Source organism: Schistocerca serialis, chromosome 4 (genome assembly GCF_023864345.2).
Source record: "Schistocerca serialis cubense isolate TAMUIC-IGC-003099 chromosome 4, iqSchSeri2.2, whole genome shotgun sequence".
Classification (NCBI taxonomy): Eukaryota; Metazoa; Arthropoda; class Insecta; order Orthoptera; family Acrididae; genus Schistocerca; species Schistocerca serialis.
This window is the reverse complement of record NC_064641.1, coordinates 806,968,047-807,040,135: the sequence shown is the minus strand read 5'-3', so window position 1 is coordinate 807,040,135 and position 72,089 is coordinate 806,968,047.

Here is a 72,089-nt window from a genome sequence, read left to right as displayed (position 1 = left end):
TTAAAAAAAATCTGACTTTAGTAGCTGTAGGTTGGAGAATGTCCATTACAGTACACGACAGTGTCTTTTAAACAGAGACCGTGACAGAATTTATATATTTATTCTGATTCCTTGACGTCGAAGTTGACACACATGCCAGTGTATTAGCCACAAAAAATATGAGAGGTGGACCTGTTCCTCGAGCTACAGCAGCGAATATATTGCTCATTGTTTTGAACGATGTCTACAGTAAAAAATTCTGTTCTTGCCATAATCGTGTAATCTATGCAAAAGGACAGAAAATATTGAAACTGTAAAGAAAGGTTGTTCTTACTATGGTGTGAGGTAGGAGAAGAACAGATCGCAATGTAACTGCCTACCGGCGTCTGCGTTCCCCTCCTCGCTGGACACTGGCAGGCCACATGGACGTCAGAGAATTAGGAATGACAGCTGCGGGACACGCCCATGTCAGCTGCCCGGCCAGTCGCATGATCCACATTACTGCACTAACGACCGGCAGCACGCTGACTCTCGGGAACAGCAATGCGATACAGTGCGGAGAGCGTGATCCACCAATCATCGCTAATGGAGTCAGTCAGCGAGAAATGGAAGGGAATGAGTATTCCAGCACCAAGGATCTGTAGAGTTCCAACTGAAAGCAAAATTAGCAGCATTTAGGATGAGTGTGTAAACTATTGCCTACATTGTTGACTAGTTTATTAGTTGCATCTTTGACATGATGGTAGTGTCCTTTAACAACATATTATGCCAGTATAATACATGTAAGACTAGTGGAAAATATTGTTCACCTTTATGATGTAACGTACGTGCTGTCCAAATTTCAATTACAAAAGCATTTGTGAAATTTCGGGGCTAAATACACTACTGGCCATTAAAATTACTACATCAAGGAGAAATTCAGATGGTAAACGGGTATTCATTAGACAAATATATAATATTAGAACTGACATCTGATTACATTTTCACGCAATTTGGGTGCATAGATCCTGAGAAATAAGTACCCAGATCAACCACCCCTGGCCGTAATAACGGCCTTGATACGCCTGGGTATTGAGTCAAACAGAGCTTGGATGGCGTGTACAGGTACAGCTGCCCATGCAGCTTCAACACGGTACCAGAGTTCATCTCCAGTAGTGACTGGCGTATTGTGACGAGCCAGTTGCTCGGCCACCATTGACCAGAAGTTTTCAGTTGGTGAGATGCTGGAGAATGTGCTGGTCAGGGCAGCAGTCGAACATTTTCTGAATCCAGAAAGGCCCGTACAGGACCAGTGACATGCTGTCGTGCATTATCCTGCTGAAATGTAGGGTTTCACAGGGATCTAATGAAGGGTAGAGCTACGGGTCGTAACACATCTGAAATGTAACGTCCACTGTTCAAAGTGCCGTCATTGCGAACAAGAGGTGACTGAGACGTGCAACCAATGGCACCCCATACCATCAAGCCGGGTGATATGATAGTATCGCGATGACGAATACACGCTTCCAATTTGCGTTCACCGGGATGTCGCCAAATACGGATGCTACCATCATGATGCTGTAAACAGAAGCTGGATTAATCCGAAAAAATGACGTTTTGCCATTCGTGCAACCAGGTTCGTCGTTGAGTACACTACCGCAGGCGGTCCTGTCTGTGATGCAGCGTCAAAGGTAACCGCAGCCATGGTCTCCGAGCTGATAGTCCATGCTGCTGCAACCGTCGTCAAACTGTTCATGCAGATGGTTGTTGTCTTGCAAACGCCCCATCTGTTGACTCAGGGATAGACACGTGGCTGCACGATCCGTTACAGCCATGCGGATAAGATGCCTGTCATCTCGACTGCTAGTGATACGAGGCCGTTGGGCTCCAGCACGGAGTTTAATGTTACCCTCCTGAACCCACCGATTCCATATTCTGCTTACAGTCATTGGATCTCGACCAACGCGAGCAGCAACGCCGCGATACGATAAACAGCAATCGCGATAGGCTACAATCTGACCTTTATCAAAGTCGGAAACGTGATGGTACGCATTTCTCCTCCTTACACGAGGCATCACAACAACGTTTCACCAGGCAACGCCGGTCAACTGCTGTTTGTGTATGAGAAATCAGTTGGTAACTTTCCTCATGTCAGCACGTTGTAGGTGTCGCCACTGGCGGCAACCTTGTGTGAATGTTCTGAAAAAGCTAATCATTTGCATATCACAGCATGTTCTTCCTGTCGGTTAAATTTCGCGTCTGTAGCACGTCATCACCGTGGTGTAGCAATTTCAATGGCCAGTTGTGTACATTCCAAATATTTTGCGATTGCTAGGAAACACATTGAGTTTTACATTTCTGACAATGATTTGTTCTAATTTTTTTACAATATGTCTTTTGGCTCAAGTATAATTTTTAAGAGACACTCCCGAAAGGTAGAGGCAACTGACTAACATATACGCTTACTCCGATAATGAAGCTGATAAAAGAAATAAGCCGCAAAACAGTGCTGAGCTTTAGTATAACCTGGCTGTGACGTAATTTGGTGGTGAGGAACTACAACACGCTAACATGAATATAGTACTTGTCATCATCAGTTTAGCTGATATCAAATGGTATTTATCAAATCACTAGTGTGCCCCGTTGTCCCAACATGTGAAATACTTATCTTCAGGTAGGCCGAGGCCGATTTATCAAGCACCACACTTCATACATAAAGGTAACATGTAAGGGGTCAAAACACCGTACTCAGCACTGAAGAAAGATGCCTAGACATCTTTACAACTTGATTTCCACTTCTTATAAGACGAATGTTACGTTTTAGAACAGTATAAAAAAGTACTACGTTTAGTCGCAACCAAGATTTAAGAGCTTAGTGGAATGTATCATCATAGTGAAATTTTTATTAATTGTCTACATTACAGGAGCCTGCTGTCTAGTTAACAACAGTATATCGTTGAAATGATCAACATATATGAAATCTTGTCCACCACCAAATAAATACCAAATCAAATTATATATATATATATATATATATATATATATATATATATATATATATATATATATATACACCTATACAGGATGTTTCAGAGGTGATGGTCAATATTCAGCGATACGACAGGAATGATCATTCGAAACAAAAATGTTAAGTAGGCATGGGTTGAAATGGTTCAAATGGCTCTGAGCACTATGGGACACAACTTCTGAGGTCATCAGTCCCCTAGAACGTAGAACTACTTAAACCTAACTAACCTAAGTACATCACACACATACATGCCCGAGGCAGGATTCGAACCTGCGACCGTAGGGGTCGCGTGGTTCCAGACTGAAGCGCCTAGAACCGCTCGGTTACCATGGCCGGCGTAGGCATGGGCTCCAAAACGTATATCTTAAGAGCTGTGAGCAATTCTTGGTCTCCCATACTCTGAAACAAATCTTTTCTATAGCACGCTATTTGATTTCCGTATTTTGGGAAGTGGTAGTATGGACCAAAACAAGAAAAAAAAGAGCAGTAAACATGTGCTCTAAAACGTATACCTTACTCGGTCATTAGAAGAGTTGAGTTTCAAAGTAGGGAAGATGAACAAATGATCATAGCTCTTAAGGTATGCATTTTAGAGCACATGTTTACTGGACAATTTTTTTTTATTGGTCCGTACTACCACCTCTCAAAATATGGAAAGCAAAGATCTGGCAGCAGAAGAGATTTGTTTCACAGTATGGAAGTTCAAGAATTGCTCACATCTCTTAAGGTATGCGTTTTGGAGCCCACGTTTAATTGACTTTTTTTGTTTCCAATGATCATTCCTGTCGTATCCCTGAATATTGACAATCACTTCTGGAACACCATTTATACATATCCAGCAAGCCACAATCGGCGTGTGGTGGAAGATACTCTGTATCACCACTAGTAATTTTCTTTCCTGTTCCACTCGCATATAGAACTAGCGAAGAACGACCGCCTGTATGGCTCCGTAGTAGTCATAATTTCTCTCATCTTATCTTCGTGGTCCTTACGGGAAATGTAGGTTGGCTTCTGAGGTCAGCTTCAATTGGCGGTTCTCTACATTTTCTCAGTTTGACTCCAGGGATTCTCATTTGAGTTCACGAAGCATGTCTGTAATACTCCCGCATTTTCGAACCTACTGGCAGCAAATATGGCAGCCTGCTTCTGAATTGCTTTAATGTCTTTCTTTAATTAGACCGGATGCGGATTCTAAATACCCGAGCACTACTCAAGAAATAGCCACCCTAGTGTCCTATATGCCGTTTCCTTTGCAGATGAACCACACTTTCTTAAAATTCTTTCTACAAACCGAGGTCCACAATCAACGTTCCCCATGGCAGTCCCCACGTGCTCGTGGCATTTCATAGCGCTTTGCAGTGTTACACCTAGATATTTAATAGATGTTACTGTGCCAAGCAACACACTACTAATACCGTATTTGAATATTACAGGTTGTTTCTCTTACTCATCTGCATTAACTTACATTTTTCTATGTTTCGAGCCAGCAGCCGTTCATCACATTTTCTAGAAAATTTTCTAAGTCATTTTGCATCTTCCTACAGTTACTCAACGACGACACCTTCCCGTATGCCAGAACGTCATCAGCAAATAGCAGGAGATTGCTGCTGACACTATCTGCCTGATCATTTATGTATATAGGAAATAATAGCGGTCATATCACACTTTCCAGGGGCACCCCTGTGATTCTCTAGTCTCTGGTAAACACTTGCCTTTGAGGACCACGTATTGGGTTCTGCTGCTTAAGAAGTCTTCGGGCGTACATCAGATTTTCAACATAAAATTTTAAGAAAAATATATAATCAGGATACCGTATACCATAAAACCTTGTCCTGTATCAGTACATACTCGTACTGACTGATGGTGGCCTTGGAATGGCTAGAATCTCATGACTTACAGAGCTAAACTGCTAACTATTGCCATATTAGATCAGCCCCGTTCATAAAATGTGATTTGGGAATACTCAAGTCCAGAAGAGTACAATGTACTGGTGTTGTCATAGCACTTTCTATTACTAAGTTTACACATAAAATATAATTAAAAGTAATAATTTCAGATTTTCACAGTTACGGAATAGTCCAGATTATGTATTTCACAGTAAATAAATATCTTATTTTTCATACGTTTCAGGATCATCAGGTGTGTATTCTTCGCTGCAGCCTTCGTTCCTTTGTACTGCAGGCTCTGTATCTTGTAGAATGTCCGCTTCCTCCTGAGTGATCCCCAAAAGAAGAGTCACCGGCTGGCACCGAAAAGATCTCAGGATCATTCAAATGTCGACTGTATTTGTGCATTTGTATGTCTTATTCTTGTGTTGGTAGTGCAATGATGGGATACATACACTTCTCCCATACGTTCCACACCGATCAACCTGTTGGGTGATGCTCCAAATTCATCGTCGCGTACGTGAAAATATCTTGCCTCCTCTCAGTTCAGTTGTCATGCTGATATCACTTGCATCTTTTACACCTAACTGAAGAGATAAAAGGGACGTACTGGTGAGACCAGGCTCATGTGGAGGGTGAGAAAATAACTGATAGCCAACGTCAGTAATAAACAGTATTGGTACAGACACAGTATAAGGAAGACGATTATTGCTGGTTTAACAACGCCACGTCTTAATTTTAATTGTTAGGTCTGTTCTCTCTGGATATGTGTTGACGGTTTTCGACGTTCCGAAATGGGTTTCACCCACACATTTGGTTTGAGCGAAACTAACGAGTGCTGGTGATTAGAAGTATTATCTATGTATTTATTTATTTATCCCCTTACATCTAACATGACAGTCTACCTCTTTTACGGTATGTTCATTCTGACACACGTTTGCAAAAGATCTTTCATTCAGTGTGAGGTACAGTAATTAAAAATATCAGTAATATAACTACTGAAAAAAAAGACAGCTATAGTTTTAAAGATCCCTATTGATGTTAGTTCATGAAAGGTAGAGTAAGTAAGACAGAATACAGGCAGCCACATTTGAACTGAGGGCGCTGGCAGCAATGAACGTGACAGAAGGGATGGAAGAGGGAGTAAAATAGGACCTTGATAGAAAACTGTACGTCTGTAGAAGAGAATTGTATCTACATGGAACGTCAACTGTGGGGGAATAGGAGAAGAAGAAGTTAGAAGTTCTTGAAAAATGGTACTATCGAAGAATCTTAATAATTAACGCGGGAGTCAAAGCATGAAGTGAGAAAGTACGACAAGTTATAGGTGACGAGCTGGTCCTGAGGAAGTTCATCACTAGAAGAGACAGTTAGTGGAACATCTGTTACTGTCTCCAGAAGCCACAGACAAGGGAATGGAGGGAGAAGTATAGGGAGGAAACAGAAGGATCAGACAAAGACTAAGTAAAACAAATTAGAGACGGTGTTGCACTAAAGAAAGTGCTGGATATTTCAAAAAGATTTATCCAATTTCGTAACACTATATCTTCTACAAGAATGGAGACAGAAATTCTGTGTAAATTTTTATTCACCTTTAGGACTACAAAGACTTAATTTTCAGCAGAATGATGCTATTTTTCTAAGGCTACATACCAGCAGATTGTCGGATATGAAAAGAACAGGCTGGCTTTCGAAGTGGGTGATCCACTTGCGAAAAAATATTTCTTCTGCGAAACGTAATAGATCAATGTACAGAATTCAACTATCCACGGCAGCTAAGATTAGTTGATTTTAAAATAAAGATATGAGAGTGCACCATAATAATCATTGTGGAATGGAATGGAATGGAATTCCTGACCATCGGGTGAATCACCTCCAAACAACAATATCATGTTATCCACACGCGTTTTATAATAAAAACGTTTTCGGTTTATGTAAGGGAATAATTTTAAAACGTCGACATTCCATTTATGTAACAACATATCAGTCCCAGCTAGTTGGCTTCCCATGGCCAGCTCATACACTACTGGCCATAAAAATTGCTACACCAAGAATAAATGTAGATGATAAACGGGTATTCATTTGACAAATATATTAAACTATAACTGACATGTGATTACATTTTCACGCAATTTGGGTGCATAGATCCTGAGAAATCAGTACCCAGAACCGCCACCTCTGGGCGTAATAACGGCCTTGATACGCCTGGGCATTGAATCAAACAGAGCTGGGATGGCATGTACAGGTACAGTTGCCTATGCAGCTTCTACACGATACCACAGTTCATTAGAAGTTGTGACGAGTCACTAGCTCGGCCACTATTGAGCAGACGTTTTCAGTTGGTGAGAGATCTGGAGATTGTGCTGGTCAGGGCAGCAGTCGAACATTTTCTGTATCCAGGAAGACCCGTACAGGACCTGCAACATGCGGCCGTGCATTATCCTGCTGAAATGTAGGGTTTCGCAGGGATAGAATGAAGGGTAGAGCCACGGGTCGTAACACATCTGAAAAGTAACGTCCACTGTTCAAAGTGCCGTCATTGCGAACAAGAGGTGACTGAGAAATGTAACCAATGGCACCCCGTACCGTGACGCCGGGTGAAACGATAGTATCACGATGACGAATACACGCTTGCAATGTGCGTTCACCGCGATGTCGCCAAACACGGACGCGACCATCATGATGCTGTAAACAGAAGTTGGATTCATCCGAAAAAGTGACGTTTTGCCATTCGTGCACCCAGGTTCGTCGTTGAGTACACCATCGCAGGCGGTCCTGTCTGCGATGCAGCGTCAAGGGTATCCGCGGCCATGGTCTCCGTGATGATAGTACATGCTGCTGAAAACGTTGTCGAACTGTTCGTGCAGATGGTTATTGCCTTGAAAACGTCCCCATCTGTTGACTCTGGGATCGAGACGTTTCTGCACGATCCGTTAGAACCATGCGGATAAGATGCCTGTCATTTCGACTGCTAGTGATACGAGGCCGTTGGGATCCAGCACGGCGTTTAATGTTACCCTCCTGAACCCACCGATTCCATAATCTGCTAACACACATTGGATCTCGACCAACGCGAGCAGCAATGTCGCGATACGATAAACCGCAATCGTGACAGGCTACAATCGGACCTTTATCAAAGCCGGAAACGTGATGGTACGGATTTATGCTCATTACACGAGGCATCGCAACAACGTTTCACCTGGGAACGCCGGTCAACTGCTGTTTGTGTATGAGAAATCGGTTGGATACTTTCCTCACGTCAGCACGTTGTAGGTGTCGCCACCGGTGCCACCATTGTGTGAATGCTCTGAAAAGCTAATCATTTGCATATCACAGCATCTTCTTCCTGTCGGTTAAATTTCGGGTCTGTAGCACATCATCTTCGGGGTGTAGCAATTTTAATGGCCAGTAGTGTATTTCTCATGATATATCTTCGTACTAAAGTTGTTGCCCAAATAATATTCAGTCAGTTGCAAGAGCAATTAATATCCGTCAGAGACTTCGGTCTAAAATCGTGTTAAAACTATTGTTTTGTTTCGCAGTCCGAATTTAGATGTTACGAAACAGAATTACGGTCACTTTAACAGGCAATACCAGACCGTAAGGAAACGCCATATTTATGAATAAAGAAGCGAGTTTAGGGTCGGATTCGACGGGGTCACGTACAGCGTCCATTCCGCCTGCCCAGAGGCCTCTTTGCCTGGCTACGGCCGGATGTTGCTCCCCAGGGTGGGCGGAGCACCTGTGCCTCTCCCTGTACATCCCCGGCTTATCTGCCTCAGGAGCAGCAGCCGCGGTATGGGATCAGCGGCCGTGTGGGAGCTGTGAGGTCCCGCAACAGTCTTTCCTCCTCCAACCCCCACCACCACCCCCCTGCTACTCTGTTACCAGGCGCGCAGAGTGAGGGTTAGCAGGCGACGGTGAGACTGTGCTCAGGGAATGGAGTCCGCCGGTGTATTCTCCGTCTTATCTCTCGATTTCTAATGAGTCTCCGCAACAATCATTGGCCAGGACATAGAACTGTTGGCCGGGCACGACATGTCTTGGCAATGGCTTTATCTGCCGACACTTGCGGTAGCAGTAACATGTCAGCGCTACAGATAAAACGTACTATCGAATCCTCGTCTGGAAAGGTAAGGAAAATTTATGTTAAAATACAAGAAAGGACGATGTGCACACAGTTCAGGATTGGTTACGAGTTTTCACAGAAATATGTGTATCAGCCTAAGTTAAGAAACCAATAGCGAATGCAGTCATTTATGAGAAACCAACAACTCTGCCTCAGTATACGGAATATAACTGTCAAGTCATCCAGGAACATATTCTGGAGATTTACGAACTTGGATTGATCCAGTGATGTTCAGTCAGATGTATTCAGAAATTTTATGAGGTACCTGTATTGTAAGCACAAGGCGATAGAACGCTTTCCATGTTGCAGAAGACAGGCTGGTGCTAATCTACTGATATTAGGTACATTACGAAGGAAGCAGTCTAAGCACATACAACACCTGCTTAGAATTAGCTATTGATACAATTTCGGTAATTTTGAGAAAAGACTTAACTAGGTTGACTTATTTACTCGGATCCTAAAGATGCCAAAGTGGAACACAAATAGACACAAACAGTAAGAGAGCAGTGCAATTAAGTTCAATAGATTTTGTGATCAGACGAAACTATTTTCTTATTGATGCAATAATTTTACAACAGCACTTCTATGTGCTACCAGTTTTGGCATTACATTGATGCCATCTTCAGGCCCCACTCGTCATCGTCGTAAAATCGCTATACACAGAAGGAGCCGTATAACTGGATCCGTGAATCAAATCGTCCTGCAACAGTTCTTGGTGGCCAGGCGACACAGACTACTTTCGTCCGGCGATACCTGTGGCTTATTTGACCACTCGGTGAAGCGGAGAGTAGGATAACTCATGAAATATTAGTTCACTTTTTTACATTTATGAATGAAAGATTTCCTTAGCTCTGACATACTCCTTTGCCTAAGGGTTAATGGTCAATTAACAATTGTCACTGACTACCAGAGCATCACTTCGTGCACTAATTAACAAATTGATCTCCTGAGGTATATTATTCCACTTTTATAGAAGTAGTTCATAAGAAATAACAACTCGTATGCCCCACACTATAATGTTGACTTTCCCAGATGATGTCACAAACTGGCGTTGAGATGTAGCATGCTCGACACTACATTGACCTCACCTGAGGCTACTGCTGTAATGAGAGAGAGATGTCATCTACTGAAGTGCCTCCCATAGCTTGTTGTGGATTTCTGCGACCTCTCGCTGATATCTATGTATCGATTCGCGCCGCCGACTTTGGTGTGGCACCGCGATTTCTGGACAATACTACAGCAGGATGATTGCTATAGCCAGCGAGGGATCTGTTTACGTAATTTGATGTATAAGTTCATTTACGTAGGTATTTAAGAAAACCTAAACCATTTGCAGAAAATGTCAAGGGAGAATATCAGACTGAATTCTGTCAAAACCCTTCAAATGTTGACAATGTGTTTGCTCTTAGGCAAATCCTTGACATATATTGGGAAAGAGATACAGAAGTCCAGGTACCGATCACAGATTTTCAAAGAGCTTACGGCAGTAGCCATTGAGACAGACTCTTTAAATAACCTCATTGAAATATTTGGAGAGTATATGAGTGAACCAAGAGGAATAGTAAGAGCTGCAGAAGGGGACTCACAACCTCTCCCTATACAGAAACTGGAGTAAGGCACGGAGACGAACTGTCGTGCTTACTACTTAATCTCATCTCAGAGAAAGTAATTAGAGAGAGCAACTTTGGAGACTGGAGTGGGCTACTGATGGAAGGTGGTAGGTTTACGATATTTGCTTACGCAGTGAGAGAGACTGAATAATACCCTGGAGAGATGTGCAAAATGGTCGCCATAGCAAGAAGTAAAAAAAAAAAAAAAAAAAGCCAGTAGGCAGAATTGAATATTCACTAGAACACATCACAGTTGTGAGATACAAATCTGTTGTTTACTTAGAGTACCAGTGGAGTAGGTACAATTATTGTAATCAAATATCCATAGATGTAACTTAAAGACTTCCTGCTGGCTTCAGATGTCTATTTGCCCTCAGAGATACGATCAGGTCTACAGCCATACCACGTGCTGTGAAAATGAAGTTCTGCATCGTTTTCATAAGCCTCATTGTCCTCTGTGGTTCAGAAAACTGGGCACTAGCTAAAAAGGAAACGCAAAAGCTTCCAACATTTGACTCAAAAGTGATGAGATAAATCTGGTGTCCGGTGAGAGATGCTAGGGAAACAAGAAATAAAAATTAAATTTATGACATCAGGAACCAGTCCAACGTTTTACAATATCAAAAGAGCAGACGACTTAAATGGGCACTTCAGATAATGCCAAAGCCAGAGACCCACCCTCCGAAATAAGGCTTCACTGACCACATTACAACAAAAGAACCATGGAGAGGCCAAATAAAGCCGCGGAAGCCATGTATGTAGTCTGTTGAGAGGGAACAGAAAAAGACTGAATGCTGAGGAGACTGACTGATGATGCAGCGCATGGTCCATAGGGGGCTCCGACACCTGCACAAGTAAGTAAGTAAGTGTGGTAGGATGGGAGTTTCCGTGAATCGGCATCAAAGGTGCCGAATTACTGCTGAAAAATCAGAAGGAGAGGTAAAGGCGATTATAAAATCCATGGATTTTGATAGTGATTGTTGGGGCTGACAGATGCTGTTATTATTGGCAATACAGAGGTCATTACTCGTTATATCGAACTAAGTGATAGTTCTAGGTGACATATATGATGTTTTTGTATTTGTCTGGTATCAATCTTTAAAATTAAATTTATGACATCAGGAACCAGTCCATCGTTTTACAATATCAAAAGAACAGACGACTTAAATCGGCAGGTCACATAATGCCAAAGCCAGAGACCCACCCTCCGAAATAAGACTTCACTGACCACATTACAACAAAAGAACCATGAAGAGGCCAAGGTCTTTAAGACTGATACCAGATAAATACAAAAGCATCATATACGTCAACTAGAACTGTCATCTAGTGCGATATAAAATGATTAAAAACATTGAAGGCCTTGCTGGAAAGGAACTGGAGGCGCAGAGAGAAGAAACTCCCAGAGAGACGGAAAGTATACGACGAAACAGCAGCATATGTCAGATAATACATACAGGTTCGGCAGCTCATTAACACGCCAAACTAGTTGTAGCAAACAGTAAGCGTAGGAAGACTAATTTGATACAAGTAGAGATTGATATGGCAGTTAGGTTTCGAGAAAGCGACACATCAGTAGTTAAGTAATTGGAAGACAAAATTATCGCTGATTCAAGATAAGTTTCATTCGTTATACGCAACAAATACTAACATAAAATATGGATTACTGTTTCATTATAGAGCAGTTAATATGTGCTGCATTTTTTGCTTATTTTCTATTTCTTTTTTTATATCGGTAGCAACTTTTTCCAAAATTTGATAGTAGAATTTAATATACAATTTTTCCGCGGATATCTTGTATTCAAGGGTAATTTGTTGACCACATGTACAATAATTGACAAGCTATAGTGAAAAGAGTGACAACAGAGTGTCCCAAAACCAACAAGCGCATTTAAAACATCCTGATTTCAAATCATTAATAAAGCTAGCGAAGACGAAACACAAAATAAGTTTTATTTTACTCTTCGAAGAATTCAGTAACATAACTGACTGAAATTTCTCATTTTGAGAAATGAGAAGAACCGATCTGTTGTACTCCATCAGCGAAAGGTACGTGTCAAGCTAACATGTCAAACTAACGGGTGAAAAATTGTGCTGTTGTGCATTTTACTCTGTATTGTGTGTTTAAAGACTGAACAGTTATCTCTGACTGCTAAATATAAGGCCATGTCCATGCACACAAGGCGCATTTTGACTGGGAACGCTTTATTTTTGACAAACCTTTGCATAACGTGCTAAATTTTTTCTACTAATGTGACAACTTCGCCATGAGGAATCCAACTCGGAGTGAACACGTTTTGTAACGAAAGATTTTTGAAGATCAGAAGGTGACAGCAAAGCCTGTCGAAACCGGTTGTCTAAAGTAAATAAATATTTATGCTATTTTGGCTACAGAACGTTTTTTCCCGAATAACTTTACAGCAACAAAAGCTGTCGACAATTTGTTTTCAGTCCAGCGCAAGAGTGAACGTGAGCGTTACTCTGCTTGAATGCAGGGAGTGGCTGGTTGGTAGTGGTGCACGAAGCGCAGCAATTCGTCACTGTGAACAATGGAGGCAGCGGCGCGAGACGACGGAAAGATGGCTGAACCGAACGCGACGGAGAGTGATAACACACGCCGCGGGCTCCCTAGCTACCATCAGCGAGTCGACGCGGAGCATGCTCGTAAGAGCTCCGCTGACGCACAACATTAATTACAAAAAGCACTTTTATTATGCTAACTATACTAACGGTTTGGAAAAAATTAACTACATTCATTTCCAGTCAATTTAGCAACGGCGCTGATGAACTCACAATTTGGGGCCCTATACATGATATTACCACTATTACAAGAATTAAATCTGAAAACATAGTTATAGTATAGTTTATCCTATAGCCAGTGAAGATGTAATCTGGTTATGTTTCATGTGAGGCCTTCATAATGTCATGCTGAACAGTAACTTACGTTAGTGTCTAGCTTCACAGCAGCCAGACAATATTTGTTTTAGAAATATGATTTAATATTGTATTCTGGTTGAGGATGTTCTAATATCTCTGTCATAATGTGCTCATTGTTGCACTGTAAACTGTAAATAACAGATGATAACAATTAAAATTGGTCACAGATACAAAAAATTGACTGAGAGTTATCTCTAGAAAGAAGATTGTAAATTCCTCTAGTGAGGACAATCTTTGCATACAAGATGTTTCAAAAACGTTCTGCAGCTTTTACATGACTAAATCTTCTACATGAATTGGTGTGAATTTCAACACGTGCGTCGAAGCACATTTTTTTGACTATTAATACACCCATCTCATTTGGCAAGTGTATACCTTTTACATGTCAGCACATACAACCTTGAAGTACATTTCGCAGTTACTATTAGCATCAAAGAGTTACCTAACCACCACGGTTTTGGTATGCGGCATCGCAGTTCAGCCACAGCTCTTGGAAGGGAAGAAACATAGACGGAGTTTTCCATAAAAACCACCTCCCTCGTACCACAGAAAATTAATTACCGTGAGACTGAGTGACCTTCCAGGCCAATCATACACTATCAGACTAAGGTGCCTCTTACGAAGTATCAAACGTCGAGGCAGCTCACTGTTATTTCAACTCACTGAGCATTATTACATGCAGTTGCCAGATCAGTGGTGCTCTGTTCAGACGCCAAATTAAAATTTCATCTTGCTCTTGCAATACAAACGAGGAAGCTAGAGGCAACAGAGAGCATCACACTGATCTTATGCATAAGTCAATATTTGCCCCCAAGTATATATCTTCATTCATGTGAAGACACAGTCTCTCGAAAGTGGTGGAAATAGAAAATGCTTTTGTACTCAACCGTTGATCACTCTACATTATCGCCCTCCCCCCTCTCCCACCACTACTTCCTTCCATTATGACTCCTTGATACTTCAGCAATTGTGGCATCAAGTGAGCCTTTCCATTAGGCAAGCTATCCCACGAATTTCTTTCTTCCCCAGTTAAATTCAGTATCTCTTCGTTGGTTATTCGAACTACCTATCAAGTTTTCAATATTCTCCTCGATCACCAAATCTATAACCTTCGACATTAGTCTGATCTACTTGATTCACATTGAAAGTTATCTTTTTATTGTTACTTTAATAATGTCACAGTTTTACAGAATATTACGAAAAATATAGTTAGTACAAGTAAAATCAATATTACCACTGAAATATGATTTAGCTTATATACACAAAGACATACTATTCTGCATGTTATGAACTCCCGTACTGCACAGGAATATATGAATATTTCCCAGCAGTTTATGACTTGTTCTGATACTTAATGTATGTTAATGTACCTGTATTTATGAGTACATAATAGGAAACTGCCTACTGTACACGCTTACGTATGTTCCTTACAGGACAATGGATAGGCTGTTTAGTGCTGACAAAAAACCATATTATAAATTAACTTTTGTGGCACACACACCTTTCATAATATTTTGCTACCAACCATCTTGCCATGTTCGTAACACCTGTTCCCGTTCGATCACCGAAGTTAAGCAAAGTTGGGCCGAGCTCGAACTTGAATAGGTGACCGTCCACAGTAAACCAGGAGTCGTTGGCTCACGCAAGTCGCCGAGTCGTCCGATTGAAAGAATTTCATCAGGCACACGACAATTCTTATAATATTTTGCAAGTCAGTTTGAGCTTCAAACACTCGATTTTTTTTGTTTACACTGCAAACAGGATCCACTGAGCAAATATATTTCATTTCCTGGTGAGCAAAGATGTAAACTAAATTAAGAAAAAGTGTGGGCGATGTAACACGTTGTTGACAGAAAAAAGCTCATAATAATGACATTATTAAACGAATATAACACAAGTGGTTATCAGACGTTGTTTTCAGGAATATTTTTCAACAACTGTCAGCACAAACTGTAACTAAACATAAACTAAACATAAAACCCATTACACCGCATACTATAAATTAGAGATTATCTGGACATAGCTACACAAACACACACACACCCACAGACACAAACCAACAAACAAACATAAACATTATATAAAGAATTTCTAATGATCATTATTATAGTTTTACATTTAGTTGAGGATTATATAAGATTAAAAAGTTGGAGGGTAGTAGTTTTTTCAGTGAGAGAGTGGGGCACACGCTAACGAAGAGAGCGTACAGGATAAGCGACGAAGAACATCTGAAGACAGAACTTGAACGCCTCAGGTCCATCTTCGGAACTAATGGCTATGGGAAGCAGATGATAGACAGCACCATGTCGACAAGGGAGAAGACTAATAGGGAAGAGGAGAAGGAGGCACAGAGCATTTCTGTGTTACCATATGTACAAGGGGTCACCGAACGCATTGGCAAAATTCTACGAAAAGCCGACATCAAACCAATTTTCCGAAGCAGAAACAAAATATCAGACATGCTCGGTTCTACCAAGGATGCAGTTGACAAACTACACAAAGCTGGCGTGTATGAAATTGGTTGTGCGTGTGGATTAGTCTACATAGGTGAGACGGGACGTCCGATTAGCACAAGGCTCTCGGAACATGAAAGATATATCCGCCTGAAACAACACACTAAGTCAGCAGTGGCGGAACACCGAGACGAGTGCGGGAAACCAATATTTTTTCAAGAAGCCCGCGTCCTGGCGAAACAGCCTCTCACTTTCAAAAGAAAGATTAGAGAGGCGATAGAAATAGCTAAAAGACCCGCCAACATGAATAGAGAGGACGGGTACAAGCTTCCGAGGTCTTGGCTGCCTGCAATAGCACGACTACGGAGCGGCGGCAGAGCCGTGGCGGCCCATGCAGACACGCGGAGAGCCGCAGTAGTGGTCGCGAGCACACAGAGCAATGGCACGCCGCAGCCGGCTTCTGGACAGCATGGAAACAGTGTGACGTCACAGCCATCACCTGTTAGCTATTCGTCCGTCTCCTCCAATGGGGTGGATTAATATAAAGACCAATAGAAAACAGCTATTTCAGCCAGTGACAGATAATAAAGGAAACACCAATAAAGCATACCTTTCACCCCTCCTCCTCCTCCCTTTACAGCCAATGAAGTAACGACACGGTTTTCTCGTGCAGCTATTTAAGGAACCAAGTGTGTTCATTTAGCAGTTAACGTAAGGCCCTGATGAAGGCTAGCTGCAACGCTGGCCGAAACGTTGGCGCATTTTAAATTATGACGATGCGGTCTGATACCCTGAAAAATTTTATTGAAGAAAAAATTATTCACTCCTACAAAGTGTGACTAGCAACCTTATAAACATTACAGGATTTGCTCGTCCGTCTAAGGCCCATACCACTCTGGTTTATTAGAAATGGTACATATATATCGGAAAAAAATTACAAGCTATACGAGGAAGTAATAATATGCAAATACAGCGGTAATCTTACATGCCAACTGTCGCACTTACCGCCATTGTAGGAAACAATACTTCCCATCAGATTTTTTGCTAGGTTTTAAGACTATGGAAAATTCTAGTGACAGTAAGTCTGAGAATGCAAGGAACATCTACAGATCGCTAGTGGGCCGGATTGTCTTGCTGGCAGATACGTAGAATAGTTTATGCCTCCCTCACAGGTGAAGTAGGTAATGTGTCGACCAGACTTAGAACATTACCTACTTATGTTCTTTTATATGTAACATAGGTGTATAATAACGGTCTACTACTTTCTCTACTGGGGAATGATGCGAGGTTATATGTTGTTTATCACGTTTTCGTGATGTCTCTTAAAAATTAGAAGACACATTTTCTATATTTATAGCTGGATGAGTACATGTTGTCAAAAACTGCCGTTTTAGTGGATTACTGCTCTACTTATCAACAGAGAATCAAGACATATAAGGGGTTATAAAAGACCATGCACTCTATGTTTGTAGTTCTGTAGTTGAAATCGATGACACACAAACAGCGATACAGACATTTATTTTGTAGGCTATATATTGCTGGAATTCAATGCGACTCTGCTGGATGACTAAAATCAATTATTCAGCTATTTTCCTGTAGTCGGTTACTTCATTTAGGACTGGAAAACATGGTTTATGCTGCATTTCCAGTTATGTTTGGAGGGAAATTAGCCTTACAGACGTGTTACAGTTCAACCTCATAGCACTAATGACAGTATGGTGTAAATGATTATCTATCAGTAATCATCGAACCTATAATGATTATTTATCACGTGCACAAAGAATACGTTAATTGCTCGTCGATCTGATACAGTTACCAGGTAGGTTTAACATTTGTGGACTATTATTACGACGAAATCTAGGTTGTAGGTCTTCCATATGAAGCTGTTTTCCTGTCAGTCCATTGTTTAAATATGTTTATTTCCGAATAAATATTACAAAAACCCTGGGACCAAGATTTATGGTTTTTCTTTTTAATTCTAATCTAAACTCTAGGCCGCTTATTGAACATAACAGACTTACTCGCTCTTGACGTTTCTTCCAAATTTCTTCTTTAGAACACATACATACTCCATAGGATACCTTGTGCCTCTCACAAAAACAGTGCTGTATGAGTCCCAGTTTTCTCTTACCGTACATAGATTGTGAATGGCAGTTCACTATAAGGTTTTCAGGAATTTTAATTCATACGATATTAGCATGTTTTCTGAACCTACTGGTACCAACTTCAGCATTAATTTATTGAATTTGGTGAAAGTCTCATACCTAGTAAGACGTGTATTACAGCATTTCTGGAAGCAGGAAACGATTCAATACTATGAAGTGTGACTGGCAACATTATGAACTACATTACAGGATTTTCTCGTCAGTGTAAGACCCATACTCGTTTGGATTAATAGATACGGTCTGTAATTTTCTTAAATGTGTGGTCCCTAAAGAGGAGTACCAGATATGACATGAAATCATCTCTGAAATCATCTCACGAAAGGATTATTGGCATTTTCCAAACGAATTGTTGCATTTACTACCTTACAAGCGAAAGAAAGAAAAAGATTTAATAATATCACGTCAACAGGTGTCTGCTCTTGGCAGCAATATCACGTCTACAGCTGTCTCCTCTTCGCAGCATCAGGCTCTGAACTTGAGTCGGACAGTAGCTGACTCGTGTCTCGTCTTCAACGAAGAGTCTCGACACGCATGTCGCCGAACTGGTGTGAACTCAAAAGACTTGCACCAGGATGCAGGTCTACCCAACGGGACGCTCTAGCAACATGACATTTTTATTTCTTCTAATGACAGAGTCGTTGACGGTCATTGTCAAAGCTCTAATGACGTACAAGAACCAAGAGAAAGTCTAATACACTACTGGCCATTAAAATTGCTACACCAAGAAGAAATGAACATGATAAACGGGTATTCATTGGACAAATATATTATACTATAACTGACATGTGATTACATTTTCACGCAATTTGGGCGCATAGATCCTGAGAAATCAGTGCCCAGAACAGCCACTTCTGTCCGTAATAACGGCCTTGATACGCCTGGGCATTGAGTCAAACAGAGCTTGGATAGCGTCTGCAGGTACAGCTGCCCATGCAGCTTCAACACGATACCACAGTTCATCAAGAGTAGTGACTGGCGTATTGTGACGACCCAGATGTTCGGTCACCATTGACCAGACGTTTTGAATTGCTGAGAGATCTAGAGAATGTGCTGGCCAGGGCAGCAGTCAAACATTTACTTTATCCAGAAAGGCCCCTACAGGACCTACAACATGCGGTCGTGCATTATTCTGCTGAAATGTAGGGTTTCGCAGGGATCGAATGAAGGGTAGAGCCACGGGTCGTAACACATCTGAAATGTAACGTCCACTGTTCAAACCGCCGTCAATGCAAACGGCGAGACGTGTAACCAATGGCACCCCATGCCATCACGACAGGTGATATGCCAGTATGGCGATGACGAATATATGCTTCCAATGGGCGATCTGAAGTTGGGCTAGGTAAGTGGACTTTTTAGGTCTACAAAAAGCGGCGAACAGTATAAGCCATAGAGCGAGAAGAGTAATGTAGAATATGTATAAGAATCTGGAAACAACAATAACAGGAACGAATTTCTCGCATTAAAAAGACAGGTATACAGTCATTCTCCCTTTCCGTTCATTCTTTACATCAAAGAAGCAATGACATAAATAAAAAATAAAGGGATGGTTTATCAGAACAGAGATTACAATTCAGGGTAAAAGGATGTCAATGACGAGATTCGCTAATGACATTGCTTTCGTCAGTGAAAGTGAAAATTAATTACCATAGTGCAGAGTGAAGTGCAGAAAATGGATTGAGAGGGAGTCAAAGAAAGACGAAAGTAATGTGGAATAGCAGAAATAAACTCTCCATCAAAACTGATTATCATAATGTAGACGAAGTACATTGGAAACAACATGACAGATGACAGACGAATCAACGAGGACATAAAAGAACAGACTAGAGCTGACAAAGAAGACACTACTGTCCTAAAGAAGTCTGCTATTATCAGACATCTACATCTACATCTATACTCCGCGAGCCACCTTACGGTGTGTGGCGGAGGGTACTTATTGTACCACTATCTGATCCCCCCTTCCCTGTTCCATTCACGAATTGTGCGTGGGAAGAACGACTGCTTGTAAGTCTCCGTATTTGCTCTAATTTCTCGGATCTTTTCGTTGTGATCATTACGCGAGATATATGTGGGCGGTAGTAATATGTTGCCCATCTCTTCCCGGAATGTGCTCTCTCGTAATTTCGATAATAAACCTCTCCGTATTGCGTAACGCCTTTCTTGAAGTGTCCGCCACTGGAGCTTGTTCAGCATCTCCGTAACGCTCTCGCGCTGACTAAATGTCCCCATGACGAATCGCGCTGCTTTTCGCTGGATCATGTCTATCTCTTCTATTAATCCAACCTGGTAAGGGTCCCATACTGATGAGCAGTACTCAAGAATCGGACGAACAAGCGTTTTGTAAGCTACTTCTTTCGTCGATGAGTCACATTTTCTTAGAATTCTTCCTATGAATCTCAACCTGGCGCCTGCTTTTCCCACTATTTGTTTTATGTGATCATTCCACTTCAGATCGCTCCGGATAGTAACTCCTAAGTATTTTACGGTCGTTACCGCTTCCAATGATTTACCACCTATGGCATAATCGTACTGGAATGGATTTCTGCCCCTATGTATGCGCATTATATTACATTTATCTACGTTTAGGGAAAGCTGCCAGCTGTCGCACCATGCATTAATCCTCTGCAGGTCCTCCTGGAGTACGTACGAGTCTTCTGATGTTGCTACTTTCTTGTAGACAACCGTGTCATCTGCAAATAGCCTCACGGAGCTACCGATGTTGTCAACTAAGTCATTTATGTATATTGTAAACAATAAAGGTCCTATCACGCTTCCCTGCGGTACTCCCGAAATTACCTCTACATCTGCAGATTTTGAACCGTTAAGAATGACATGTTGTGTTCTTTCTTCTAGGAAATCCTGAATCCAATCACAAACCTGGTCCGATATTCCGTAAGCTCGTATTTTTTTCACTAAACGTAAGTGCGGAACCGTATCAAATGCCTTCCTGAAGTCCAGGAATACGGCATCAATCTGCTCGCCAGTGTCTACGGCACTGTGAATTTCTTGGGCAAATAGGGCGAGCTGAGTTTCACATGATCTCTGTTTGCGGAATCCATGTTGGTTATGATGAAGGAGATTTGTATTATCTAAGAACGTCATAATACGAGAACACAAAACATGTTCCATTATTCTACAACAGATTGACGTAAGCGAAATAGGCCTATAATTATTCGCATCTGATTTATGACCCTTCTTGAAAATGGGAACGACCTGCGCTTTCTTCCAGTCGCTAGGTACTTTACGTTCTTCCAGCGATCTACGATAAATTGCTGATAGAAAGGGGGCAAGTTCTTTAGCATAATCACTGTAGAATCTTAAGGGTATCTCGTCTGGTCCGGATGCTTTTCCCCTACTAAGTGATAGCAGTTGCTTTTCAATTCCGATATCGTTTATTTCAATATTTTCCATTTTGGCGTCCGTGCGACGGCTGAAGTCAGGGACCGTGTTACGATTTTCCGCAGTGAAACAGTTTCGGAAGACTGAATTCAGTATTTCTGCCTTTCTTCGGTCGTCCTCTGTTTCGGTGCCATCGTGGTCAACGAGTGACTGAATAGGGGATTTAGATCCGCTTACCGATTTTACATATGACCAAAACTTTTTAGGGTTCTTGTTTAGATTGTTTGCCAATGTTTTATGTTCGAATTCGTTGAATGCTTCTCTCATTGCTCTCTTTACGCTCTTTTTCGCTTCGTTCAGCTTTTCCTTATCAGCTATGATTCGACTACTCTTAAACCTATGATGAAGCTTTCTTTGTTTCCGTAGTACCTTTCGTACATGATTGTTATACCACGGTGGATCTTTCCCCTCGCTTTGGACCTTAGTCGGTACGAACTTATCTAAGGCGTACTGGACGATGTTTCTGAATTTTTTCCATTTTTGTTCCACATCCTCTTCCTCAGAAATGAACGTTTGATGGTGGTCACTCAGATATTCTGCGATTTGTGCCCTATCACTCTTGTTAAGCAAATATATTTTCCTTCCTTTCTTGGCATTTCTTATTACACTTGTAGTCATTGATGCAACCACTGACTTATGATCACTGATACCCTCTTCTACATTCACGGAGTCGAAAAGTTCCGGTCTATTTGTTGCTATGAGGTCTAAAACGTTAGCTTCACGAGTTGGTTCTCTAACTATCTGCTCGAAGTAATTCTCGGACAAGGCAGTCAGGATAATGTCACACGAGTCTCTGTCCCTGGCTCCAGTTCTGATTGTGTGACTATTTCATTCTATACCTGGTAGATTGAAGTCTCCACCTATTACAATAGTAAGATCACGAAACTTCTTCACGACGTTCTGCAGGTTCTCTCTGAGGCGCTCAACTACTACGGTTGCTGATGCAGGTGGTCTATAGAAGCATCCGACTATCATATCTGACCCACCTTTGATACTTAACTTAACCCAGATTATTTCACATTCGCATTCGCTAATAACTTCACTGGATATTATTGAATTCTTTACTGCTATAAATACTCCTCCACCATTGGCGTTTATCCTATCCTTGCGGTATATATTCCATTCTGTGTCTAGGATTTCGTTACTGTTCACTCCCGGTTTTAACCAACTTTCCGTTCCTAATACTATATGCGCACTATTTCCTTCAATAAGAGATACTAATTCAGGAACCTTGCCCTGGATACTCCTGCAGTTTACCAATATTACGTTAACTTTTCCTGTTTTTGGTCTCTGAGGACGGACGTTCTTTATCAACGATGATAATGTCCTCTCTGGTAAGCCGTCAGGTACTTTATCGTTTCGCCCAAGGGGGGGGTCCCTCTAACCTAAAAAACCCCCGTGTGCACGCCACACGTACTCTGCTACCCTAGTAGCTGCTTCCGGTGTGTAGTGCACGCCTGACCTGTCTAGGGGGGCCCTACAGTACTCCACCCAATAACGGAGGTCGATGAATTTGCAACCATTATAGTCGCAGAGTCGTCTGAGCCTCTGGTTTAGACCCTCCACACGGCTCCAAACCAGAGGACCGCGATCGACTCTGGGCACTATGCTGCAGGTATTAAGCTCAGCTTGCACTCCGCGTGCGATGCTGGTTGTCTTCACCAAATCAGCCAGCCGCCGGAAGGAACCAAGGATGGCCTCAGAACCCAAGCGGCAGGCGTCATTCGTTCCGACATGTGCTACTATCTGTAGCCGGTCACACCCAGTGCGTTCAATAGCTGCCGGAAGGGCCTCCTCCACATTACGGACGAGACCCCCCGGCAAGCACACCGAGTGCACACTGGCATTCTTCCCCGACCTACCCGCTATTTTCCTGAGGGGCTCCATAACCCGCCTAACGTTGGAGCTCCCTATAACTAATAGGCCCGCCCTCTGTGACTGTCGGGACCTTGCCGGAGAATCGGCCACTGGCCCAACAGGCGAGGCATCCTGTGGTGGCTCGGAAACGATGTCATCACCACTAGGAAGCACCCCGTACCTGTTGGAAAGGGGTAAGGCAGCTGCCACGCGGCCAGATCCCACCTTCGCCTTTCGGCCAGGCATGCGCGAGCCCACCACTGTCCGCCATTCACCCTGGAGTGATGGCTGACCGGTAAGATGCTCACTGCCGGAAGACGCAGCGACATCAGGGGTTCCATGTGATTCCAAGGCCACCGAAGTAGGCATAGGTCTCACCACAGTTGCCCCAACGCCACTACGAGCCGACGCCTGCGCCTCGAGCTCGATGAGCCTAACAGACAAAGCCTCCACCTGCCCCCGAAGAGTGGCCAATTCTCCTTGCGTCCGCTCACAACAACCACAGTCCCTACACATGACTATGTTTACCCTACTCTATACGGTGACAAATTCCCAAGATAATCTTCTGATGAGCTACTCTGATAATCAAGAAACACTCACTGAAATACGAGACGCGAAAACTACGCTAGGTTTTCCCGAAAAACTATTTAAAAGCTAAGCGCAGCAAATAAGTACAAAAACGCTTTATACAAACAGTACTCGCTGCTGCTGGTGCTCTCGCTCTGGCTGTCACAAGACAACTGCTGATTCAAGTGACTAGTGGCTAACGGCCGCGAAACAAACAAAAGACGGTTTTAGGGCGCTTTCTGTTCTAAACGATCAAGAAAACACTAAGAAATCTAACACGAAAACTACGTAAAGTTTTATCAAGAACTGTTAGTTACTATGCAGAGCAGATAAACACAAATAGAATCCCTTCCTTAGTGGAAGGTTGTAAACAAAATGCAAAATAAACGCTTTATACAAACAGTACTCGCTGCTGCTGGTGCTCTCGCTCTGGCTGTCACAAGACATCGTTCTTAATGTGAGTAAGAATTTTCTGAGAATGTGCGTTTTGATCACAGCATTGTACTGAAGTAAATCAGAGACTCTGAGGCAACTGGAAAAGATCAGAGTCGAAACGATTAAGACGTGAAGCTTTAAAAAGGTGTTGAAAATAAGGTGGACTAACAAAAAATGAGGAGTTCCTCTGCAGAATCGGCGAGGATAGAAGCATATGGAAAAGACTGACAAAAAAAAAGAGACAGGGTGATATGACATGTTTTTACAACCTCAGAGAATAGCAACCGTAGAACTACAGAGAGCTAGATGCAGAGACAGAGACTGGGATATATCCAACAAATAACTGAGGACGTTTCGTGCCTGTGCTACTCTGAGATGAACAGGTAGACACAAGAGAGAATTTCATGGCAGGTCGCATGAAAGCACTCACAATACTGATGAAAAAAGGGTAAAAGCCTCATCCCAAGCACGTTGCATCATGTGTCCAGCGTACGATAAAATGCAATTATTTCAACCTTGGCAGATAAATTCTCTTTAAGCAGTTGAACTTTTATTTCATATACCGCTTATCGCATAACAGTTCGAATCAAAAGTAGGTAACAGAAAACACAACACGGAGAATGTGCTATTTACCTATGCTTGGAAAGAAACGAAACAACCTCTTCCTTAAAATGGTTTATCGAACAGTAGTCGATGGAACCTCATCACTTAGAAAGAAATCACTGACTGCACAAAAGCGTGCAGTATGAGTCATATGTGTTGTGTTATTCCGCAGTCGTCATGTAGGGACGTCTTTAAGGTCTACAACTTTTTAACGGCACCATCACACTACACATATTCGGAATGAAATTCTTCATAAATAATGCTCCACACTACCACACTTTGTGAAGAACTGTGATGTCCATACCTATACACATTAGGAAAAAAAGTACTTTTGTTACTTATTTCAGAATCTGATAATGACTCATACAAAAGTTCAATGTGCAGCAGTACAAATTTCTGATAACTTGAGCAAAAACCTATAATACCTGACACATAGCAAAGTAAATTTTATATCTAACCTTCAGTTTTCAAGAAGGGCCGTCGAGCAGATACGCAAAACTATAGGCCTATATCTCTGACATCGATCTGTTGTAGAATTTTAGAACATGTTTTTTGCTCGCGTATCATGTCATTTCTGGAAACCCAGAATCTACTATGTAGGAATCAACGTGGATTCCGCAAACAGGGATCGCGTTAGACCCAACACGCTTTATTTATTCACGAGACCCAGAAAACATTAGATACAGGCTCCCCGGTAGATGTCATTTTCCTTGACTTCCGTAAGGCGTTCGATACACTTCCGCACTGTCGCCTGATAAACAAAGTAAGAGCCTACGGATTAATAGACAGGCTGTGTGGCTGGATTGAAGAGTTTTTAGCAAACAAAACACAGGATGTTGTTCTCAATGGAGAGACGTCTACAGACGTTAAAGTAACCTCTGGCGTGCCACAGAGGAGTATTATGGGACCATTGCTTTTCACAATATACATAAATGACCTAGTAGATAGTGTCGGAAGTTCCATGCAGCTTTTCTCGGATGATACGGTAGTATACAGAGAAGTTGCAGCATTAGAAAATTGCAGCGAAATGCAGGAAGATCTGCACCGGATAGGCACTTGGTGGAGGGAATGGCAACTGACCCTTAACATAGACAAATGTAATGTATTACGAATACATAGAAAGAAGGATCCTTTATTGTATGATTACATGACAGCAGAACAAACACTGGCAGCAGTTACTTCTCTAAAATATCTGGGAGTATGCGTGCGGAACGATTTGAAGTGAAATGATCATATAAAATTGATTGTTGCTAAGGCGGGTACCTTTCAAACTTTACAGAAGTTCTCCTGCGAAACTTGCAGGAAGGTAGGAGACGAGATACTGGCAGAAAGTAAAGCTGTGAGGACCGGGCGTGAGTCGCGAATCGGTAGCTCTGATGGTAGAGCACTTGCCCGCCAAAGGCTAAGGTCCCGAGTTCGAGTCTCGGTCGGGCACACAGTTGTAATCTGCCAGGAAGTTTCAAAAAAGGAGGTAGCTTACAAAACACTCGTTCGATCTATACTTGAGTATTGCTCATCGGTGTGGGATCCGTACCAGGTCGGGTTGACAGAGGAGATAGACAAGATCCAAACAAGAGCGACGCGTTTCGTCACAGGGTTATATGGTAAGCGTGATAGCGTTGCGGAGATGTTTAGCAAACTCAAGTGGCAGACTCTGCAAGAGAGGCGCTCTCCATCGCTGTCCAGGTTTCGAGAGGGTGTGTTTCTGGATGAGGTATCGAATATATTGCTTCCCCCTACTTATACCTCCAGAGGAGATCACGAATGTAAAGTTAGAGAGATTCGAGCGCGCACGGAGGCTTTCCGGCAGTCGTTCTTCCCGCGAACCGTACGCGACTGGAACAGGAGAGGGGGGGGGGGGGGGGGGGTAACGAAAGTGGCACATAAAGCACCCTCCGCCACACACCGTTGAGTGGCTTGTGGAGCAAAAAATGTAGATGAAATCATTCCTCCTAGTCATCTTCTTCTGTTCCTTGGACAAATTTTTATTAAAAGACTTGGTCTTTTAAAAGAACATTATTTTTAGGTGTAGCTGGACGCGTCCAATAGAAGAGCTAAAAATAATTTCATTAATATTGATATTAATGATTCTTTCCACGTCATTTCGATAAAAGAATCGTTCAAATCTATAGAACATGTAATTAACTAACTTTCAAAACCCAAGAACCAAAATCTCACTTGAGCATTCTCAGACGTGCTAACGAGTGTTTTCGACACCAGTTACGAAAGATACTTGCATTAATAAAAAAGTGTTTTGGGGTCCATTGATCGGGTTGTGCTGCGGAGAGGTCTCCATAGAAAATTTTTAATGGCCAGTCATCAGCATAAAGTCTCATCGGTTCTCTGCCACACATTGCTGGCCTCGCTGAAGGGCTCCTCTGCGGCGTGCGTCCCGTTTCGTATGGACGTGTGGCTTACTGGATGCCTGGGTTGCCATAGGGGTAGCGGCGGCATGATCAAAGGACCATCTGTCAAGCCGGAGCGCGCGGAATGTCCATTCCCATATCAGTAGGGCGGAGGAGGGAAGCTATTGTCCCGCTCGGGTGACGAGAATCTGAAGAGGCAGCCGACCATACAGTCCTATATGGAAATCTGAGCAACCGCGGTGCAGTCACGTGGTCTTATTCAAAGAGTTCGACGTCATGAACTCTGAATGCGGGTAGTTTCACAGTATGCTTTATTTTTGCCCGTAATTGCCACGTAAACTACACGACTGGCCATTAAAATTGCTACACCACGAAGATGTGCTACAGACACGAAATTTAACCGACAACAAGAAGATGCTGTGATGATGTTGTTGTGCTCTTCAATCCTGAGACTGGTTTGATGCAGCTTTCCATGCTGCTCTATCCTGTGCAAGCTACTTCATCTACCAGTACCTACTGCAACCTACATCCTTCTCGATCTGATAGTGTATTCACCTCTGGGTCTCCCTCCATGATTTTTACCCTCCACGCTGCCCTCCAATACTAAATTGGAGATCCCTTGATGCCTCAGAACATGTCCTAGCAAACGACCCCTTCTTATAGTCAAGTTGTGCCACAAAATCCTCCCCAATCCTGTTCAATACCTCCTCATTAGTTTTGTGATCTAACCATCTACTCTTCAGCATTCTTCTGTAGCACCACATTTCGAAAGCTACTATTCTCTTCTTGTCCAAACTATTTATCGTCCATGTTTCACTTCCATACATGGCTACACTTCATACAATTACTTTCAGAAACGACTTCCTGGCGCTTAAATCTATACTCGACGTTAACAAATTTTTCGTCTTCAGAAACGCTTTGTTTGCCATTGCCAGTCTACATTTTATATCTTCTCTACTTCGACCACCATCAGTTATTTTACTCCCCAAATAGCAAAATTCCTTTACTACTTTAAGTGTCTCATTTCCTAATCTAATTCGCTCAGCATCACCCAACTTAATTCGACTCCATTCCATTATCCTCGTTTTGATTTGATGATATTCATCTTATATTCTGAGACATCGAGGGATCACCAATTTAGTATTGGAGGGCAGCGTGGAGGGTAAAAATCGTAGAGGGAGACCAAGAGATGAACACACTAAGCAGATTCAGAAGGATGTAGGCTGCAGTAGGTACTGAGAGATGAAGAAGCTTGCAGAGGGTAGAGTAGCATGGAGAGCGTGAAAATGTAATCACATGTCAGTTCTAGTAATATATATTTGGCCAATGGTCACCCGTTTATCATCTGCATTACATCTTGGTGTAGCAATTTTAATTGCCAGTAGTATATAACAGTACTGTCACTTTATACCCATGCAAAATAGTTTCTAACTTTCAACAGTTCACCACAGATATCACGCCTTATAATAACAGAAAAGACTTTTCGCTTTGCAGTGGAAGGGTATTATTTTGGAACTTGCTGTGAGATTTAGATTTTGTCTGGTAGTCGAAACATGAGCTTTGCTCTTTTCGGGCAATGATGTTAGCGAATGTGTAATCCTGTCACACCTGCCGATCTGCATTCACAGTTTGAATTCAGTCAGAACTTCTCTCCCTTTTCCCGATTCTCTCAGGAGCTAGTCTGCCTCTCCTGACGGACAGGTTCTCTTCGAACAGTAGGAAAACATGGCCACCAAAGGCAAGGCTACGACTTCGAGTCCCGAAAGTCTTAATCCATATAAGCCCAGAAGAATTCATTAGTGACCACAGACAACAGCTGTTAACAGTAACGTATAGTTGCCAATTCGGAAGTTGTTTTCAGTGGGTCGACAATGAAACCATGGCCTCATAAGGGCGTACCCTACCATGGAAGCCGGCAGGGGTGGCCGTGCGGTTCTAGGCGCTACAGTCAGGAACCTCGTGACCGCTACGGTCGAAGGTTCTAATCCTGCCTCGGGAATGGATGTGTGTGATGTCCTTAGCTTAGTTAGGTTTAAGTAGTTCTAAGTTCTAGGGGACTGATGACCTTAGAAGTTACGTCCCATAGTGCTCAGAGCCATTTTGAACCTACCATGGAATAATTAATAAAATATATTTTGCCGTAATCAGGGTTTATTACTATGAATTTGATAGTCAGTCTTTATTATTACAGGTTGTGAACTATTATGTAATCATAGTGGGTTAGTAAGGAACATACAACATAATGTCATTATGCATAACACTCTGAAAAGAATTTGTTATCAGGCAAATTTAGGTTAGATTTTCGGTCCATTTTAACAGTTTTATTTTTACGAAGCTCACTTCGAACCAGTAAGAATAATACGTTGCGCTTCTTTTTTACAGGAACACGCACAATCGTTCTCATTTGCCTTAGTGGCCCAGTCTGGAGATGGGTCGTTTGCGTACTAACGGGACCAAAGCAACGGTTCATCAAGGTGTACGGAACGAGAGATGAACGAATTCTGCTGAATGGTCCTTCATATGTCACTGCGGTCGCGGCTTTCTACTTTTAGTTCCCGGGAACGGTAGAGAGTCAGTCTCGTTCTCGCAACGGCACGTCGGCCGGTCTCGTTCCAACCTCGGTTCCGTTCCAATCTGTATCGGTCTCGCTCGGCTGGACTCGTCCTTCTTCGCGTGGCCACTCGTTGCAGTTCTACTGACGACTGCTTATAGTTACTTCAGTATAGAGTTGTTCGTTTGCTGCACGCGCCTATTGTAGATCTGTTTCAAACCTTTTTAGAACTCTGAACTTCTGGTTCTTCTCGTATTCTATTCAGCGTCCATGACCGGTATTAAAATGTATTTTATAATTACGTAAATTACATAAAATTACGTGGTATATAATACATACATCATTTCAGGTAACAAACCGGCATATCAGCTTACTTCACTTTTTCGATAAACAGCAGAAGGCATACTTGTAAAAAGGCAAGATTTTTGTTGTTGTTACACATGTAAGAGAAGTACATTCTCCGTCTTCTTTTGATGCCTGGGTTGCCATAGGGGTAGCGGCGGTATGATGAAAGGACCATCTGTCATTGTTATGGAAGGCCGACCGACTTACAACCGATTGAAGTCTGTGTTCCATAATCGAATGTCTGGTGTCACATTTTGTAAAGGGAATATGATAACTTCTACAATATTATTTCGGTGGTGCAGGGCGGCGCACGAAATATCGGTTCCGATTACTAGACTGCCCATTGTCGCCTATCAATCGTCATCTATTCTTTCGAAGTTGTTTGTATTATCTACTGCCTAATTGTTTATCTATTCTGCTCGTAGCAGTCAACAACTGCTGTGTAATTGGCGAACAGTCTGTACACGGAACCGGTTTTTCGTGCGGCATCTTCTATTATTTCACTGCGATCAGCTACATAAAGCTACAGTTGTCTAAATGAGAGATTTTTCAGAATCACGAAATTACAAATGTGAGAGAATTCAGTTCTGAATAAAAACTCTGTAATAATTTTCAATTTTTGATAAGAACCGTATACCAAGCACAAATGAACCATGGACGAGTAAAAATGAACGGTTCCCAAAAAAGAGCGATCACCAGTCAAGTAGTTTCCAAGGATGAACGAGTTTGCCCAGTCTGAGTTTTAGCGTTGCTATATTTCTGACTTAATGACCTTGCAAAGTAGATCGCGGGAATTCCAATGTGTCTATGTTTGCTCCTAGTGATGTAGCCGGCAATGACGAACTGCGACCTCAACTAGCTACATGAAAATAGGAATATACCTGGTGGTTAAAATTAAACTGATGACGATCTGAGTCTTGAAATGCGGCCTGTAAACATCACAGGCCACTGAAACGTCGTAGCTATGTTCAATAATCGTCACGCTAGCGGAGTATGCTGAAAGAAATAATAGTTTGACTTTCTGCCACCACGTGAAATTATTCGTTGTAAGCACTGAGAATGTTGTGCGGGTGCAGGAATGTAGACGGAACGATCAAACACATGATAGCAGTGATTCTGGCGCATTTATTAGGATTTGGTTACAACTTGCATCATGTGTTCATTATTACCTGCAGACTCAGCAAAACGCTACATGCCGCAACACAGGAAGGTCGACGAGTGATCGCAGCATATCTGGTGTAATCAGACTGATTGTCGCTGAATACTGTCCTTCAGATCAAGAAGATACTGTTCATCAGAACGATGAAGGCGCCGCCGTCACCTGCGTGAATTGGTCCCAGATGTCGCTGAAACAGGTTCGCAGATCTGAGAAGCATCAGTGGTACTCACCACGCTGATATGTCATCATTATCGTTTTTGCGTCGTAGTACTACCATCTCGACTGGTGCGAGTATTTGACTCGGTTCAACCTACGTAGACTGTTCCAATCTTCTTCTTCGGAGTCGCCAACTACCGAACCTCGGTAAGGAGGAGCCCTGTGAACATCCATGACCTTGCAGTTGACTATGCCCTCGTTGCTTAGGACTGGCTGGCCATCTCAGCTCTAGAGCTTCATATAGCTATGTCTCTTTCCTCCAAAGGTCACTTTGATTTCGCCGTAGGGGCCGTTTATGTTTTTCCTAGTTACGCATTCTTCTATAGACGTACGCCTGTGTCCTAGCCGTGCCTGTTTAGCTAGTTGCATTATTTGTCAATCTCTGTATTCCCATTAGCCTGCTTCATCTACAGCATTTTTATTTTTTTTCCTCATATTTATGGATGTTTATATTTCTTCTGTTAACCAAGGATTTCCTCCGCGAACTGTAGCTTTGTGTAACTGCTCATGTGCTGCTTCCATTATTTCAGTCCTAGAAACTTACCGCTCTACTGTTCCATCTCACTGAAACTTTCATCAACTCCTCGTTGCTTTGAATGATGCTGGTCCTGAAAAGATTATCAAAGGAATATATGAAGGGCTTACTTCAATAGCGGTACAAGTTCATTTTTGCTCATTCTGAGACACAGATACCTAAAGTTAAATGAGCGTTTAAAAATTTGCAGATGAGATACCAGAAATATATACTTGAATATTTCTGGTACCTCAACTGCAGATTTGTCAGCGCTCATTCAAGTACATATACTTGAATACCTCTGGTATCTCAACTGCAGATTTTTCAGCGCTCATTCAAGTACATATACTTGAATATTTCTGGTATCTCAACTGCAGATTTTTCAGCGCTCATTTAACTTTAGGACTCTGTATCTCAGAATGAACAAAAATGGACTTTTACCATTATTGAAATAAGCCCTGATGTGGACTACCAACACAAGGATAGCGTACCAATAGGGACAAGAAAGGAGGCATAAAGGGCGCTAAAAACAGAAATAACAATCATCCATTTATTGCACCATTACACACGCACATCATGATATATGAGATATTGTAATTGCCATACTCAAATCTATTATAACAAACAATATGTATCACGAAGGGCACACACAATGGAGTTTAAGAAATTACAATGGCACATCAACTCCGCTATAACAAACAGTGTGCATAATGAGGGGCGCACAGTTTTACCAACATAAGAAATTAAAATAAGACTAGCATGAAATTAACTGAAATGCCTTGAAGGAAATGTTTACATGTAGAACATGACGGGGCCGCAAGGGAGGAGGCAACACAATACTTAACTCAGGTGCACCAAAACAAACAACGGACACCAGGCCGCGCCAACAACGGACACGTAAGGCACGCAACTACTCTCTCCGTTGCGGTTCCGCGCGTTCCACCCAAGTAACAGCTGCCTGAAACATTTTAATACTTGGAACAGTACACCAGTGATCAGCAAATTAAAAAAAAAAACAATTACAAGACATAAAAATACAATAATTTAAGAAAATCGCATCATATGACTATGAGCTTAAGGTTTTTCGGTAATTAACAGATTACGAAACAGGTAAAGGGGTATGTGCCACTATTAAATCTTCCGTAATTACACTACTAAATTTCTCAGTACCCAAGTTGCAATTAACGCAACAAGAATTAAATCATTTAACTGAAAATGTCATTTTAAAATAATAATAAAATCATTTCATACAGCAGAGGACCACGAATGGCGCGATTAGCACAACCCAGTTAAGCAGTTCACACTAATGGTATCCAAGACTCGGAGCATAGAAAATGCAACACAACCACAGCGACCCGGCGTACTACCAGAATCACCAGGCGGTGAACCAAAATCGTACTAAGCCAAAACCGACTTTTAAAATAACGAGACCCAGTCCGGGCCGGACAACAGACCAAATGGCGGGAAATCCATAAGAAACTTCAGCCAACTTAATTCCAAAGCAACGATTTATGAACAATATGCAAAACACAAGACCTCTCAGTCCAAAGGCGCGAAGGCGGCTCCGACCCGCCTGCTGAGGCGCCAAGCGTCGTACGGAGTGCAGAATCAAGCTTAACATTCGTTAACGGAAAGCGGAAACATCACAAGACAAAATAAACTCCAATCTAACAGCGCAAGGCAAACTCTAAGGTGTGCCACTCGAAGACTATGCACCTGCAGATCAAACATAAAGCACCAAGAGTAACGTGCCGCTGAACGACGCACTTTCATCACCAGCGTCTAGTAGAGTACGGAGAGCAGCGCACCCCATCGATATACATCCATGGGGCGGTAAACGAGGATAGCAATCCCAGCGACGGAGAGATAGGAGGACGAAATGACATCCCGCCGCACGTAGAAGGTAATTCAAAACTGGTTCAAATGGCTCTGAGCACTATGGGACTTAACTGCTGTAGTCATCAGTCCCCTAGAACTTAGAACTACTTAAAACTAACTAACCTAACGACATCACACACATCCATGTCCGATGCAGGATTCCAACCTGCGACCGCAGCGGTCGCGCGGTTCCAGACTGTAGCGCCTAGAAGGTATTTCAAAGAGGCTCGACAAACTACAACAGGCGAGATTTTGCTCCCCTTGCGAATCAAGTTAAACGGCAAACCACGCCGCTGTCCACACTATTAACCGTAAAATCATGGTCCGATCTTCCCATCGGGCCCCACTCGGCGTCCAGACGCAAACAACCACAGCCGAGTCGAACTGTCTCCACGCCAAGGCAGCCACCTCTTTCCTCCTCACACGCCTCCAGCTAAGCTCCGGCCAGCGATCACACACTGAAACAACCACCTAACGCCAAAGCGCCGTCTGAGTGAAAACTCTGCACTAAGATCGATATGGACTTGGAAATAAGCGAGCATCGTAACAAGTTCATAAAGCGATGACATGTAATAGCAGGTTATCTGATAAATTTGCTCACCGGTTACGTAAATCTAATGCAAAAAATGATTTTCAAAGAAACAAATAACATCAAGACTGTGACACAGAACAGTCAATAATATCACCTCAAGGTGACTTGAGGCGACTGTGAGAGAGAGGGAGCTTACACCCATACGAAGTGAATAAACACCTTTGTTGCACATTTCCTTAACAAAATCTACTCCGTCTAAATACAGAAGGAAATTTAATAATTTTTCGTTATGTGGGCGAGAGTAGCTCCTTATACCTCTCAGCTGGTAATTGAAATCAATTCCAGTTTGTAAAGACTGGCCAGGTACAAGTGGATTTGCGTACTGAGAGTTCCATACAAACTTCATTGTTTTTGGATTTTTTGCCTTATATTTGTACTGTGAAAATTTTCTTCTTGCCAAATTTCATGATATTTGGTCAACGGGAAGTACCCTATAGCTTTTTATGAATGGGTTCGCAAGTTCAAAATAAATGCTATATATTCCCTTATATTTCACCTAGTAGCTTATATTTTTTACGTCGCCAAGGAACCATAGTTCATAGTATATGACATAACTTTAAACTTCATACGTTTACTCGATCTTTGGAAAAAGCGGCCCTAACAAACGGAAAATAGTCGGATAGCATATGACAAAACAATGTTATTTTCGTATGTCATAAACACAAATTTATATTTTTCACACTTTCCTTTATGTGTAATGTGAAACATTACTTCTTGCGAAATTTCATAATTTTGGATTGACACGCTGTACCCCATACATTTTTAAAGAAAGTTTGCAAGTATCAAAATATGCCTCGTGTTTGGGCGTTACATGACGTAAATTTCAACCTGATGCAACTGCCAGTGGAAGTGTCCTATAGTCCCCTTTCATTATCACTTTATTTGCTTTCCAGTGCACTTTGCATCCCATAGAACACCTAAGGTGTTTTCATTGCTAAACTTCGTACCAGAAAAGACTGTACTATTATTCCATCTAGCCATAACCTGTTTCTTTTTACGATTTGCAAACATCAGGTGGTTGTTACTTTGGTTCTTTTCAGACTTGCAAATGCGTCTATAACGCCATTATAAGTCTTACAAGTTTTTATATGTAACTAAACTGACGACTATGATTTCCTTAAATGATTATCCCTTGTTTTCCTATTCAAAAACGATCTGGCATGCGTGAGTGAATGAATGTTGCTGTGTTTCATTTTGCTAGGCGGTGGTTCAGTCTACTGCAGAGATTCAGAGGTAGTCTTACAGAACTTCCAACCCTTGTAGTTTTCAGGTAGGCAAAGATGTTTGATCCCCTTGTGTGAGCCGCGCGGTCAAGGCGTCCTGCCACGGTTCACGCGACACACCACGTCGGAAGTTCGAGTCATCCGTCGGGCATGGGTGAGTGTGTTGTCCTTAGTGTAGTTAGTTTAAATTAGATTAAGTAGTGTGTAAGCTTAGGGACCAATGACCTCAGCAATTTGGCCCTTAAGATCTTACCACAAATTTCCCATTTTTCTCCCCTTGTGTGAAAGTTGCTGGTGTTAGATTGGTGGCGGGGTTTTTCAGGTCTCGGGGTTGTGTGGGAGATGTTTTAGTTTGGGATGGGGAGTCTGCTTGCAGCTGCAGCTGAGGTCTCTTCGAAGAGGGGTGAGTTGATTTAACCGCGTGGGGCTTTGTGTCATAGCGAGAGCGGAGCTTTCTGTGACTCAGTCTCACTGAACTTGCATCTTGTCGCAGCAAGGAAAGCAAGGCTTTTGCAGACATTCAGTTTGATTCTTAATGCAGACTTTTGTCCGTAAGAAGAGCATAGCAGAAAAGTGTTGCATATGTTGAAGCGATCTCATGTAGGAAGTGTGGTGTCACCGCCAGACACCACACTTGCTAGGTGGTAGCCTTTAAATCAGCCGCGGTCCGTTAGTATACGTCGGACCCGCGTGTCGCCACTATCAGTGATTGCAGACCGAGCGCCGCCACACGGCAGGTCTAGAGAGACTTCCTAGCACTCGCCCCAGTTGTACAGCCGACTTTGCTAGCGATGGTTCACTGACAAAATACGCTCTCATTTGCCGAGACGATAGTTAGCATAGCCTTCAGCTACGTCATTTGCTACGACCTAGCAAGGCGCCATAGCATTTGATATTTATCTTCTGAAGCATGTACAGTCAAGAGCGATGTACACCAATTATGGATTAAAGTTAAGTATTCTACCAGTTACCTCCTGTTTTGCTAGTCTTATTTCTCTGACCTGTTCCAGACCTCACGCCAGTCTGCGTGAGTTAAACCGCGTGCCTTTCGGCTTCCTCTAATAACACAGGGTTGACTCTCTTGCCAATCCACAACAGGAAGTCTGCCCTCGGTTCAGTGTGAATGTTTGTGAGCCTGCGTCTGCGTGTGTATACATTCTAATCTTTTCCGAATCTTGATGATTTTTGCCTCTTTGTGAATTTTCTTTGTTTCATTACTATATGTCCGTTGGAAACCAACCACTTGGGTTAATATTGGAGTTTGTTGGCCCTCTGCCATTATTTTGTCTACTCAAATGTGTCCTCTGTAAAACGGTAACTGTTCGCGGCTGCGTGGTTTACTGTTGCTAAAATTTTGCCACGGTACGTAGAAATTGTGATTCCGCGAACCTCGTGGCCCCACGAGTTAACTGTGAGCCTAACTTTCCTGTAGCCCCCTGTTAGGGTCCTAGAGGTTAGCTATTGCTCTGATTTTGGAATATTAAATGTATCCAGTCCGGATTATTCAGTTGTATTTGCGGATTGTGATTTCACGTTAAGGGCGTAAGCGTGTACATGTAGCCCTCGTTGAGGCCGTTTCTTTAAACTGACGGTCTAATTTAAATGCAACCGTGATATTCAGATTTACTCTTTCATTTAATCATTTCTCAACGCAGCGGAACTAACCTCCTAGTTTCGTTGCATGTTGGTGTTGGGGCCGTCCTTGCTGATCATTGAGTGAATGTGGGTGTGATTGCGAGTATTAAACCGTTCCCGGCCCCCTCTAATTACCACCGCGATTCTCAATTAAGAGATTCTGTTGCAAAGGTTCAATAGTTAGTGTGCCCTTTTTATTTAAAACAGATTCTTTAGAACAGAGCCCGTATCTCGTGGTCGTGCGGTAGCGTTCTCGCTTCCCACGCCCGGGTTCCCGGGTTCGATTCCCGGCGGGGTCAGGGATTTTCTCTGCCTCGTGATGGCTGGATGTTGTGTGCTGTCCTTAGGTTAGTTAGGTTTAAGTAGTTCTAAGTTCTGGGGGACTGATGACCATAGATGTTAAGTCCCATAGTGCTCAGAGCCATTTGAGCCATGAAAGTAAAAATTTAGAACAGATCTTGATTTCGGAATGTTGCCGCAGGCTGCTCTTATTCACAGTGTTCACATAATTTTTATTTTATTTTAATGTTTGATTCATGTGAACAGTCCTTGGATCATATTAATAATCGCGTAATATTTTTATGAGTGACATTACAATGAATGCCTTTTATGAGTTTTTTGTGATTACTAAATTAATTAATTTCCCAACTCAGTCGTGTGGTTAGAGTTGGTGGCGACCCAATCTGTTACTTTGATTTTAATGTCAGATGGCATTTCCATTTGCGTGTGGTCCTTTTAGCCATCAGGATGTAGCTCAGGGCTTTACTAACTTCATAAACATCACTTAAGTGCACGTCACTTACACCACTTCCTGAGAAACTGGGTTTTGGGGACAGACACACACTCACACACATACATACAAACACACACACACACACACACACACACACACACACACACACACACACACACAGACGGACACAAAGTCATCTTGTATGGGATCCGTTTTTATCGTTGGAGACACGGAATCACAAAAATTAGCCGGAACAAAAGCTTAACAATCATAATGAGTTTAATCATGACGTATATCAGAATATCTGCACAAAAATTACTACCTAATCGGACAGTTACTGTTGACATTGAGATGCTGGTTGAAGATGTACATTTACCTGATGAGCTGCTGGTTTGGGCCGTTGTTGATCTGTACCATGGCCCATGCTGTGTGTGCGATTGAGACGGACGCAGCTTCATGTGCCCTCTCTGCCGACATTCGCAAAACTGTGATGCAAAACTCTGCCTAGTATCCACATAAGTAAACGAGCACAACCCTACTAGACATGGTGCCCACTGTGAAGTAACTGACGTACAACGGCACAGTAATTACAACGATAATTATGTCACTCTTTTCTACTGTAATGTTTTGTTACCGTTTTGCACCACTTTTTCCAATGTATTTTTATTTTACTATATGAATTTGGAAACCTGTGTGCAATCAAACTTTTAAAAATTAGGAGATCGTATTCGACACTACACACTATCCAAAATACAAGAATTGTAGCTAATTTTTCACGCACGACCGCTACGGTCGCAGGTTCGAATCCTGCCTCGGGCATGGATGTGTTGATGTCCTTAGGTTAGTTAGGTTTAAGTAGTTCTAAGTTCTAGGGGACTTGTGACCACAGCAGTTGAGTCCCATAGTGCTCAGAGCCATTTGAACCATTTTTAATTTTTCACGTAAGCTGAATTCTTACATTTTAAATCGTGTTTATAGTAATGTACGTACTGAAATGAATGTATATGGAACAAAGAAGAATACTTCAATAAAGACCCATTTCATTGTTTCAGCAATGTGAGTCCCACTTTATTTGTACAATACATCAGGCACTCTTACCAGTTCAGTTGATGAAGTGCAATTGTTGCCACAATGTATGTCTAGGTAACCAGACTCATTCGCTCATAATCTATCGTATTTACTTAATTTTGCTGGGCGATATGTTCATTTTATGTGACATACAGCTAAATTTACCTTTTTAACATCCATTTGTAGATCAGAAGATGGCTTATACTTGCCGTAATCGGTTACTTAAACATAGTAAAACTTAGACCTAGAAATGTGATTCAGACCATTTAATGATTATGCTTGCGTCATCAGCTGTAAGCACTATTTCTCCTTTATATATAAGGAGATTTATATTTATCAAGAACGTGAGTGGTCCCAGAATGAAACCACGTGAGTGGTCCCAGAATGAAACCCCGTGAGTGGTCCCAGAATGAAACGCTTCGGAATACCAATAGTACTTTGTCCCCATACAAAAGATGCGGCATGAGCTAGCTAACATTACCCTTCACTTCCGTTAGTTGTATACGAAATTAACTTCCGCCTCATTACACCGCGCTAGCCATAAACTTCGAGCTTCTTCTAAAGAATATTATGATTTTCACAGTCAAACTTCGCAGACAGTCAAAACAATTACAAAACTGCAGTCAAAGAGTGGTAATTTGTCCAGACAACACTGAAGAGCCAAAGAAACTGTTAGGGTCCACGCGAGTACGCAGAAATGCCGAAACGCGACGTGCCATGGACTCGACTAATATCTGAAGTAGGTCTGGAGGGAATTGACACCATGAATCCTGCATGACTGTCCATAAATCCGTAAGTGTATGAGGGGCCAATAATGTTTATGTCTGGGGAGTTTGGCGGCCAGCGGAAGTGTTTAAAATCATCAGAGTGTCCCTGCAGAAAATCTTTAGCAATTCTGGGCGTGTGTGGGGTCACATTGTCCTGCTGAAATTTCCCAAGCCCGTCGGAACGCATAATGGACGTGGATGGATTCAGGTGATCAGACAGGATGCTTACATACTGAACATGTCATCTCTCAGAATCGTATCTAGACATATAAAGGGTCCTATATCACTCCAACAACAAAACGCTCCACGCCATTGCAGAGCGTCCACTAGTTTGAACAGTCCCCTGCTGACACGCAGGGTCCATAGATTCATGAGATTGTCTCCATACCCATACACGTCGATCCGCTCGATACAAATTGAAACGAGACTTGCGCAACTAGGCAACATGTTTCCAGTCGGAAACAGCCCATTGTCGGTGTTGACAGGCACAGGCGAGGCGTAAAGCTTTGTGTCGTACGGTCATCAATGCTACATGAGCCTTCCTCTCCGAAAGTCCATGTCGGTGATGTTTCGTTGGATGGCTCGCGCACTGACACTTACCGAAGGCCCAGCATTGAAATCTGCACCAATTTGCGGAAGGGTTGCTGTTCTGTCAGTTTTAATGATTCCCTTCCGTCGTTGTTGGTCCCGTTCTAGCAGTATCTTTTTCCTACCGCAGCGATGTCAGAGATTTGATGTTTTACCGGATTCCTGATATTCACAGTACACTTGTGAAATGGTCGTACCAGAACATCCCCCCTTCATCACTACCTCGGAGATGCTGTTTTCCATCGTTTGTGCGCCGATTATAACCCCGCGTTCAAACTTTCTTAAATATTGGTAACCTGCCATTATAGCATTAGTAACCGAGCTAACAACTGCGCCTGACACTTGTCTTACATAGGCGTTGCCGATAGCTGCGCTGTATTCTGCCTGTTTACATATATCTGTATTTGAATACGCATGCCTATACCAGTTTCTCTGGCGCTTCAGTGTATAATCGAATGTTTGACAACTACCTTCAGAGAAGACGTAATAACTGTGGTATCTAGTTGAAATGTGTGCAGAGGGTTGGGTTGGATTTCTGAAGATGCTGCTTTCAATACGGGGTGCTGGTGTCTTTGTATGGATTTGTTGATTTCAGCGATCGTAATAAGTAATTTTACAGTAATAAGTAATTTTACAGCAATTACACCAGGTCCTATATACAGACGGAAAACAAAACGTAACACCGCGAAGGAATTGTCTGACATAAACAAAAGCTGGTATACGTGTTCCTACATCTGAATTATGATGTCTATTCAAATTTCCCGCCAATCGCGTAAGAGTGGCGCTAGCAGTGTTACTATGAGGATGCAAACCAAGTCTGCTTTAAATACAGTCTGTAAGGATTACCTTATAGACTGGACTTCGTGAGTTGATGTCAATCAAAAATGACTTTAAGGCGACATAGACGCCATTATCAACACCTCAGTACTGTGGAAGAGGTACTGCAATAAGGCTACGAGACGCTGGTTGTTTGTTCTGTGATATTGGAGAAAGACAAGGCAGGAATGTAGCCATTGTACACAATAGCTGGCAACGGTGGTTAGAAGAATGTACAGCGGTAAAAAGACTGGGCTCTGAACGGTCACAAAGCACTACCGAGAAGGGAGGCCATCGTGTCCGGCGTATGGCTCTGGCGTAACGTACTGCATCTACAGCTCCAATCTGACCAGTGGTTGACGCCACAGTCACACAATGAACGGTTACTAATCGGTTACTTCAAGGACAGTTCCGGGCCAGACTCCATGTATCGTGTATGACACCGGCTCCAAACCAGTGTCATTTGCGACTTGAAGTCAAGGAAGAGATCATTCGAGGCGGGTCAGTTGTGTTTTCCGATGCAAGTTGGTTCTGCCACAGAGCCAGGGATGGCCGTGTGTTGATTAGAAGGAGACCAGTTGAGGGTCAGCAACCAACCTATCTGCGTGCTGGACACACTGGACCAACAGCTGGAGTTATGCTGTGGGGTGCGATTTCTTATGAGAGCAGGAGCATTCTCGTAGTTATACCACGCACTCTGACCGGAAAACTGTACGTCAAGCTGATGTTTCGACTTGTTGTGCTGCCATTCTTGAACACCTGTTCAGGGGGTGTTTTCCAACAGGATAACGCTCACCCAAATACCGCTGTTGCAACACAACGTGCCGTACAAAGTGCCGACATGTTGCCTTAGCGAGATCGATCACCAAATCTGTTTCGGATCGATCACCTTTGGAAAAACATAGTATGGCAACTCCAGAGTCATCCGCAAACAGCATTAATTGTCCCTGTATTGACCGACCAAGAGAAACATATGTGGAGCTCCATCCCACAAACTGACATCTGTCACCTATAGAACACAATGCATGTCCGTTTGCAGGCTTACATTCAACATTATGGCGGTTATACTGGTTTTTAATGCATCTGTACTCAACATTTGCAATATGCTTATCTCGTGCCTATGTTACCCCGTGATCTTACAATATTAATCACTTAAATAAGTTACCCCGACAAATGTATTTCCGAAATTTCATTACTCACATTAAATATGTTTTGTTTATGTAATTTTATTCCGTCAGTGGACACAGCATGTGTGATTACTTAGTGCTAACCCAAATATCGTGAGAGAATAATATGTCCATTGGTATAGTCTTCTAAGTGTATTTTACATACATATTGTTCGTGTACCGCACATCTCATGAATCCATGTTTTCCAATCTACTGTCTGTACTGTTTCACACTACCCCTACATCTCTGTCCCATAGATGAAAAGGACCGTCCCTGCCTTATTTTTCCTGTCTGCCTCAAGCTTCCTAGTCCTCCACTAAAACAATTCGTATGTCTCCTAGGTACGTTCACGTGGACCATAAGCACGACAAAGGCAAATCATTTAACAGTCACGTTCCGAATCACTTCATTTATAGCATCTGACACCAGATTCCGGTATGTATTACATACGTTTACACTGTGCCAAATGTACCTTTTTTTCAGTCGATATTCTACAGAAAATATACCGAGGATGAAATTTTCTTGGAGATATTTGTATACTTTGTGTATTTCTTTCCTTGGAAGCTCCATCCTCCTCCACAGCGCCCCCCGTCCTCCCCCCCCCCCCCCCCCTCTCTCTGACCCCAACAATTGAGCTCACTATTGTCGCCCTCTGCGGAGTCGGTATCTTCTGCCATGGAAAGCAAATATGTTCTTATTATTTCCGTCCCATAACTCAGAACTCCTTTTCCTTATTGTAATCGATTTCCATATCTGATGTAGTACTACAATTTAAAATTAATGTTAGGGGGAGTGTTGTACCTAGAGAATAGTGTGCCTAGGATCTCACGATGTTTTTGGTCTGTACTTCAGTCTAGTGAAAGGTTTTAGAACCGCGTGTAGGAGTGTCAGTACCGATCTTCATAAGCACTTTTCACCTTTTTCTATAGTTTTTCTGGTTGTTAGACACGAAGTAGTGTTTTGCGCCGAATTTGTTAATGTATCGCTTTCTACACATATAAGAGCTGTGTAACAATTTGAAGCTGTTAGGAGTATATGTTAATTCTTCATGTACAACATTTTATATTGAGTACAGTGCTATACATTTATGTAACGTTAGATAGTTAAGTCATATTTCGTCGGTCGTACACAATTTTGTATCCTGAAACGGAAAAAGTTCTTTTGCCGTGGGACATCTGACACTCGCGAAGGAGCTGAGTTATTTTAATGTCATAACATTCAAAATATATGTAACTTGTAATTTGTTTCTTGTACTACGTCTGCCTAATCTGATATCACTAACTGATTATTGGTATGTAGTGGAGAAAAAATGTAACTTATAGCTTAATAAATACAGTAGTTACTAGATTTTCTCCATCATAGTGCTTTTAAATTAGAAGTCAATATTTTGAACATGTTTACACATCTGAAAAACCTAAATTTTTTTATAGCAGTTTTTGTATTTTCAGAAAAAGACTGCAAGATTGCAGTACATAAAAGGTTAACGTCACCATTTTAAAATAATATTAAAAAATAGTGTTAGCCTATACGGCTGGCTAGGAGCAAAAGTCAGAATGTCTACTGAGGTACAACAGCCTATCACACATAGATAAAATGAGCTGAATTATTCCACTACAAAAACAGTATACAAGAAAGTGAAAGCTTTCCCCTTGATTGAAGTAAAGAAATAAAAATATTTGAAAGAAATATATGTGAAAGGAAAGAGATGTCACCTTCAGTTGTTAAATATTACCTTTTTTATTTTTTTTAGTGGCAAAATGATCTGCAAGTACCTGTAATATAAGTCTATTGTAATTTTTCATTTCTCTTATTACAAAGTTTCTCATTAGCTCTTTTGATTTGCTAGTGGATAGTTTCTCTGCACTGGTTTTAAAACGTCCGTTATCTGTATAGGGTCTGGGCAAATTGTCATCATTAGAGCGATTTTAATTTTTGTGCGCTGGCGTTATCCGATCATATTTGATGCACAGCTTCCTGTCCTACTAATTATCTTTTTCTTCGCTGAACTTACCGTTACTAGTTTCACTGGGTCTAGCTGACTTAATCTGTTCATTTGTTGTTATTGCCTCATGCAGTACACGGAACGAAATTGACTGCAGTTGGCTGTTGGTGTATTACCTTTGGTTTATTTTCACATCTCATTTTCGAAGTCTCTCGACATACGCATCTTCAAGTTTTTTTGAGATTTTTTTTCTTTTCGATATTTTACACGCTGAAGCGCCAAGGATACTGATATTGGTATGTGTATTCAAACACGGAGATATGTAAACTGGCAGAATACGACTCTGCGATCGGCAACACATATAAGACAACAAGTGACTGGCGCAGTTGTCAGATCGGTTACTGCTGCTCCCAAGACAGGTTGTCAAGATTTAAGTGTTTCAACGTGGTGCTGTAGTTGGCGCTCGAGCGAGAAGATATAGCATCTACGAGGTAGCGATGATGTGGGGATTTTCCGGTACGACCATTTCACGAGTGTACTGTGAACATCAGGAATCTTGTAAAACATGAAGTCTCCGACATCGCTGCGGCCGGAAAAAATCCTGCAAGAGCAGGACCAACGACGACTGAAAAAAATCGTTCAACGTGACAGAAGTATATCCTCCAGAAAATTTCTGCGGAATTCATTGCTGGGACCTCAACAAGTGTCAGCGTGCAATGCATTCAACGAAACATCTTCGATATCGGCTTTCGGAGCTGAAGGCGCACTTGTGTACCCTTGATGACAGCAAGACACAAAGTTTCACGCCTCTGGGCCCGTTAACACCGACATTGGACGAGTCTCGTTTCAAATTGTATTGAGCGGATCGACGTGTGTGGGTATGGAGACAATCTCATGAATCCATGGACTCTGCCTGTCAGCATGGGGCTGTTCAAGCTAGTGAAGGCTCTGTAATGGTGTGGAGCAAGTGCAGTTCTAGAGATATGGTATCCCTGATACGTGTAGATACGACTCTGACAGATGACACATGCGTAAGGATCTTTTCTGATCACCTGTATCCATTCACGTCCATTGTGCATTCTGGTGGACTTGGGCAATTCCTGCAGGACAATGCGACACCTCACACGTCCATAATTGCTACAAATTGGCTCCAAGAACTCAGTTCTGAGTTTAAACACTTCTGCTGCCCACCAAACTCCCCAGACATGAACATTATCGAGCATGTCCGGGATGCATTGCAGCGTGCTGTTCAGAAGAGATTTCCACTCCCTCGTACTCTGTTGGACAGCCCTGAAGGATTCATAATTTTGGTTCCCTCCAGTATTACTTCAGACACTAATCGTATCCAGGCTACGTCGTGTTGCGGCACTTCTGCGTATTCGCGGGCGTCCTACACGAAATTAGGCAGGTGTACCAGTTTCTTTGGCTCTTCAGTGTATAATTGTTTTCCACGTAATATTGATACTGTGCCAGGAACCAGTCTCTGATGTCTATTTATTTTCCATTCTATACCAAAAAAAACTGTTTCACAGATCAAGCTGACACTTTACGGTATTGGGTAGTACATAGCAGTATAACAAAAGAAGACGTTTCATTGTTACTAGTGTCGTAAAGCGGCCGCACTGCGGTATCTCCTCCTCGCTGTGGCCATGACACGTGGAGTACACGTGACCCCAGGTGCTGCCGGGTGTGATGGTGGTTGTAGCGGAGGCCGCGCGGAGGGAAGGGACCCGCGGCTTAGTCGAGCGTTATCACTGCGCGCAGCCCCCGGCCGCACGCGGCTTCCGCTGGTTCACCGGCTTCTCTTCCCACGTAAAGCGGCCCTCCTGGGAGATCAGCGTCTTCCGTGGCCGCCCTCAGTCGCTGAAAATCCCTACCCCTGCAGGCTCAGTGCCCTGTGTGCCGATGCCGAAGGTTGTGATGCATGAAAAAAAAAAAAATAGACTATTGGCGATGTAGTGCCTTATCGCTAGAATATAAACTTTTCCCTCTTACGCTGTAAAATGTTGAAACTATGTCTTTAGAGGCAAAGCTTTGAAACAGTTGTAAGGTGAGGTAATCACGAAACGTATAAAGGCAGATCTGAATACTGGGTTTGCTAGCCTGTAGACAAAAATACATAAAAGCAAATTACCACTCCATCTGCTTAATGAGCACAATGAATTAGCCAGTGACGTCCACCTACAGAATATCATTCACCTAGTTTCGAATTTGAAGCAAAAAGAAACAGCACATCCTTTGACAATAACACCATGCACACAGTAGCTGAACATTAAACACTACACTAAAATACTAGTGTAAAAGCGGCTCAGGGATATGTTAACACACTAGTTACATTGATTTAACCTTGGAAGTACCCATAACTTGTTAATATAATGTCCCCTGTCATTATATTTATTTATTTATGTACACTTACTTCTCATCCCATAGTTCGTATTCCGCAACATTTATATAATAGGAGTATTATTTACGTAACATCTTCTAATGAACTGGTTTCTTCATTTTCTTACTTTGTTTGTAATCTTTATTGAAGGCAAATTAAATGCAATGAAACTTCTATATTTTGTAAGTTTTATATTCCGCGAGAGAGAAATTTTTTTCACTGTTACATTTGTAATACAGCCGTCTTTGTATACACCTCTTTACGTCACAAAACCTTCAAAATGTTTGTGTGGTACTTTACACTATGTGGATACATTTTGTCAAATAAATTCTTCACATACTCTTCAATATTTTGTGAACACTAGGAAGCACTATTGCAACATCGACAAACTGGTTTTTCGATGTAAGTTAACTATAACTACATTACTAAACTTTAATGATTTGTTTACATTGTGTTCAATTGTTGTCAGGAAGAGTTACCCTTAAACAGGCCATTTCTAACATTGTATTTATTTCTGTAGGGCGCCGCAGCCCCAAGGAACTTTCACAACAAGGGGAATAAAGAACCGAAAATTAAGGCTAAAAGTTACAGTGTGTATCTAGACATGAACATCCGTCTGAAGACGAACCTGTCGTTTCGAAGCCTGGAACGGCGCCATTTGCGTAAATAAATAGCATTACTCAGTATTTTCTTCTTTGCAAGAATCTTCCGGTTAATATTGAATCAATTACTAATCCCATGAGTAAAATGCTCCCCAGTATCAAACTTACTATTGTCACAGAGATGAAGGTATCAGTTTTCTTGGCCATAGATTAAATGGTTGAATCAAAAGTATATCTTTTAAAGTAATACGGAACACACCTCCACAAAAATAATTATAAATGATACTAACCTACACCGTACAAAATGGCTTATTTCAGATCCATGTTAAACTGTGTAATAAAACTTCCACTAATATGGTTTGCAGGGAGAAAGAAATCAATATTATCGAAACGGTAACTAAAAATATTCTGTATAGTCTACAGCAATTTGACTACGTTTGTAATGAAAATAAAGGTGTAAAATTACCTTCGGTTAATTCACAACCGTCAGCAGAAAAGACAACATTTGCATACTTCAATTTCTCCAGGCGTTTTCATGACGATATAAATCTTAGAAGACCAGCCTGGTGTGAGTGTACAGAGGACACAATATTTCGGTAATCGACCTTGTTGCCAGCACATCTGATGATGGCAACAAGGTCGATTCCCGAAATATTGTGTCCTTTGTAGCCTCACACCAGGCGGTTCACCCGAGATTTATTTTGTCAATATTTGCATACATTCTCTGCCTAGGCACAATCTCATACCAAGTTGCATATCTTTTCCAAAGGACACGACCTTAAACAAATTTCTGCAGCAGTAAAACTATGCAGCATAGCATAGTACACAACACCAAAGCCACCAGCCTAGCCTGGGAAAATAAAGAGCATACAACTTTGCTTGTGACATTACCCAAGGTTGTTCTTGCCCAGACCGACAGAATGTTTAATATAAGATAATATGGAAACGTAAATGCTTTTAGACTAAAAAAATTAAGTTCATCTCGAATGGCCCCTCACGTGGATCAACATGGCGGAAACTCTGTTCCTAACATTGAAGATAACTTACAAATACTGCACACCACTAGCATTGACAACAAGATGGACCTTCTAAAAGAACCAGAAACATACACGCATACACACAGTTCACCCCATTATATTCTAAATGAACAGCTACAGCTACAGCTAGCTGACAAACTACATATGTATAATACTCTTGGGCTGTTCGCACAAATAAAAACAGCATGGCACCCAACATTCACAAAACTCAACAAGAATATCCTCACTTAAACAGAAAACTGTTTTCTTATGTCAAGGTCACTCATAATGACTTCTGCTCTAAGGTTACACAGTTGTGTTACATATAATCCAGGTCACACCGAGACCGCTCTTTCTGGGGAACCACCAAAAAGTGGTGAACCTTACTCTCCCCCTCCCCACCATCCCCTCCCCGCCTTCCCCTCCCCACCCCTCCAGAACCAATGACACTGAAGCAACTCCTCCCCATCTTCAGTTTTTAAAACCAGGGCACTTGATTGGTTGGGTTTCGCTTTGGAGCTGGGCAGCATAGGGATAGTATCGGAGTCTCTCTTTGTTAATAACAAATCATTGTAATTAAATTAACCCGCATCGCAAAAAATTAACATTACATGGTTCTCGTCATTCGAGGTACCAACAGAGACCACATCCTGGCAGATAAGTACGTAAATCACATTCCTTCCAAATTTTAAAAATTTTTCACCATTTTTCTTATTGTCCACAATTTTACAAAATTTTCCACTTTTTCATAGTTTTCCACGTTATCCACACTTTTACGTACTTGTTTCACATTTCTTCGTATTTGTTCAAAATTTAATACACATACGGAAGTTCCATCGCATTGATCCCGACGTCACGTCAACGTCACGTCACATCTCACTGATGTCACGATACTCTCAGCCAATCATTATGCAGCATGTGCCCGAATCATTCATCATTGTTAAGGGACCCTGCATTACAACTGTGTGTGTCCCTGTGTGTGCGTGTGTGTGTGTGTGTGTGCGTGTGTGTGTGTGTATGTGACGTCATAATGTGCATGGCAGAAACGAACATCTTGCTAGAAATAATGAGCGCAATACATATCATGCAAAACGATTGTATGTATGAACTTAATTTATGTTGTAAGACACTATTGCACTGCAGTGTGTGGCTAAATTGATGGAATCACGTCGTATTATGCAAACGGCAGTAAATACTAACGTAATGCGACACAATGAAAATACGATGATCAGTTAATGAGGTGACGACATATTATGCAAAACTAACAGAAAAATTTCACCACTAAGGAGAAAGACTCAAGCGTGTTAGTTATGCAGCACGACTGTGTTTCTAAATTTAGTTTTAGAGAGTTATTGATGTCTTTTGCAAAATGTAAGCCTATCAGGTCTATCGACGCATCTAGGTGAACTGTGTGCGTCCATCAGCTCGGTGAGGTCAGCGTGGTCGGAGCTGCTAGCAGAAATACCACATCTTGCAAAGTCATCCCTACGGTACTAGTATATGTTTAAACTGAGCACATTCTCATAGTGGTGTAAATAATGATGTAACAGCATATTCAAATAAATATTAACAAGATGTACATTACTGGCCATTAAAATTGCTACACCAAGAAGAAATGCAGATGATAAACGGGTATTCATTGGACAAATATATTATACTAGAACCGACGTGTGATTAAATTTTCACGCAATTTGGGTGCATAGATCCTGAGAAATCAGTACCCAGAACAACCCCTCTGGCCGTTATAACGGCCTTGATACGCCTGGGAATTGAGTTAAACAGAGATTGGATGGCGTGTACAGGTACAGCTGCCCATGCAGCATCCACACGATACCACAGTTCAGTTGCTCGGCCACCATTGGCCAGGGCAGCAGTCGAACATTTTCGGTATCTAGAAAGACGCGTACAGGACCTGCAACATGCGGTCGTGCATTATCCTGCTGAAATTTAGGGTTTCGCAGGGATCGAATGAAGGGTAGAGCCACGGGTCATAAAACATCTGAAATGCAACGTCCACTGTTGAAAGTGCCGTCAATGCGAACAAGAGGTGACCGAGACGTGTAACCAATGGCACCCCATACCATCACGCCGGGTGATAGGCCAGTATGGCGACGACGAATACACGCTTCCAATGTACGTTCACCGCGATGTCGCCAAACACAGATGCGACCATCATTATGTTGTAAACAGAACCTGAATTATTCCAAAAAAAAAATACGTTTTGCCATTCGTGCATCCAGGTTCGTCGTTGAGGACACCATCGCAGGCCCTGCTGTCTGTGATGCAGCGTCAAGGGTAACCGCAGCCATGGTCTCCGAGTTGATACTCCATGCTGCTGCAACCGTCGTCGAACTGTTCGTGCAGATGGTTGTTGTGTTGCAACCGTCCCCATCTTTTGACTCAGGGATGTAGACGTGACTGCACGATCCGTTAGAGCCATGCGGATAAGATGCCTGTCATCTCGACTGCTAGTGATACGAGGACGTTGGGATCCAGCACGACGGTCTGTATTAGCCACCTGAACCCACCGATTCCATATTCTGCCAACAGTCATTGGATCTCGACCAACGCGAGCAGCAATGTCGCGATACGATAAACCGCAGTCGCGATTGGCTACAATCCAACCTTTATCAAAGACGGAAACGTGATGGTACGCATTTCTCCTCTTTACACGTCACAACAACATTTCACCAGGCAACGCCGGTCAACTGTTGTTTGTGTATGAGAAATCGGTTGGAAACTTTCCTGATGTCAGCATGTTGTAGGTGTCACCACCGGCGCCAACCTTGTGTGAACGCTCTGAAAAGCTAATCATTAGCATATCACAGCATCTTTCTCCAGTCGGTAAAATTTCGCGTCTGTTGGACGTCATCTTCGTGGTGTAGCAATTTTAATGGCTAGTAGTGTATGTCAGTAGTATGTGACGTCATAGCAAACTTCCTTAAGCACTGTTGTTTTACCGATTTTCAAGACTGTCAACTAAAGTCCAGTATTAATAAAGAGTATGTTACAATTAGCACTGTGCTACATACACACATCTAGATTATGGAGGACTCCAGCCTGCATTCGCAGGATAATGCGGAGTCGAATGAGCGAAGTGAAATGGAGGCAGGATGTGAACTCTACTAGCAGCCACGGCTGGTATCGAATCCCTGGCTGCGAACGATAGAGCTCCATATGATGACACAGCATTAAGCTGGACCATTGCCCCAGTGATGGCAGACATTTGCATTATTTAAACAATATGTATGTGTAATCTTCGCTGACGGAACCACTCTGGACGCTGGCACAAAGGGCACTGCTACTATATCGGTCAGGGAGGGGCATTCCGCAACAGACAAGTAGTTGTAACTCACCGATACCTACATGTTCACCAGAGGAAATCTGTGAGCGACTTTGTGGATAAATGTTGCTAGCGGTTTAAACACTAAGTATTCCCCTAGGCTCCCTTTTTGTCCCTGGACCATAAGAGACGAGCTCCCTCTCTTCAAAAAAATCCCGTTTTTAATACTGGATCACGTGGATGGGTGGCATCTTTCTTGTCCTGTTCACCATAGGAAGTGGATAATTATTAAACATCATCAACAGAAGGGTTCAGCCAGAGATTATAAAGAGGGTGTGTGAAATTGCTGGCAGACAAGAAAATAAATTGTAGTAATAGGGTTACCAATCCTTTTGTGTCGGTCACAATGGTAAGGTTAGTCTGGAGTTCCCTTCGAATGCAGGCAAGAGTGTTGATGTTCCACTTTGTATGTGTTGATATTCCCTGTGGTGTCACCGCCAGACACCACACTTGCTAGGTGGTAGCTTTAAATCGGCCGCGGTCCATTAGTACATGTCGGACCCGCGTGTCGCCACTTTCAGTGATAGCAGACCGAGCGCCACCACACGGCAGGTCTAGAGAGACGTACTAGCACTCGCCCCAGTTGTACGGACGACGTAGCTAGCGATGCACACTGACGAAGGTTCTCTCATTTGCAGAGCAGATAGTTAGAATAGCCTTCAGCTAAGCCAATGGCTACGACCTAGCAAGGCGCCATTAGCCTTACATAGCTTGTATCTAAAGAGTCTCACTTGTATCGTCAAGAGCGATGTACCACAAGGATGGATTAAAGTTAAGTATTCCAGGAGCTACGTACTTTTCTTTATAGCATTCATTACGTATCCTGTTTCAGACCTATCTACTAGCCTGCGTGAGTAAACGCGTGCCTTTCGGCTACTTCCGAGTGGCGTGGCTGTCTTGTTACGCCACAACATTCCCCATTGTATGTGAACCATACTGCGCAAATTGGGAAAATTTTGCGACAAAATACAACCTTGTGCGATTCTTGAAAGTTTCCAGGACTGCTGAATATGCTATGAGGTTTCGTGATTACAGCCGGATCATGTTGACTTCTTGCCAGAGTATTTCGGCTGGCAACCGAGCAGCCATCCTCAGTTGAGTAGCGTACGCCCCGGCTGCAATTTCGAAACCTTATAGGCAATATAGTCTTGCAAGCACACCGATGATGAGAAAGATCTGTCAGTACTCGCGGGTGGAATAAGTAGACATGTAGCGCGAAATAAACTCTTGTAATATGAGTGTGTTACTCCGCTATAAGACTTATAGATACATATACACGTATTCGTCACTGAGAACGAGACAAAGCGGTGGCCACAGTGGACCAAAAATGCTGGCCGGTGTGGCCGAGCGGTTCTAGGCGCTTTAGTCTGGAACCGCGTGACCACTACGATCGCAGTTTCGAATCCAGCCTGGGACATGGATGTATGTGATGTCCTTAGGTTAGTTAGGTGTAAGTAGTTCCAAGTTATAGGGGACTGATGACCTCCGATGTTAAGTCCCTTAGTGCCCAGAGCTATTTGAACAATTTATTGCATCAAAAATGAACTATTTATACATACGAAGTCATCAACTCACAAAGGACACAGTATCTCTCTCGCTACGTATAAAATGCGCCCTTAGAGAGCGGCAAATTTCGCGCACCGTCCATAATCTGATACACCAAATACACACGCACACACACACACACACACACACACACACGCACACACACACACCCACACAGACATGTGAAGGACATATGTGGAATGACTGCTGTAAAAACAATCTGCATATACCTGATAACAGTAGAATCAGCGCCATTTCTTCCCGATTGCTGCATCTGCCATGGGTGAAAGCTACCTCCACAAGCGCAAGCCGTCTGGTATCTCAGAAATATCAATGTAATTGCGCTCCTTGCTTAAATAAAACGCCTAGTGCTCGGGAGCAACTGACACAGCCTCAAAGGATGGACGCTGGTTCATTTCCACCTCGTTTACATGGGGCTCCGAAAACCGGATTTTGTAAACCGATTAATCAATAATGCTTCTGGGTGGTCGAGTAAACACTTAAAAATTGAATCTAGAAATCCGCTTCATGGTTGCTGGTTTTCCAATTCCGCAGTCGCTCCCACGCAAACGCGGCGATTTTTGAAACATGCTTGAGCGGTCATGTTTCCCTAGTTTTAAAAAATATTTGGCTCTTATGAACAGAGTGGCTTTTTATACAGTGAAGGATAGATAGAAATACACTACTGGCCATTAAAATTGCTGCACCATGAAAATGACGTGCTACAGACGCGAAATTTAACCGACAGGAAGAATATGCTGTGATATGCAAATGATGAGCATTTCAGAGCATTCATACAAGTTTGGCGCCGGTGGCGACACCTACAACGTGCTGACATGAGGAAAGTTTCTAGCCGATTTCTCATACACAAAGAGCAGTTGACCGACGTTGCCTGGAGAAGCGTTGTTATGATGCCTCGTGTAAGGAGGAGTAATGCGTACCATCATGTTTCAGACTTTGATTATGGTAGGATTGTAGCCTATCGCGATTGCGGTATGTCGTATCGCGACATTGCTGCTCGCGTTGGTCGAGATCCAATGACTGCTAGCAGGATATGGAGTCGGTGCGTTCAGTAGCGTAATACGGAACGCCGTGTTGGATCCCAACGCCCTCGTATCACTAGCAGTCGAGATGACAGGCACCTTATCCGCGTGGCACTAACGGATCGTGCAGCCACGTCTCGATCCCTGAGTCAACAGATGGGGACGTTTGCAAGACAACAACCATCTGCACGAACAGTCCGACGAGGAGTACCAGATATGACATGAAATCATCTCTGAAATCATCTCACGAAAGGATTATTGGCATTTTCCAAACGAATTGTTGCATTTACTACCTTACAAGCGAAAGAAAGAAAAAGATTTAATAATATCACGTCAACAGGTGTCTGCTCTTCGCAGCAATATCACGTCTACAGCTGTCTCCTCTTCGCAGCATCAGGCTCTGAACTTGAGTCGGACAGTAGCTGACTCGTGTCTCGTCTTCAACGAAGAGTCTCGACACGCATGTCGCCGAACTGGTGTGAACTCAAAAGACTTGCACCAGGCTACAGGTCTACCCAACGGGACGCTCTAGCAACATGACATTTTTATTTCTTCTAATGACAGAGTCATTGTCAAAGCTCTCTACAAGAACCAAGAGAAAGTCTAATACACTACTGGCCATTAAAATTGCTACACCAAGAAGAAATGAACATGATAAACGGGTATTCATTGGACAAATATACTAAACTATAACTGACATGTGATTACATTTTCACGCAATTTGGGTGCATAGATAGTTGCACACGACGCACGCGCCAATAGAAGCATCGCCATAGTATAGCATAGTTCGCAAGCTTACGTGTAGGGGGGAGCGCGCAGTTCATGAAGTAAAGCCGCCACGGCCGCATTAACCTTTTCGCTGCTACGAAGACGTGCTCCCTGCATTCCGCGCTGTGGGCGATTTTGTCACTGCACTGCTCGCTTGTGCAGACACATTGTGTTCCGACTGCTTTGACACTCTTTTATCATTCGATTCCACAAAAACTATTTGGCTCAAAAATTAGATTTTTACCTATTTTCTTGACTGATGCCTTCCCCCCATAAATGACTTAATTTTGTTTCGATGTTCAACGCAGTTATTATGCAGCATAAATATAGTAAACCTTTGCACGAAATTTTTAAGAGTTTGCAGAGGTAAAAGTCCATAGAGTATACTTTCCGTATGGTCGATTTTAGTTGCCACAATGTTGAGAATGAAATGTGGACAAGATATCTATATATTTCATTTAATTTAAGTACCACATAAGTGTCGTATGTAATATTGAGAAATATTCCACCTTTCGCGACTGTAACAAAAGTTTTACTTACACTGGGCACGTTTGGCTTTATTTTAAAGCACTTCAATCAATCAAAAGGAAGTAGATAAAATACATTAAACAAAACTGTGGACTTACAAAAACATTAGGACTTGAATATACCGTCTGTCAGTGAAGTGCTCAGAGCTATGTCAAATATACTTTTGTGTGTGGCACACACAAACAGCATTTATTTGCTAAAACACTGATGAGCCAACACAAACGTTGAATATTGTGCTACCGCAGCACAAAACTACGAAAGGTGACTTGACAATGGAGGACACAAAATACAGTCCTCTTATGATGCTTCAAAAGAGAGAAAAGCGTCTGGTCTAAATAAGTCGCTTATTACAGTTGCAGAAGAGGGATATATTTCAATACCATTGGTAAAACTGCGACTGTGGAACAAAAACAAGAAATAGAAACATGAATACCATTGTGTATGTGCCATGCCTTTCATCGATGGAAGTGCTTTAAAATAAAGCCAAACGCGCCGTGTGTATATAAAACTCTTATTACAGTCGCGAAAGACGGAATATTTCTCAATATTACATACGACACCTACGTGGTACTTAAATTAAATGAGATATTGTTATACAGTAAATATTATATGAAATTTAGGTATCTTGTCCACATTTCATTCTCAACATTGTGGCAACTAAAATCGACCATACGGAAAGTATAATCTATGGACTTTTACCTCTGCAAACTCTTCAAAATTTCGTACAGTGGTTTACTACATTTAATGCTGCACATCAAAACAAAATTAGGTCGTTTATGGGGGGAAGGTATCAGGCAAGAAGACGTGTAAAAATCAAATTTTTTGGCCAAATAGTTTTTGTGACATCGAATGATAAGTGTGTCAAAGCAGTGGGAACACCATGTGTCTGCACAGGCGAGAAGTGTAGTGATGACAAAATCGCGCACAGTGCGGAATGCGGGGAGCACGTGTCTACAGCAGCGAAAAAGTTAATGAAGAGGCAAAGCACTAGAAATTTCATTCAAACGAATAAAATTCGTGAAGTAAGGCACTCCAATATTGTTTTTAAATAAAGAAAAAATTACGCACCGCACACTTGTAACCTTCACTTGGCAGCCCAACACCTTAACCATTCCGCTACCTCAGCTCATCGAACAGCGTAACTACATAAGGAGTCTAACATCTCACGCAACTACTTATAAACACTGTTGGTATGACTATGAATTACTCACGCTTCGTCGAAGTACAATAGGAAATATACAATTACCGCTGTTCTTTATAGCGAAAAAGCAGTTCGTGAGATTGAAACAAACACCTTTCCTTGCTATCGGCTGAATTCGGAGTGTTATTGCTTGTTTGGTTTAATTAATTAATAGAATATGAAGCAATTGGTATAAAGAATGCTTTTTCCAAACTTTCTGTAAAAGAAAGTCTGCTATCAAGACATTGCTTTTGTTCTATTACTTTATTTATGACTGAACGTTTCTAAAACTGAACACTCGTCCGTGCTCTGCACTGCTGTCGAGATCTGGCAACGTCGTTCTCTGTTCATTGGCTGACTGTGTTTTGTGACGTCAGATGCGCAGAACGAACCTAAACTCGGCCGCCAAGATATATGACGCGCACTTTAGTTCCTTTCCGTTTTAATTTACACTCAACTGATTACGGACATCTAACAGAATTTATATAACATCTTTATTAGTCAAATTCTCGAATGAGACCTCCACAATAAATTTCACATTTAGTTGAAAGGACAAAATAGCGCTCCCCATGTCGATTATGCGGCATAATTATTTGCAGGCAGAAACAGAGTGTATTTCTGCATGTCCTTTGTCGGTTCATTTTACGTCATGTAACGGCTGTAAAAGAATTGTGGAAGTCGAATATGCGGAGATGACTGCGGCATACGAATTTCACAAGAATCTTTCTAGATTAAAAGTTAGTTAACACGGAATTTAATGAATGTAACTAATATACCTTACATAATTTTTAAGCACAGTTAAGAGCAATTTTATATTGTTAGCTGGTGACTGTAATAACAATTGTAATGGTATCTTCATGACGCTAATATTTTCAATTATGTTGACAGGCACAACATTGTGTACTTAATGCTTACCCTGACGACAGGATGATGAAGGCCGTTGTGGAAACAACGAATTGCTCTTCTCCGTATAAATTCCGTGTTTTGTGCTCTGATATACCATCAGTGACATCAAAATATTTAGATTTTGTTTCATCTGCTTTCGATCTATTCAAGGTTTCAGTGTAGTATTTGCATGTTACTAGCACAATAACGAATAGAAACGCCACAGTTTTACTATCAAACAGATTTTAGTGTCTTGGCAGCTTCTGTAAAGTTTGGAAGGTAGGAGACGAGGTACTGGCAGAAGTAAAGCTGTAAGGACGGGGCGTGAGTCGCGCTTGGGTGGCTCAGTTGGTAGAGCACTTGCCCGCGAAAGGCAAGGATCCCGAGTTTGAGTTTCAGTCCAGCACATAGTTTTAATCTGCCAGGAAGTTTAATATGAGACCGATGACCTCGCTGTCTGGTCTTCACCAAACAACCCAACCCAACAACTTGAAGTTGTAGGTCCGAAGAAACATTTCTTCGTGATTAAGGCATTGAATAAATAAATACTGATTTGTTGACACAGATTGGATATCTAGGAAATCAATGTTGAACTGTCACACCATACTTTGTTAGGGGAGGGGTTTGGGGCCGTTGGGCTACGGAAAGGGTGATTTAGCGACAGTGTCGAGGCGTTTCCTCTTTTACTCCACGTGACGTATTTCCTTAGTATGAAGCCACAAATATCGACATCAGACAGCTACCGGCTTTATATTTGAAACACATTAATTCTACATACGTTAGTAAATGTAATTTTTCAAAAGCTGCGTATCGGATCGCGGAAAGTGAAAAATGATTCATTTCGTCTCTTTGAATTTCGCAGTTGAGCAACCTCTGCTTGAAAAACTGAAGTTGATACATCCGTATGTTATAAAAATAATACAGCAGTGACAATGAAAATAGAACAGTTGTTCTCAATTACACATCATTCTTACACCTACTAGCAGATCCGTCATATTAAAACCTCTGAATATGCCGCAACATTCCGGTTTTTAGACAGCTCTATCAAAACTTAGTCAGTTATGCATTTAAATCTGTGTACACTAATTTCAACATTACTGCAGTTATCCTAGCTTACAGAAAAATTTACTATCTGGCAATTCCTTAAATAAACAAGTTGACTGCTCCATAATGAATTAACTTTACATTTAGCACATTAAATTAAGTAATTACAAATATATTCCTTGAACATCACCTCCGTTAATCTTCCTACAGATTATATTTATTACAGATTCAAAGCCCGCTTACATCATAACACAGGAAATCTAAAGAACGCATCGAAAGTACGTATTATTATTTTTGTACGTAAAGATTCTAATTTCGCTAACCAAGCTACCAAACCTGTAATGTGTGTAACGCCACAGTCCCCTTAGTTGCCAATGTGACCAGTTTTGGCACTAAAGGTCTTCTGGCATATCTTCACGCAGTGCATCTACGGACGGAACTACTGCCACATAAACAGTCTATGTTGTAATTCTATTACACAAACAATTTAGGTAATATAAAGTTATAAACAACATAATTCCAGAATTGTGGTGTCACCGCCAGACACCACACTTGCTAGGTGGTAGCCTTTAAATCGGCCGCGGTCCGCTAGTATACGTCGGACCCGCGTGTCACCACTATCAGTGATTGCAGACCGAGCGCCGCCACACGACAGGTCTGGAGAGACGTCCTAGCACTCGCCCCAGTCGTACAGCCGACTTTGCTAGCGATGGTTCACTGACAAATTACGCTCTCATTTGCCGAGACGATAGTTAGCATAGCATTCAGCTACGCCATTTGCTACGACCTAGCAAGGCGCCATTATCAGTTGCTATTTGTCTTGTGATGCATGTACCGTCAGACCGATGTTCGCCAATTATGGATTAAAGTTAAGTATTCCAACAGCTACGTACTTTATTTGCTAGACTCAAATCCTTTAACTGTTCCAGACCTCACGCCAGCCTGCGTGAGCTTAAACGCGTGCCTTTCGGCTTCCTCTCATAGTGACTTGGCTGTCTTGCCAAGTCACAACAAGAATTACAAGGTTAAGTCAGATGAATGTGGCTACCACCTACTTTCGACGTCATCGTGCAATAACCACTCTCAGACGGCAGGTGGTAGCACTAGCAATGGAGGGTCTAAGAAGCGTCGGTGCGACGAGGAAACACAGTGCAGTTTTTGTCGTAATGTGGAAGCGAAGTGATTTATCTGACACATAAAGAGCATGATCATTGGCTTTCGGGCCAGTCGTGGAAACATTACCGACACAGTTAACCTTAATAGGCTGTTAGTGTGTTGCCGAGGCAACTGCAGTGCACCACGAGAAACAGATGACAGGTGAGCCGTGCGCGGCTCGTGTTCATTCCGTTAATTGTATGCCATCTTTTCTTACCGTAGTGCCGCCTCGTTTTCTTATTCAATTTACTGGCGTCACTAACTTCCTGCATTACCTGCCCGTGAATGGCCGCCGCAGCGCTTATCGATAAGTGCTCTGTCGTACTATCTCTGGAGCGACCGATAATATTTCCAGGTAGTCGTGTGCCGGCCGCGGTGGTCAACCGGTTCTAGGCGCTCAGTCCGGAACCGCGCGACCGCTACGGTCGCAGGTTCGAATCCTGCCTCGGGCGTGGATGTGTGTGATGTCCTTAGGTTAGTTAGGTTTAAGTAGTTCTAAGTTCTAGGGGACTGATGACCGCAGATGTTAAGTCCCATAGTGCTCAGATCCATTTGAACCATTTGAACCAGGAAGTCGTGTGTCTGGAGTTCAGTCGGGCACGGAGCAGCAGACGAAACGGAGGAGAAACGGGGACGGAGCGCCAGTGAGGCGCGGACAGCCAGTAATTGCCGACCGCTGGCCACACTCATGAACAGTCCGACGGAAGGAGATTGGAGCGGGAATGTCCGTCGGTTAGTCGTTCGGTTGGTCGTCTCATTGGGCGAAGTATATTTCGTCTTTTGACCGTTTCTGGGCCTCGTCAGTTGGTCATCCTGCCGGACGTGGGTCGGTTCCTTCCTCGTGCCGAGATGTCGTCGCCGATGGGCAAGAGTTACCTCTGCATGGGTGGGTCCGAGCCAGGGTGCCCGCGTCGCCGTGTCTCCGAGTTCCGAACGGACATCGAGTTGAGTCGGGTTGGGCCGGCCGTAGTGGCCGAGCGGTTCTAGGCGCTACAGTTTGTAACTGCGGGACCGCTGCGGTCGCTGGTTCGAACCCTGCCTCGGCCATGGATGTGTGTGATGTCCTTAGGTTAGTTAGGTTTAAGTAGTTCTAAGTTCTAGGGGACTGATGCCCAAAGAAGTTCAGTCCCATAGTGCTCAGAGCCATTTTTTGAGTCGGGTTGGAGCTGCAGTGAACTGCGGACAGCCAGGACTCGCCCGACCGTTGTCGACACACGTAATTTGAGTGGGGACGACGGTGATAAGTCGTTCGGTCGGTTGTCTCATTGGACGACGTGTATTTGGTCGCTTACCACTTACGGAAACTCTGTGTGTGTGTGTGTGTGTGTGTGTGTGTGTGTGTGACTCGTCATTTCTTCTTGCTGTTCCACGGTAATTGGTTTTAGGATTATTGGAGTTCTTGGTGGAAGTGTTTACGTGGAACTGTGTGTGGCTTCTGTGATTTCCCCTGAGCAGATGAATGCTGTCTGCGTACTTGAGTAGCCAGTCAGTCGGTTGCGACAGAGCTGGAAATGGTTAGGTTGTTGGTTGGTTCTTCAGCCGTCCCTATGTCGTGCTGCGACACGATTATTTAGCATTACGCTCGGCTGCCTGTCTCACCTAAGGTGTTGTTAGAGTTTCCTCCCCAGGCTGACCCTTGGAACACTTCTGAGCACCATAGTTTGTTGTGTGTGATTGTCATTTTATTTGGTCGCAGGTACTGTGCCAGGCCTTCAGCCGTGTATAATATTGTCTCTTTTTATGTATAGTATATGGCCTTCAGCCGAACTTAATAATAACCTTAAGATTTGGCCTTTAGACGGGTTTCATTAAAAATTCTTGTTGTTCTGTATTTAGGCCTTCAGCAGCGTTTGTTTCAAAATCTGTGGCTTTAATATGTAAATCCTTGTCTGTAAGGTTTCTCTTTAATTATTTTGAATTCTTGAAACGACCTTCAGCCGTGTTCTGTAAATGTGTATCTTAAGGTTCTCTTTAATTATTTTTGAGCAATTGTTTGGGCCTTCAGCCGACAAGATAGTTCAAGGTTCTTAAGACGCTTTTCTGTTGTACTGAGTGAAGGCTTATCAGTAAAGTCTCTCTTTTACTATGTAAAGAAATTTTTTTTAATTAGGCTTTCAGCCGAACAGTTAACGTGAATTTTCCTTAATGTGGCCTTTAGCTGGAATCTGTAAATTCTTTGCTTTTAAAGAATTTCCTTAGCTGATCTGAAATATCATTTCGGCCTTTAGCCGAGAATATATTGTAATTTTACTTAAGTAAAGCCTTGAGCGGTTACTCTAAATCTGGCCTTTTAAAAGCAATCATTTAAACTTATTCTGGAGAAGTTACTTGGTCCCTCAGCCGTGAATTGATATTTGCTGTTTTAAAGAGAGAACTGTGCATTGGTTTGAGGAATAAAGTTGTGTGTGTTCTTGTATAACTTACAGTAATTGACCTTGGCCCTTTTCCGAAACTTGATCCGCTCTGTCCTGCGAAACCAGATTTCAACAGGGTTGAACGAAGAGAGCGGAAATGTGTACGGGAGAACAGACGTGTAACTGTTGAGCAACTGACCGTCCATGTAAACTAAGAGGCTATCAATACTGTCTCCTGAAAGACCGTTCAGCGGACTTTGTTGAGCGCCTCCACAGCAAGCACCTGGTGCACGCACCCATGGTGGGTGCTGTTCACTGGTGATGAAGTCTGAAATTTGCAGGCCAGTACCGAATCCTGACGCCCATGAGTACTCACCTGGCCACGAAAATCCCCGGATTTAAACCCAATCGAGAATCTGTGGGACCGCCTCTATGGGGCTGTACGCTCCATGGATCCTCAACCAAGAGTCATAGCCCAGCTGGTCACGGCACTGGGGTCGACATGGACCCCCATGTCTGTCGGTGTCTTCTTGAATTTCACTCACCTTCTTCCTGTACGTCTCGCAGCGGTCCGCCCTTGTAAAAAAGGTGGCTTTTGATAGGTGATCACACTAATGCGGCAGCGCAGTGTAATATTAGGATATTAAGGTGTAAGAAACTGTATGTTACGGTAGGTATTGACAGGACGATATTTAATATTAAATGCAGTTTACCGACGCTATGTATGTAGCTGGAGAAAGACATAAAGCGACTGATATTTTAACGCGTTACTCTTCACCATGCACTGTACAGTACTTTACAAGGATTACGCATAAAGATTGTCAGATTCCTCTACTTGGATCCGTCGCAAAGAGCCTATGCATATAACCTGCTGTCATTCATATATCGGGTACATCACTCTCCCGTATAAGTGACTGGTAAGAATCTAATAGATTTTAACAGATCGAAATATTCCTGTTGAAGGTACTTTACATGGGGCTGAAAGCTACGTTATTAGTGTAGATATATAGAACGGAAGACGAGCTATAATTCTAAACTGCCGGCCGGAGTGGCCGAGCGGTTAAAGGCGCTACAGTCTGGAAACGCGCGACCGCTACGGTCGCACGTTCGAATCCTGCCTCGGGCATGGATGTGCGTGATGTCCTTAGGTTAGTTAGGTTTAAGTAGTTCTACGTTCTAGGGGACTGATGACCTCAGCAGTTAAGTCCCATAGTACTCAGAGCTATTTGAACCAATTTTAAACGAAGACTTATTTATGATCAAATAGTGATGTTTTATTGGCGTTTTGATACTTACACACGTAGCAAACATATTATAATAGGACGATATACGTACCTCCATTATGAATTCGCCAATATCCTTTGATGAATCATGGTGCAGAGAGGGAAAATCGAACCAAATGAACGGCGGCCGCCAGTCAAGTTGATATCTCACTGCTGTGCAGATCGTCTTCGGCCTGGAATCTCACCAACTGGAGTAAAATTGTATTCAGTCATGAGTCCCACTTCGATCTGAGCCCCGATGACCAACGAAGAATTGTACAGAGACGCTCAGCACAGCTGTGGGATACTGAATATCACCTATCATATGATCTGACAACATGGATTGGTGGTCATCCGTGATGCCCTTACAGCACGACGATACGTCAACGATATTACAGAACGCGTTCTGTTGCCTTTCACGGCAATCCCGCCTGCATATGTCGAGAGTTTCTATGTTGCTTGTTTTCGTGCTAGCCAAACACCATCTTGGCCAGCATGGCCGCTTTGGTACGAAATCAATCAGGAGGACATCCAAAACAATATTAATCAATGCCAAGCCGAATAAATACTTGCATTAAGTCCAGAAGATGACCAAGATTGAATAAATCATCCATTTCTTTCTGGAATCGTAATATTGCTTTGTCTGTACATGTACAGGGTGAGGCAGTGAAACGGCACGATTTCGATAGTGGTTGTCGGGCGCGGAGGGGGGTTGCGAGAGTGGGGGAAGTGACCTTGGGCGTCTAGAGTGGTGGAAGTTTCAGTAGCCATGGAGCGTTGGTCGAGTGCGCAACGTGCATATGCCGTAAAGGCATATTACAAAAACGCGGATAGTGTGGTTGGTGCTCAACGCGCCTTTCGTCGTGAATTCAACCTGCCGCCACGGGCTCCCGTGCCATCAAGGAAAGCCATTCTCCTTTGGGTTAAAACCTTTGAAGCTACTGCTAGCACAACAAAGAAAAGAGGCGGCAGCACAAAAACAATCCGGACACCCGAGAACATTAATCGTGTGCGCGAAGCGTTGGGACGAAGTCCGCGAAAATCCGCGAGACGGCACAGCGCAGAACTTGGTCTCAGCAATCGATCAGTAAGACGGATTTTGAAGAGTGACCTTCACTATCATCCATACAAAATTCAGGTAGTGCAAGCCCTTAAACCTAATGACTACAATAACCGTATACGCTTTTGCCAGTCAATGCTTAACGTTATTGAACGAAATGAAGAAAGAGTGCATAACTTATGGATGAGTGATGAAGCCCACTTTCATCTTAGTGGGTACGTAAATAAGCAAAACTTCAGATATTGGTCCTCAGATAACCCGCACGAACTTCATGAAAAACCTCTCCATTCTGAAAAAGTAACAGTCTGGTGCGCAATGTCATCTCGTGGAATCGTGGGGCCCTATTTTTTTGAAGATGAAGATGGCAACACAGTGACGGTAAACTCTGGACGTTATGCTGACATGTTGACCATTTTTGGTCTGCCTGGAATTGATCGACATGATCCAGATGCTGAAACACTCTTCCAGCAAGATGGTGCAACAAGCCATACTGCTAATGTCTCAATGGAATTGCTCAGACTTGCATTTCCACGACGTCTAATCAGCAGGAATGGCGATTTCCCCTGGCCTGCCCGTCCACCAGATCTGACGGCACCAGACTTTTTTCTTTGGGGCTACCTCAAGTGCAAAGTCTTCCAGAAAATCCACCAAGAACAAAAGAAGACCTGAAGGAGCGAATTCGACAGGAAATTAACAACATTCCAGTACAGATGCTACGAAACGTCATGGGACAATTTCATCTCAGGCTTAGACAATGTGTGCAAAACCAAGGACGACACCTCACTGACACCATATTTAAAAAATGATTGTTTTTAAGTTAAATCTTTAATTTCCACTCTTGTACTTGAGATCCATGTTCAACTATTATGATTTTACTTGTAAATAAATCTTTGGTGATTTTACAAAATCGTGCCGTTTCACAGCCTCACCCTGTACATCACATCTACCGATTTACCTCCCATTCGGATGATTCCTTTGTGGTGCGTGTTTCCTTTCTTAGAGTGTATTTCGTGTTTCCGTTTAACCACTTCGTTCAGCAATACACAAAAGACACATACAACATACACTGAAGCGCCAAAGAAACTGGTATAGGCATGAGTATTCAAATACAGAGATTTGTTAACTGGCAGAATACGGCACTGCCGTCGGCATCGCCTCTATGAGACAGCTAGTGTATGGCGCAGTAGTTAGATCAGTTACTGTTGCTGCAATTGTAGGTTATCAAGACTTAAACGAGTTTGAACGTGGTGGTATAGTCGGCGCACGAGCAATGGAACACAGCATGTCCGAGGTAGTGATGAAGTGGGGATTTCCCCGTACGACCATTTCACAAGTGTACCGTGATTATCAGTAACCCGGAAAAACATCAAATCTCCGACATATCTGCGGTCGGAAAAAGATTCTGCAAGAACAGGACCAACGGCGATTGAAGAGAATCGTTCAACGTGACAGATTACTGCAGATTTCAATGCTGGGTCGTCAACAAGTGTCAGCTTGCGAACCATTCAGCGAAACATCATCGATATGGGCTTTCGGAGCCCACTCTTGTACCAGTGATAACTGAACGATACAAGGCTTTACGTCTTTTCGGGGCCCGTCAACACCGACATTGGACTGCTGATGACCGGTAACATGTTGCCAGGTGAGACGAGTCTGTTTTCAAATTTTATTGTGTGGATGGACATGTACGGATATGAAGACATCCTCATGAATCCATGGACCCTGCATGTCGGCAGGCGACTGCTCAAGTTCGCGGAGGCTCAGTAATGTTATGGGGCGTGTGCAGTTGGACGGATATGAGACCCTTGATACAACTAGATACGACTCTCACAGGTGATACATACGTAAACATCATGTCTGATCACCTGCATCCATTTTTATGCATTGTGCATTCCGATAGACTTGGGCAATTAAAGCAGGACAATGCGATACCCCACACGCCCACAGTCTCTACAGAGTGGTTCCATGAACACTCTCCTGAGTTTAATCAATTCCGCTGGCCACAAAAGTTCCAGACATGAACATTATTGAGCATATCTGGGATACCTTGCAACGTGCTGTGCAGAAGAGATGTCCACCCCATTGTACTCTTAAGGGTTTATGGAAAGCCTTTCAGGATTAATGGTGTCAGTTCCCTCCAGCACGACTTCAGACATTAGTCGAGTCGATTCCGTGTCGTGTTGGGCACTTCTGCGTCGTCGCGGAGTTCCTACGCGATATTACGCAAGTCTACCAGTTTCTTTTGCTCTTTAGTGCGTATACACTCTACACGCACATACACACGACCACATACACACACACACACACACACACACACACACACACACACATACACAATATTTTAATTTTTGTCTGGGGCAGCGTCTTCATCGAACGACTGTGTCCTAGAAACTAATTAATATCGTTCCAATCCCCCATTCTGACCTAGGTTTTCCTGAGTCTTGCCTTAGTTGTAGTTATAGTGATACATCCATTTAAGTAAGTCACTGAGCGAAATTCGAAACAGTTTGCAATTTAAAATAGGGATCGCTGTGGCTTAGCGTTTGGTTGATATTACACAATATGTTGCTGTATATGAAATTTAACTAACACATTGCATTTTTCTTTACACTTGGGTAGAAGTATCTGTGACCAATCTGGATAAAATTGATCTGAAGACGCACACTCATTTGCGACACTGTGCTCATTTGCGATCCCGGGCGACAGCTGTCAAGCCAAAACGAAATAACCACTGCATTTCTCATTTTTCATAAATAGTTGGAGATATAGCAGCGAGATCTTGGCAAATGATGGCACACGAAGAGGAGAGCACTTTCATATGTTTAATATGCAAAAATTTCATTGTCACCAAATTATTTCAGTAATTAAAGACTTTTTTGATGAAGTATATGTCATTTTTAAGGGGCCATAGAGAGTTGGTTAAATGAGAAGTGTTGTGGCTTTTGGAACAACACAAGTGTAGACATTACGTAGTTATTTTTGTACTGAGGATGTGCTTTTTCATTACTAATGATCCACTTTTCCTCAGTTCCTCACTTATTATAGTAAACCACCGTTTCAGAAATCTCTCGCACAATATGCTAGTGAGGTGACATTTTTTAAACTGTTCTGTGTATAATATGACAACAAGAGAAATGTAGGTCTTACTAAAAACTCGCACTCATGACGTCTGAAAGGTACAAATGGTCAACAAGCCAAGCGAAAGTAAATCGCTGGTTTTGTTGCAGCTTCAGCTTTGTTCTTTTTAGATAGTAAGCAAAGCAGAGGTAACGGTATACCTTACTGAATGTCACCATGAACATGTGGGCGTGGAGGGCTATAATTAACATTTCTAAAAAATATGAGCGTAGACTTCAGTTTAGAACGGTACTTCAGTTCCACCGCTCTGCATTTCCTCTATAGCGCCTACCTGCAATCCCCATCACTCCACTCTCCAAGCGACTGATCTGCCGACTGCGCATCTACCGGCTACGTTCTTCTGCATGCAGTCTACACTCGCTGTGTGTTTAGAAGTGGTTTGCAGATTGTAAACGTAGATGTAGACTATCACCCAGTCTATCATGCCTGTGGCGTACAACTCGCCGTAAGTCAGGTTTTATTAGAGAGTAATATATGTCCAGACTAGAGGGCAGCAGAAATTACTAGCGGCAGCCTCCCCTCTAATTCATCTAATTGTAAGACAGAAATCAGGATACTTTTGTTCTTGTATGCAAGAATAAAAGATAAATAAAATAATAACAGTAAATGGAAATGCAGTGTGGCTAGGGCCTCCCATCGGGTAGACCGTTCGCCTTGTGCAAGTCTTTCGAGTTGACGCCACTTGGGGACTTGCATGTCGCTGGGGATGAAATGATGATGATAAGGACAACACAACACCCAGACCCTGAACGGAGATAATTTCCAACCAGGCGGGAAACGAACCCGGGCCATTAGGTATGACCTTCCGTCGCGATGACCACTTTCTTTTCTGTATTATATGTTGAATTTGTTCGTGGCGGATGTCCGATGACACTCCTTCAGGTTGTTCGTTGATCTGTTCGCTCCGATTTTTATTAAAAAGGGTAGCTAAACGCTCTGACCGAACACGCTGAGCTACCGTGCCGCCTACTCAGCTACCAGGGGCGGACAATAATTAGAATGTTGCTTTTGGACATCTATTCGTAAGTGGTAGGTACCGTAAAGACCTCAACACTGTGTGCCCAAACTATTTTGGCGTCGCCATCGTCGTTGGACTGGAGATTAGAAAAACAAAGCACATGAGAAATACGTAAATAAAATGGTCGCAGTTATAGCACGCGCCCATATACGAACACACACACAAATTTATTTAATTAGAAGCGCAAAGGCAAATACAAACACAAAGACTCCTTCCGTCGAGCAAGTACTAAACAAAACTTACGTGACATTATCAAACACGCAACGATACGAAAATGTTGGGTAAGTTTAGGATGAAATTCTTTGTCAAACATCATCTCAGAATTCATTCCACGAGGATCTAACGACAGTCAGAAACTGAGAACATGCAGTTAGGAAGCCTACAGTTCTACGGAGAGTCCGGACCGGAGACTCTGGACATCATTATACACTCCTGGAAATTGAAATAAGAACACCGTGAATTCATTGTCCCAGGTAGGGGAAACTTTATTGACACATTCCTGGGGTCAGATACATCACATGATCACACTGACAGAACCACAGGCACATAGCACAGGCAACAGAGCATGCACAATGTCGGCACTAGTACAGCGTATATCCACCTTTCGCAGCAATGCAGGCTGCTATTCTCCCATGGAGGCAATCGTAGAGATGCTGGATGTAGTCCTGTGGAACGGCTTGCCATGCCATTTCCACCTGGCGCCTCAGTTGGACCAGCGTTCGTGCTGGACGTGCAGACCGCGTGAGACGACGCTTCATCCAGTCCCAAACATGCTCAATGGGGGACAGATCCGGAGATCTTGCTGGCCAGGGTAGTTGACTTTCACCTTCTAGAGCACGTTGGGTGGCACGGGATACATGCGGACGTGCATTGTCCTGTTGGAACAGCAAGTTCCCTTGCCGGTCTAGGAATGGTAGAACGATGGGTTCGATGACGGTTTAGATGTACCGTGCGCTATTCAGTGTCCCCTCGACGATCACCAGTGGTGTACGGCCAGTGTAGGAGATTGCTCCCCACACCATGATGCCGGGTGTTGGCCCTGTGCGCCTCGGTCGTATGCAGTCCTGATTGTGGCGCTCACCTGCACGGCGCCAAACACGCATACGACCATCATTGTCACCAAGGCAGAAGCGACTCTCATCGCTGAAGACGACACGTCTCCATTCGTCCCTCCATTCACGCCTGTCGCGACACCACTGGAGGCGGGCTGCACGATGTTGGGGCGTGAGCGGAAGACGGCCTAACGGTGTGCGGGACCGTAGCCCAGCTTCATGGAGACGGTTGCGAATGGTCCTCGCCGATACCCCAGGAGCAACAGTGTCCCTAATTTGCTGGGAAGTGGCGGTGCGGTCCCCTACGGCACTGCGTAGGATCCTACGGTCTTGGCGTGCATCCATGCGTCGCTGCGGTCCGGTCCCAGGTCGACGGGCACGTGCACCTTCCGCCGACCACTGGCGACAACATCGATGTACTGTGGAGACCTCACGCCCCACGTGTTGAGCAATTCGGCGGTACGTCCACCCGGCCTCCCGCATGCCCACTATACGCCCTCGCTCAAAGTCCGTCAACTGCACATACGGTTCACGTCCACACTGTCGCGGCATGCTACCAGTGTTAAAGACTGCGATGGAGCTCCGTATGCCAGGGCAAACTGGCTGACACTGACGGCGGCGGTGCACAAATGCTGCGCAGCTAGCGCCATTCGACGGCCAACACCGCGGTTCCTGGTGTGTCCGCTGTGCCGTGCGTGTGATCATTGCTTGTACAGCCCTCTCGCAGTGTCCGGAGCAAGTATGGTGGGTCTGACACACCGGTGTCAATGTGTTCTTTTTTCCATTTCCAGGAGTGTATATATATCTGTCACCGCACGAAGGGAACGAATTTGTAAGCGCAGAACAAATCCATGGACCGTCTTGTGACCCAAACCAAAACCCAAACCGCTGGAACTATACATTCATACACACTGATTTTATAAGCATTTTAGTAACATTAAAATGTCAGTTTACGAATACCTATAATTTTACAAATTCCTTTACAGGCTCCATTGTACTTTGAACGGCTAACAGGATGTAACACGAGTCCATGGCAATGAGTAACGATACACCACACTCCTATGCCAAGTGCTGATAAACACATTGTGGAACGGTTATGTATTTTGTATGTGGAGTAGAGAACCACTTCCAAAACGCTAATGAGGTTATATTTCGGAGACTATTGTGCCGCTTTAAGTATCCAAAAAGACATTTTTTCATCTGCAGTGAAATAAAACGTTTTTCCTTTTTTCGACAGTGTGGTATCGGTTACAGGCAGAAGTCGAAACCACTCTCTTTCTTCAAAGCGCATTAGAATATTCTGTAAGGACAGATTTGTATAAGCAGTGAAAACCAGGAAGCGTGTAAGGCAATTCCATTAGCAACACAAATGTTTATTTGTTCAACAGAAAGGGAATGAGAGAATTAAAGGACTGTGGTTTACCAAGGACAGAAAATTAACACATTATGATGCCCTGATGATGCATCAGTGGTAGCCGAAAGTAAACAGGACATAAATGGAACATGTAGGTTAAGATACACACATAAGTCAGAAGAAAAGGCATCGATTTGCTGGAGGACTAAATGTTACGTACGAGAAATGAAGTCTAGAATGGATACATAAATTTTTACAACTGGGAAGCAGATTAGATAAATATGATAGGTACATACCGAGCGAGGTGGGGCAGCGGTGATTCTCCTATATCATTTAAGGCAAATGCCGGGATGGTTTCTTCGAAAGGACACGGAGGACTTCCTCCTCCATACTTCCCTAATCCGAGCTTGTGCTGCGTCTCTAATGACCTCGTTCTCGACGAGACGTTAAAAACTAATCTCCTCCTCATCTGATAGGTATATGTAGGGCCAGGAGATGGCATAAATCTTTTAGAAGAATTAATAGGGGATAGTTTCCGAGAATGTAAAAACCCTGCCTAGTTTTGAATGTAATAAAATGAGTCATAAATCGATAAAACTAAATCGCGAAATGAAGTACAGTCGGCGTACAGCTCAAAAACATATGTGGCAGCCATGTAAATGTACTCATAATCAGTTTATTTTTAACGCAAACATATCAGGTCACAGTTTTTACTCATTGGTGGGCGAATTTTGATGACACGATTACGACTCCGCAATTTTGAACCGTATATATTACA